This window comes from Mobula hypostoma, chromosome 7, assembly GCF_963921235.1.
Source record: "Mobula hypostoma chromosome 7, sMobHyp1.1, whole genome shotgun sequence".
Taxonomy (NCBI): domain Eukaryota; kingdom Metazoa; phylum Chordata; class Chondrichthyes; order Myliobatiformes; family Myliobatidae; genus Mobula; species Mobula hypostoma.
Window position 1 is genome coordinate 147,625,983 of NC_086103.1, and position 64,833 is coordinate 147,690,815.

At 42.9% G+C, this 64,833-nt stretch overlaps 1 protein-coding gene across 2 annotated transcripts; it reads right to left on the minus strand.

Annotated features, from left to right (window-relative positions):
- Window positions 1-17,251: 17,251 nt before the first annotated feature.
- Window positions 17,252-43,519, minus strand: urad (ureidoimidazoline (2-oxo-4-hydroxy-4-carboxy-5-) decarboxylase). Of its 2 annotated transcripts, XR_010018731.1 has the most exons (3): window positions 43,329-43,519; window positions 20,314-23,586; window positions 17,252-17,793 (listed from the first exon to the last, which is right to left on the minus strand). XR_010018731.1 is itself a non-coding variant. In XM_063054246.1 (2 exons), exons 1-2 carry the CDS (start codon window positions 43,501-43,503, stop codon window positions 23,234-23,236), a joined length of 528 nt encoding a protein of 175 aa, XP_062910316.1. In that variant the 5' UTR covers window positions 43,504-43,519; the 3' UTR covers window positions 17,252-23,233. The 2 variants fall into 2 exon arrangements, 1 of the variants encoding a protein (XP_062910316.1); XM_063054246.1 differs by having other exon boundaries at window positions 17,252-23,586.
- Window positions 43,520-64,833: the final 21,314 nt, after the last annotated feature.

Sequence of the window (64,833 nt, forward strand, 5' to 3'; positions counted from 1 at the left end):
GTCGCGGCGACACAGACCGCAACAACTGCGACTGGTCCGCTTGGTAGCGTCGCATTTCCTCATACGCATTTCGGGTTGCTTTTCTCCGCCATGTCTGTACACTGATGCGAAATAAATGGTTGGAGACGATGAACCAAATCGTCAAATCTACCTGCCGACATCCGAAAATATTTGAAATGCATTTCCTTGTCCGTGTCTCTCACGAAGAAATTCAACACAGTGGCATAGAAACTCCACCACCAACTAGCGTTTTGGCGGTGAATTGCAGAGCAATGCAGACACAACTACGCATGCTCACTATGGCATAGGGCTACGCAAAAGTATAACTCAGGCCTATGGCGTAGCCCGTATGCACAAGTATAAATCAGCCTGAGGTGTGCTGCCAGCATCGCCCATTGAGCAGAAGGCAAGAAATGATGAACCCTCACTGGAGGCTGTCAATGGCAGCAGGATCCAGACTTACAGGACACGACGGGTGACACTCTGCTTCAGTGGGCAATGCCACCCATGGGACTTCGTTCTGGCCAAAGTGGCTAGACCACTGCCCGGTGCAGATTTCCTGTGTGCCGAGGGACTGTGAGATGATCTTAATTGGCAGCTTGTGGATGTCAAGGACTCCGGGTCATTACACCACTGCCCAGTAAGTTCCCTGCCACGACTCTGTCAAGTACATGCACCACCTCATGTGAGTTTACCCTACCACTGGGTGAATTCCCTAACCTCACCAAGCCCACCTTCTCAACTACAGTCTCAAAACAGGGGCCGGGCACCACATTTCAACAACTGGCCCGCCAGTTCATGCACACATTCATAGACTGGGCCCAGCAAAGCTGGCCACCATGAAGGATGAGTTGCTTACATGGAAGCTTTGGCATTGATCACAGGTTGAATAGCCCCTGGGCTTTGCCCCTCCATATGATCCCTAAGTCCGATGGTGCTGGCCACCCATATGATGGTAACCGACACATTAACAAGGCCACCACACCTGATCCTTACCGCTCCCACACATACAAGACTTTTCATCGCAATTAGCTGGAAAGTTCTTTTTTTTTAAAGTTGACATCAAGTGTGCTCGGAGGACATTCCCAAAATGGCTGTGATAACCCCATTTGGCCTCTTGAGTTTCTGCCCTTGCAGTTTGGGGTGAAAAGTGCAGCACAGACTTTTCAATGGCTGATGGACTCTGTATTGAAAGACTTAGATTTCTTTTTGTTTATTTGGATGACATACTTGTCGCCAGTACACAATGTACCACATTTTCGTACACTTTGTGAGTGCTTAAGCCAACACAGACTGATTATTAACCCTGCTAAATACCAGTTTGGGTTGTCAACCATTGACTTTCTTGGGCATCGCATTACCGCAGAAGGTGCAAAGCTTCTCCCATCAAAAGTGTCGACTATTATGGATTTCCCACCACCATGAGAGACCACTACGAGAGTTTTAAGGTATGGTGAATTTCTATCACCGCTTCATTTCGCCAACTGTTGAGTTTATGCTCCCCCTGCATAGTGCTCTTCAAGGCAATGGCCCTAATGGCGAGCTTTTTCCAATGTGACCTTACTGACGTACCCTCTCCCCAACATACCTACAGCCATTACTACTGACGTTTCAGACCTAGAGCCATTACTGCTGACGCTTCAGACCTAGAGCCATTAGTACTGACGCTTCAGATCTAGAGCCATTACTAGCGATGTTTCAGACCTAGAGCCATTACTAGCGACATTTCAAACCTAGAGCTATTAGTACTGATGTTTCAGACCTAGAGCCATTACTTCTGATGTTTCAGACCATGCCGTGGGTGCTGTGTAGAGGTTGGAGGTGTGTGGTAGCCACTTGCTTTCTTCAGCCGGCAGCTCCATGCCCCTGAAAAGAAATACAGCACGTTTGTCTGCAAGCTTCTCAGTCTCTATCTGGTTGTCCACTAATTTCATTTTCTACTAGAGGGTCACCATTTCACCGTGTTCATTGACCACAAGCTCCTCATGCATGCGATGGCCAAAATATCAGACACATGGCCAGCCGTACGTATAGATGTTGAAGATGCCGCCATGTCAGCTGATGAAGCTACTGACCTATAGGTCGGGGCCTACCGAACAGCAGTCACATGCCTGTGGTTGGCTGGCATTAAGGTCAAGGAAGCTGGGGTTTCTTTCCTGTGCAATATCTCAACCGGTCGTCCTCACCCCATGGTGCCCTTAAACTGGAGGCATGTTGTTTTTAACACCATTCACCGCCTCTCACATCTGGGCCAGAAAGCCTCACTGAAACTGGTTGCACTAAAGTTTGTTTGGCTTGGCCTTAGAAAGGACGTGCATGATTGGAGTGCAGCCTGTGTTGAGTGCCAACGGGCAAAAATTAACCATCATGTTCGGGCACCCTTGGCACCTTTTGAGATCCCTGAGCGAAGGTTTGACCTGGTTGATCTTCTTCTCCCCCTCTCACACCTCCTTACCATGGTGGGCAGAGGTTGTCCCTCTAGCATCAACGACGGCTACAGACATGGCTCGGACATTCATCAGCACCTGTGTTGCTCAGTTTGGAACCCCATCTGATATTTCCTCTGATTGCAGCCCCCAATTCACATCAGACCTCTAGACTGCGATGGCCCAGAACCTCAGTGTTAGGTTACATCACACCACGGTGTATCACCCGCAGTTCAATGGCGTATATGAGTGATTTCACCAATCCTTAAAGGCTGCTCTGAGGGATTGCCTGACCCATGAGTGTTGGCATGATTGTTTCCCGTGGGTGCTGCTGGGACTCAGAACGGGTCCCAAAGTGGTATATGGGCAGCCATTACAAGTGCCAGCTGATTTCATTCCTGATGCCATGACCGCCTTGTTGGCCTCTCAACAGTGTTCCACCCTCCTCAGAAAATACCATACCTTTGCACCCATTCCTCCCCCCCCCCATCATGGCATAAAGCATTCTTGGGTTCCTGCTGACCTACACTCCACCTTGTTCATTTCCATCTGCCACACCAACATCTCCTTCGGCCCCCTTACGATGGCTTATTCCAGGTTTTGGAATGGAGAAAAAAGCCTGTTATCATAGACAGGAGGGGTAAACTTGAATGTGTTTTGGTTGATCGCCTTAAACAGCCCACTAAGATCTGGAGGAATCCGTTACCATGCCCCTGGTTTCATGACATGACCATGAGCATGACAACACACTTCCGTATGAACCAGAGGCACCTGCTGTTCCTCCACCAATGGAACACAGGACTGGAGCCAGGCGGCTTGTCCGACCTCCGGACAGGCTCACAATGCCGGTTTTGGTGAATTCTGGGGGCGCCTGTGTAGGGAAATGTAACGGGTGGAAACATATGAATAATTCACAACCAGCAACATTGAGTTGAGGTTCCCTTTAAGAGACTAGTGTGATGTGATCATGTAATGATGTGAAGTTTTTTTTTTAACCACACTTTAAGTTCTGTGTTAGGAAGAAATAAAGGAATATGGTTTCCCTTAAAATTAAAATGCCTCCATTGCTTTATTTAGTGTATCTTTAAAGTCTGAAGACAGTTGGACCTGGAGATGATATTGTCCAAACAGTTCTTCAGAAGTCAAAAATGAAGTGTGGTTACATTCATTTTATTAGATGCTCATCAAAGTACAAGACAAGCAGTGTCAGCCTGAAACACAAGTAACACGACATAAAAGCTAGTATGGCAAGCAAGTCAAGAAAAGCAAGTAGAACAAGTAAGAAAGGACTGGAGAGTTTGTGTTTTCCCTTTATGCTGCAGACTCGTTTAAGATGGTTAGATAAGGAAGTCTTATGGTTAGAACAATTGATGAATTCCCAAGACAGTTGCTCCTATGACATCTCAGGCTTACAGGCAAAGAAACTTAAAAATCTACTAAACATTTGCAAACAAACAGGATATTATTCAAGCATATAAAGAAAGCTGAACTACAAGAAAGATACTTTAAAATTGCAAGTGAAACTAATCCAACATGACCTTCTGTCACTGCAATCTACACAAAATGCTGGAGGAATTCAGCAGGCCAGGCAGCATCTATGGGAAAGAGTACAGTTGATGCTTCAGGCTGAGAGCCTGTAGCAGAACTGGGAAAAAAAGAAGAGGAGTAGAATTAAAAGGTGGGGGGAGGGGAGGGGAGAACCACGAGGTGATAGATGAAACTGGGAGGGGAGGGGTGAAGTAAAGAGCTGGGAAGTTGATAGGTGAAAGAGGAAAAAGGGGATAGAGAATGGTGAATGAGAGGAAGGGCATTACCTGCAGTTTGAGAAATTGATGGGTTACTAGTGACGTTTCAGACCTATAGCCATTACTAGTGACGTTTCAGTAGTAATACAGTGGTATTTCTGTTTCCCTGTCACTGGTTACCAGAAGAGTCTCTGTGGCTGTTGTCAATTATAAGTTAGATGTATTCCTGTGAGGAACTGTTGAGATCCTGTTTTACCCCTTGCTTCTGGGTCTTGGGATGTGGATATTGCAGGCAAGGCCTGTATTCATTGACCATCTGTAATTAGCCAATACGAATCGGATTTATTCCATAAAACCATAATACCATAAGACATAGGAGCAAAATTAGGCCATTCAGCCCATCAATTCTGTTCTACCATTCCATCATGGCTGAGATATTATCCCTCTTAACCCAATTGTCCAGCCTTCTCCCCATAACCTTTGGTGTTCTGACTAATCAAGAACATATCAACCTCCACTTTAACTATACCTAGTGACTTGACCTCCACAGCCAGCTGTGGCAATGAATTCCACCGATTCACCACCCTCTGGATAAAGAAATTCCTCTTCACCTCTGTTCTAAATGGACGTCCCTCTATTATAAGGCTGTGCCCTCTGGCCCTAGACTCCTCCACTATAGGAAACAGCTTTTCCACATCGACTCTATGTTGGCCTTTCAATATTTGATGTATTTTAATTTTATCCCCCTCAGGCTTCTAAATTGCAGTGAGTACAGGCCCAGACCTATCAAATGCTCCTGATATGTTAACCCTTTCAATCCTGGAATTATTTTCATGAACCTCCTCTAGACCCACTCCAATACCAGCACATAATTTCTTAGATAAGAAACCCAAATCTACTCACAATACTCCATGTGCAATCTGACCGATACTTTATAAAGCCTCAGCATTGCATCCTTGCTATTATATTCTAGTCCTCTTGTATCGAATGCTACGTTGCATTTAGAAAATAGTCTACATTTTTATTTCTTCTACCAATGTGTATGACCATCCACTTGCCTACCCTATATTCCATCTACCACTTTTTTCCCATTCTCCCAATCTGTCTAAGCATTTATGCAGAATCCCTGCATCCTCAGCACTACCTGCCCCTCAACCTATCTTTGTATCACGAAGCCATCAATTCCCTCATCCAAGTCAATGACATATAATGTGAAAGAAAGTGGTCCCAATACTGACCCTTGTTGAACACCACTGGTCACCAGCAGCCAACCAGAAAAGACCACCTTTATTCCCACTTCTATCCATGCAAGTATCTTTCAATAATAGAATGGGCTCTTATCTTGTTAAACAGCCTCATGTGTGGACTTCCTGAAAGTCCAATTAAAAACATTCACTAACTCTCATTGATTATCCTGCTGTTATTTCCACAATGAATTCCAACAGATTTATCAGGCAAGATTTCCCCTTAAAGAAACTATGCTGAGTTTGGCCTATCTTATCATGTGCCTCCAAGTATCCCAAAACCTCATCCTTAATAATGAACTGCAACATCTTTCCATCTACTGAAGTCAGCCTAACTGGCTTATAATTTCCTTTCTTCTGCCTTTCTCACTTCTTAAGGAGTGGAGTGACATTTCCAGAACTGTAATAGAATCTAGTGATTCTTGAAAGATCATTACTAGAGCCTCCACAATCTCTTCAGCTATCTCTTTCCAAACCTTGGGGTTTAGTCCATATGATCCAAATGACTTATCTACAATCAGATCTTTCAGCTTACCAAGCACCTTCTCCTTTGTAATAGTAACTGCACTCACTTCTGCATACTGCTATTGTCTTCCACAGAGAAGACTGATGCAAAATACTTATTAATCTCATCTGCCATCTCTTTGTTCCCCGTTACTACCTCTCCAACGCCATTTTCCAGTGGTCCAATATCCACTCTCACCTCTCTTGTACTTTTTATATATCTGAAAAAATCTTTGGTATCCTCTTTTATAGTATTGGCCAGTTTACCTTTGCATTTAATCTTTTCTCTCTTTATGGATTTTTCAGTTGACTTTAGTTGAGTCCTGACGAAGGGTCTCGGCCCGAAACATTGACTGTACTTCTTCCTATAGATGCTACCTGGCCTGTTGCGTTCCAGCAGCATTTTGTGTGTGTTGCTTGAATTTCTAGCACCTGCAGATTTTCTCGTGTTTTAGTTGACTTTAGTTGGTTTTTAAAAACTTCCCAATCCTCTAACTTCCCACTAAGTTTTGTTCTATTATATGACCTCTGTTTTGCTTTTATGCAGTCTTTGGCTCCCTTGTCAGCCACAGCTGTATCATCCTCCCTTTAGAATACTTCTTCATCTTTGGGAGCACCACATCACCAAGAACTTCACGTGGTCTGTACACACCAGCTGTGTGGTGAAAAAGCCACAGCAGCACCTCCTTCTCCTCAGACGGTTGAGGGAGTTTGGTATGGGCCCTTAAATCCTAAGAACTTTCTACAGGGGCACAATTGAGAGCATCCTGACTGTCTGCATCACTGCCTGGTATGGGAACTATACTTCCCTCAATCATAGGACTCTGCAAAGAGTGGTGCGGACAGCCCAACACATCTGTAGATGTGAACTTCCCACTGTTCAGGACGTTTACAAGGACAGATGTGTATAAAGGCCCATAGGATCATTGGGGACCCAATTCATCCCAAACACAATCTATTCCAGCTGCTGCCATCTGGGAAGCGGTACCACAGCATAAAAGCCAGGACCAACAGGCTCTGGGACAGCTTCTTCCACCAGGCCATCAGACTGATAAACTCATGCTGATTTGAGTGTATTTCTATGTTACATTGACCGTTCTATTTATTTCTATTTATTTATTTAAGCTTTCCTTTATCTTAAGCTCCCTAATCAAAGTTGGTTCATTACACGACAGCCAGTCCAGAATTACCTTCCCCCTAGAGGGCTCAGCCTCAAGCTTCTCTGAAAAGACATCTCATAGGCATTCTACAGATTCCCTCTTCTGGGATCCAGCGCCAACTGGGATTTCCCAATCTATGTGCATATTGAATCCCACATGACTATCGTAACATTGCCCTTTTTACATGCCTCTTCTATCATCCATTGTAAGTTGTACCCCACATACTGGCTACTGTTTAGAGGCCTGTATGTAGATCCCATCAGGGTCTTTATACCCTTGCATGTTATTAACTCTAACCACAAAGATTCTACATCTTCTGATCCTATGTCATCTCTTTCTAAGGATTTTGTTTTATTTTTTTACCAACAGAACCAACACACCCCCTTTTTCCTGCCTGTCTTCTTGATACAATGTGTATCCTTGAATGTTAAGCTCCCACCTATGATCTTCCTACAGCCACAACTCAGAGATTCCCTGAATGTCATACCTGTCAATTTCTAACTGCGTTACAAGATCATCTACCCTATTCTGTATACTGTTTGCATTCAAATATAATGCCATCAGTCCTGCATTCATCACCTTTTTCAATTTTGCTCGCATGTTACACTTCAACTCATCCTACTGACTGCAATTTTTCCCTATCATCAGCTCATCTTTCTTCACATCTCATTACACGTTGTATCTACTTGCGTACTAATTTCCCATCCTTAACCTTATCACTCTGGTTCCCATCCTCCTGCCAAATTAGTAAATTATGTTAAACCCTCCTCAGTAACTCTATCAAACCTGCCCACCAGGGTATTGGCCATTGAGTTCAGGTAGAACCCATCCTTTTCGTACAGATTCCACTTTTTGTACATGACTCCACATTCAACTGATCATAAGTTCATCCATATTTTCCTCATATCTTCTACTATCTTCCTGCCCTAATTTTAGACTTAAAATTAACAAATAATCCAAAATCAATTGCTATTTAGGGAAAAAGTTCTCAATTTCTGCCATCCTCTTCATGTATGAACTTACAGTATTTCTGACCACTCCTGAATGGCCTGGGTCTCATTTTTGAAACATCTCCCCCTACCTTCAACTCCCCAAACCAAGGAAATAATCTGAACATACTTACCCTGCCCCTTAACAGCAAATCACCCCCTCACCCTCAGTCCTACATTCTCCCATAATTCAGTCTGTGGAGACCAGCTGTTCCACTGGCTAAATAGCAAAGCATAAGGAAAAGGGTACTGATTGTGGATGATCAGCCATGATCACAGTGAATGGTGGTGCTGGCTCGAAGGGCTGAATGGCCTACTCTTGCACCTATTGTCTATTGTCATACACATTAAAGGCTGGGTGTGCTCCTTTTGGTTCTGAGGCACCCTAGAGATTTTCACAGGTCATAACTAACCCTCTCTCCTTTGTCTTCTATCCCTACCTGCCCCTCCAGTGCACAGATATCCAGAATACAGTCAGAGCAAATTGGAATGGGCCTGGGCAAGCAGCCTCTCAAGGCAGTGTGGGTCCTGGCACCTTGTGTCAACTATTCACACATGGCTGATGGACTAGCTTAAATCAAACTCAGGGATCCCTCATAAAACACAGATACGTATAAATGGGCACATTGAGAGTTGCATGTAAATAAATGATTGGGATATAATTATAATCCATTCACTAAAATGGATTATAATCTTTGTGATTTTTATAAATGACCTGGATGAGGAAGTGGAGGGATGGGTTAGTAAATTTGCTGATGACACAAAGGTTGGGGGTGTTGTGGATAGTGTGGAGGGCTGTCAGAGGTTACAGCGGGACATTGATAGGATGCAAACCTGGGCTGAGAAGTGGCAGATGGAGTTCAACCCAGATAAGTCGTTCATTTTGGTAGGTCAAATATGATGGCAGAACATAGTATTAATGGTAACACTCTTGCCAGTGTGGAGGATCAGTGGGATCTTGGGGTCCAAGTCCATACGATACTCAAAGCTGCTGCACAGGTTGACTTTGTGGTTAAGAAAGCACACGATGCATTGGCCTTCATCAATTGTGAGATTGAGTTTAGGAGCCGAGAGGTAATGTTACAGCTATATAGGACCCTGGTCAGACCCCACTTGGAGTACTGTGCTCAGTTCTGGTTGCCTCACTATAGGAAGGATGAGATTTATAAAGACGTGGCCTGGATTGGGGAGCATGCCTTATGAGAACAGGTTGAGTGAACTCTGCTTTTTTTCCCTGGAGCGACAAAGGATGAGAGGTGACCTGATAGAGGTGTATAAGATGATTAGAGACATTGATCGTTTGGATAGTCAGAGGCTTTTTCCCAGGGTTGAAATGGCTTGCACAAGAGGGCATAGTTTTAAGGTGCTTGGAGGTAGATACAGAGGAGATGTCAGGGGTAATTTTTTTTTACGCAGAGAGTGGTGAGTGCGTGGAATGGGCTGCCGGCGACGGTGGTAGTGATGGATATGACAGGGTCTTTTAAGAGACTCCTGGACAGGTACATGGAGCTCAGAAGAACAGAGGGCTATGGGTAACCCTAGGTAACTTCTAAGGTAAGGACATGTTTTGCACAGCTTTGTGGGCTGAAGGGCCTGTATTGTGATGTAGGTTTTCTATGTTTCTAAACTATCATTCATTAAAGTTATTAAATAATCTATAAGGCTGGTGGTATTTATTCAAAATATTAATGGACAATATTTGCTTGAAATTTGCATGCATCATCATACTGGGAAAATGGCAGTAAGTCCAGAACATATATGTAAAAGAAGATTTTCTTCTCCTCATCAGAGGGTGTAGTGATATAATTTTGGTTATGACAATCAATGTGGAATTAATGAATCATCGTGGCTATTTTGCTCACTTTTCTGGGATGTGAAGCCTCTGAAAAAGTTATATCTTGTTGAATGAGATGCAATAAGTTTTTAAACAATATCCTAAGTCATAATTATTGTTGATAATCTCAGTAGTCCTGAAGAACTAAATCTATGCAAGGCATCTTCTTTCATTAGCATATACTGTTTATAAATACAGTGGATTTTTATAACATCATTAAGTTTGTTAATGATCTTTTAATTTCTACCTCAATACATTTTTGTCTGTATTTTTTTTAATTGGCTTCCAGAAATTGAGTAAAACATAAATCAAAGTTAAAAGGAAATTTTATGGTGGTAAGCTTATTTGAACACCATAGTCTAATTGGTTACTCAGCCAGTTGGATAACCTTATTGTTGCTGGAACCATGGAACTTGTATGACTCCAAACAATTCGCAGATATGTCTTTTTTGACATCTGTGGTAATCACCATTCCCTTATCACTGAACAAACAATTCTGCCAATGGATTGGACACAATTGACGGAAAGTCAAAGCAATTATTCCATTCACAAACAAGAGAAAATCTCCAGATGCTGGAAATCTGAGCAACACGCACAAAATGCTGGAGGAACTCAGCAGGCCAGGCAGCATCTTTGGAAAAGAGTACAGTCGATGTCTTGGGCTGAGTCCCTTCGTCAGGGCTGGAGAAAATAAAGGTTGGGGGAGGGGGGAAGAAACACAAGGTGATAGGTGAAGCCGGGGGGGTGGTGGGGTGGTGAAGCAAATAGCTGGGAAGTTGATTGGTGAAAGGGATATAGGACTGGAGAAGGGGGTTTTGATAGGAGAGGACAGAAGGCCATGGAAGAAAGAAAAGGGGGAGGAGAACCAGAGGGAGGCGATGGACAGGTAAGGAGATAAGGTGAGAAGGGAAATGGTGAGATGGGGTGGCATTACCAGAAGTTTGAGAAATCAATGTTCATGCCTTCAGGTTGGAGACTACCCAGATGGAATATAAAGTGGTGCTCCTCCAACCTGAGTGTGGCCTTATAGCGACAGTAGATCAGGCCATGGACGGACATGTTGGAATAGGAGTGGGAAGTGGAAATAAAATGGCTGGCCACTGGGAGATCCTGCTTTTTCTGGTGTGTGTTGCAATTATTCTATGACTTAGTTCATGTGGATTCTGTGTTGTTGCGTAAATGAAATCACTGGAGGGAGAGTTACTGGTAGATACAAAGCAGCTTCTTTATTTGACAAAACAATGTACAACAGGCATCCTACTGAGACGCTTTTGGTGGAAAGGTCTGCTGGTCCAACGTGGGGCTCGATATTTATTTGCTGAACACAAAGGACAATTCCTTATTTACAAAGTATAGACAATGCTTTCTTTTGAAGCTACATGCAAACTTCACACCTTCTGGTTCACATCCATCCAACAGACACCAGGATCATAGAAAATAGGTGCAGGAGTAGGCCATTCAGCCCTTCAAGCCTGCACTGCCATTCAGTATGATCATGGCTGATCATCCAACTCAGAACCCTGTACCAGCCTTCCCCCGCCATACCCCCTGATCCCTTTAGCCACAAGGGCCATATGTGGACTGAGATTCACAGCTTTTAGGAAATACATTGTCAAGGAACAGAAGACTGGTGGCCAAAGCCATTTGCTAAACGTAAATGAACTAAACCCAAAAATCACTGTAACATTCTGCAATGGATTAGCTTACATTATATTTCTGTAAAATGGATTCCATTTCAGATTTCAGACTCATGAACATTTCATGGTCTGGTAGAGCAATTCAAATATGCTGAAAGGCAAGAAGCTGGAGACAGTAGTTGACTCAGTCCAATACATTACAAGTACATTCCTCCCTATCAGTGGTAGTATCTACAGGAGGCACTGCCTCAAGGAAGGCAACATCTGTCATCAAAGACTCCCACTATCTGGGCCTTGATGTTCTCTTGCAGCTGCCATTGGGCTGGAGATAGAGAAGACTGAAGCCTCACACCATCGAGTTCAAGAACAGTTACCTGCCTTCAGCCATTCAGTTCTTGAACCAAATGGAACATTCCTAATCATCACAGTTTAGTAACACCATGACCATTTTGATCACTGTGCACTAAATTGATCTTTGATGTTTTGTTCTATTTTGTAAAAATTGTGTTTATGTTTTCTTGTAAGTGCTGCTTATGAGTTACTGTGTAGATGCGATGCTGCTGGAAATAAGACTTTCATTGTGCCTGTGCATACATATACTTGTGCATGTGACAATAAACTTGACTCTTCTACTCCTAATCCACTGCATAAAACACCTCTTTCTGTTAATTATTGATAAACTAGCAGCTTTGGGCTGCATTTGAATCACATCCACACATTTGCACCACATTATAAGGCTTCTAGTTCTACAAGATGAAATGCTTGTACTGAGGAGTACATGTTAAGACCTCCAGAAGCAACCAAATAAGTCAAGTCTACAGGAAGCAAAGTACGGAACAAGATTTCTGTGGCAGGAGTTAGGGGAGTGGTTCGTGGTGGGAGGAAACTTCAGGTGAATATTTAAATGAATATCTAGATGAATATGACTTTGATAAAGGTTTGAAACCAGCACCAGAGAACAACTCGTTGGGCGAGGGAAGTAGCTATTGGACATAAAGCATAAGTCCAAGAGAATCTGCAGATGCTGGAAATCCAGAGCAGCACACACACCCACACATGCACAGAAGATGCTGAAGGTATTCAGCAGATCAGGCAGTGTCTATGGAAATGAGTAAACAATCAACGTTTCGGGCTGAGTCCCTTCATCAGGACTGGAAAGGAAGGGGGACGATGCCAGACTAGAAGGTGGCGGGGGGGAGGGGAAGGAGGATGTGCTAGAAGGCTTTAGGTGAAGTCGGGTGGGGAAGGAGGATGAAGTAAGAAGCTAGAAAGTGATAGGTGGAAAAGGTATAGGGATAGAGAGGAAGGAATCTGATAGGAGAGGAGAGTGGGCCATTGGAGAAAGGGAAGGGGGGAGATGATAGGCAGGTGAGGAAAAGTGAGGAACGGAAGAAGAGGGAAGGGTGAGGGGGTAAAATTGCCAGAAGCTGGAGAAATAAATGTTCATGCTCTGAGGTTGGAGGCTACCTAGATTGAGTATGAGGTGTTGCTGTTCCATGTCCGAGAGTGGCCTCATCAAGGAGGAGAGGAGGCCGTGGACTGACAGATAAAGCAGCAAGTTCATGGTCAAAGCTACATATATGGCTTTGGTTCAGATTGCTTGTTCTCTGGCACACATGCACTGGAGATTACGCCCATCCAATAGGAAAATCTGGTTGCTTGTCCTGCCTCCTCCTCTGCTGTCCCAATGAGTTCAGAAGCCATCTCGAGTTTTATCACTATGATCAGCTTTCAAAAGATAGGGCTGGTAAGTCAGCTGAGTCGAGTTCAAATCTTCATCAGCAATTACTAATTACTCGCCACACAAGTGGCAATCCAGTGAACTGCTCTGTAAGAACACCATTAAATACCGTGCTAAATAGTTCCCCATGTGCGAGGGGTGAAATTGTACTGGAGTAAAATTGACAATCTCTCTCTTCAATAATCATTTAAAAAATTGTACTACCTGAGACTGTAGACATGCCTGCACACGTGACACCCACTTAATGTTAAGGAAGTTTATGCACACTCTTCTGAAAGCGATCAAATTTAAATTCCTGTACGTGGTCCTGGCTCCCAGAATCGCAATCAGAATCATTATCATATTTATCATCGCTGATGTTTATTGTGTCTTTACACTGTATTACTGCTGCTGCAAAACAACTAATTTCAAGAGTCAGTGATAGAATGAGAAGTGTTGTTCGGTGGGCGCAGGACAGTGCAATGGCATAGAAATCTATATATTAAGTAAGTAAATAAATAGTCCAGAAAAGAACTAGTGAGGTAGAGCTCTTGGGTTCACGGAACATTCATAAGTTTGAAGACAAGAGGAAGAAGTTGTTCCTAAATTGTTGAGTGTGGGTCCTTAGGCCTCTGTACCTTCTCCCTGATGGTAATAATGGGAAGGGGAAGTGCCCCTCGTGGTGAGAGGCCTTAATTATGGATGGCTCCTTCTTGAGGCACCAGCTTTTGAAGATATCCTCAAAGGTGCTGAGCATTGTGCCCGTGACGGAGCCGGTTGAGTCTACAACCCTTTACAGCCTCTTGCAATCCTGTGCTCCAGACTGTTATACAACCAGTTGGAATACTCTCCACTGTAATCTACAGAAATACAGATATATTAAATCTGCTCAAACCCCTAATGAAGGAGAGTCCCTGGCATGCCTTCTTCATGATCGCAACAATGTGCTGGGGCCAATCTAAATCCTTTGAGATGTTGACAGCAAGGAACTTGAAGCTGGTCACCTTTTCTGCTACTGGCTCCCCAATGAGGACTGGTGTGTGTTCTGACTTCCCTTTCGTTAAGTCCACAGACATTACCTTTGTATTGCTGATGTTGATTGAGACATTGTTGTTCTGATACCAACTCAACCAGTCAACTTATAATGCTCCTGTAAGCCTCCTCCTCACCATCTGAGATTCTACCAATAACTGCAGTGTCATTAGCAAATTTATAGATAAAGCTTCAGCAGTACTTAGCCACACAGTCATGAGTGTAGAGAGAGTAGAGTAGCGGGCTAAGCACGCATTGTTGAGATGCTCCTGTGTTGATCATCAGTGAGAAGATGTTATTACCTATCCACACTGATAGTGGTCTCCCGATGAGGATGTTGAAGATACATTTGTAGAGGGAGGTACAGAGGTCCAGGTTTTCAAGCTTTTTAATTAATATTGCTTATTAATATTAGTTATTGGTTATTAATATTAATAACAACCCAGCAAGTTAATTTCAATGATTTCTGTTTGTTGGCAGGTACCTTCTGGCAGAACGTGTAATACTTTAATGAATAACATTTTAGAATAATTTCAAATAATTACAAGTATTCTAGTTAAAGTACAATGATAAAATCCTATAAAGAACTATAGTAGACTGCTGTAATTTAAAGGCTTACAGTGCCACCTACTGACTCTTCTTGCTCAACTAAAGATATCTTGCTTGCTCCCCAGTTCTCGGGATTCTCACGTGATAATGATACCCTCAGACCACACCACAGCTGGGCAGGACCTCAAGGAAAGCAGATGGCTTGTGAGGTAGATTCAAAGGTTCAAAGGTCCAATTTAATGTCAGTGGAATGTATACAATATATATCCTGAAATGCTTTTTCTTCTCAAGCATCCACGAAAACAGAGGAGTGCCCCAAAGAATGAAGGACAGTTAAACGTAAGAAACCCAAAGTCCCCCCCCCCAGCTCCCCTCCATCGCGCGAGTAAGCGGCAGCAAGCAATGATCCCCCTCCCCCCACTAGCAAAAAAAGCATCAGTACCCACCACTGAGCACTCAAGCATGAGCAGTAGTGTGTTCCTTCTGCCATCTACACTGGGCTTCTGTTTGCTCCCAAGAAATGGACTTGAGATTCTTATTGCTATCCGGAGCAACAATGATTTTGTTCTCCTTTACACTTGTGTACGGGAAATGACATTAAACAGTCTTGAATCTGGATGACCCTTCTCAATTCAGAGTAGTAATGAGCCAGAGGTTCCCATCATGGATGGAAATGTCGTACTTCTTCGAGGCTTTGAAAACAGACTTGAAACTTTTCCACAGAAAACCTGGAAATTTCTTGGAACAATAGAGATTGGGACAGTCTGGTGTCAGTATTGTAGCTCATCCATCAGAGCAGACTATGTGTGATTGGTGCCTGTGAGATGGGTTGATGTTGCTTCACTTACTCTGCCAGTGGCTTTGTAGGGTTTTAGACTGCGTTAGCTGTCTCCTCAGATGCCTGCTGTAGGTAGTCCATGTCTTTGAAATGCATAAGAGGACAGGGAAGATATCTGCCGCCTAGTAGACCAAGTTGGGTCTGAGGCATTAATCTGGCACTCTTCACCAGACACCAAAGGCTACATTGGTGCACTGATAAAGACAGCACATTTAACTTTCAATGTCTACTTTCACTGTGAGGTGGCACTTGAAGATAGTTATGGATCTTTATTGTTAGCCAGTGTTATGCCTTGGTGGCAATTTGGTTGAGGACTGTTATGTTGTTGATGTTAAATGAATCAGTCAGTAATGAAACATTACCTCTGTTTTGCTCTGCTCAGCTACTGTTTTTGACCTATTGATCATTTCCAGAACCTGCAGTTTTTTGTTCTATGCTTGCAACTTGGAGCTGATCCTCTGAATGTGCACTTAGCGCCACCTAGGAATGAATTCTTGCATCACAGTCTGGATATTTAATTGAAGAAGATGTAAAAACATGTTTAATAAATGAATAATATGGTTTATTAGATATGCCAAGTGTACCACAACCATAAATAACAGACTATGTTAGCTTCAGATAATCTTGCGAGATGATTTACACACATCTACAAAAGGCTTTGGGCCGCCTCTGATTTACTGTGTAACCCCTTCATTTCTGTAGCTGGGTTCTGAGTTTCTGGTGAACGATGACCCCCTTAGGTATTGACAATGGGGACTCATTGTAACTGATGGTTAATCTCTCTCTCTGAAGATGACCACAGCCTGGCACTTTTGTGATGTGAATGTTACTTGGCATTCCTCATTTCTGGAGAAGTTTTCTTTCGTCCTGTAGCTGGAATGATATGTGGTCCTGTATTGCTGCCGCATCCAGTGCTTTTAGTCATCTCTTGATGCCTCAATGGAGTGAATCAAAGTGGTTCGAGAATGGCTTGTGTGATGGCGGGATCTTAGGAGGAAGCTGAGGTGGATCTCACTGAATGTGACTCTAATTTTCCTCCCTGTGGCTACTTCATTAATAATATTAATAAGTTGATAGATTCAATCCAATCTGCTAGTGAGATCAGCTAGTTCTCCATTATTATGGACTGGCAAAAACATACCCACAGCCTCCGTCAGCACAGGTGCACCACGACACTGTGTGCTTAGCCCCTGCTCTGCTCACTTTACACCTTTGACTGTGATGCTAAGCACAACTCCAGTGCCACGTTCATGTTTGCTGATGACATCACTGCCAGTGGCTGAATCAAAGGTGGTGGTGAATCTGCATATCGGAAGGAGGTTGAAAATCTGGCTGAGTGGTGCCACAGCAGCTTCTCACTCAATGTCAGTAAGCCCAATGAGATGATTATTGACTTCAGGAGGAGGAAACTGGGGTCCCTGAGGCAGTTCTCATCAGGGGATCAGAGGTGTAGGGGGTCAGCAACTTTAAATTCCTCGGTGTTATCATTTTAGAGGATCTGTTGTGGGACCTGTACATAAGAGCGTTACAAAAAAAGCACAACAGCACCTCTACTTAGATTAGATTATTAGATTATAAGGACACGCAGTCCTCTTTTATTGTCATTTAGTAATGTATGCATTAAGAAATGATACAATATTCCTCCGGTGTGATATCACAAAACACAGGACAGACCAAGACTGAAGAACTGAAAAAACCACATAATTATAACATATAGTTACAACAGTGCAACAATACCATAACTTGATGAAGAACAGTCCATGGCACAGTAAAAGAGTTCAAAGTTTCTCGAAAGTCCCACATCTCACGCAGACGGGAGAAGGAAGAAAACTCTCCCAGCCATGCCCGACCACAGTCCGACTCTGAGTCGTCCGAAAACTTCGTGCCTCCGATCATCCCTCCGACACTGAGTGCCAAGCACCATCTCTATCCGAACGATTCGACCTCAGTCTTAGTCGCCAGCAGCAGGCAAAGCCGGGGATTTTGAGGCTTTCCCTCCGGAAGATTCTCGATCGCCCAGTAACAACAGCAGCGAACCGGCGTTTCAGAAATTTCTCCAGATGTTCCTCTGTGCTTTTACGTCTGTCTCCATCGAATCAGAATTGTCCATGGCCCCTATATAACAGATATGATATCATTTTCACTGGAGAGATGCGCACGCGTGGCGCACTGCTATCTTCTCCTCCTTAAAAGATTACGAAGATTCAGCACAACTTCTAAAACTTTGACAATCTTGTATAGATGTATGGTGGACAGTATAGTAACTGGTTGTACTATGGCCTGGAATGGATACACCAATGCCCTTGAATGGAAATTCCCACAAAAAGCAGCGGATACAGCCCAGTCCATCACAGATAAAGCCCTCCCACCATTGTGCACATGTACATGGAGTACTGTTGCAGGAAAGTAGTACCCATTATCAAAGACCCCCACCATCTAGACCATGCTCTCTTCTCACTGCTGCCATCATGAAGAAGGTACAAGAGCCTCCGGACCCACGACACCAGGTTCAGGAACTGTTAGTGCCCCCCAGCCATCAGGCTCTTGAACCAGAGAGGATAACTTCACTCAATTTCTCTTGCCCTGTCACTTAACTGTTCCCACTTTTAGGGCATATTCCGGAGATACAATACAGCAAACATTAATTCCAACAGCAACCTGTAAATTTCAGTCTTTATTTGGGATACCCACAAGCTGATAGCTTTGGAGTCACTCAAGAGAGAGGCTCTCTGATCCAACATCACAGCACATTTTTATATGCTAAAGAACAAAGACAACAGGACAATGTCTATAGTTACAATACCATCATAATGATTCTTTTGAGTTACGTGAGTTATGCCCTGGATAAGATTTCCATTGTTATGCTGTGAGGTAGTTTTCTGTAAACAAAAGCATGCTAAAAATGTGCTTTGGTTTCGACTGAGATTAGGACCCATTTTGTCCCACTTTAGAATGTGTGTCAGCCAATCAGGATTGTGGGATGTGAGAGAAGGTTCGAGAGAGCTGTGGGGAAGAGTTTTCTGAAGGACAGTAGTCTAGTTTGGGGTCTTTTGGCGGGAGCTGTGGAGCGGGACACAAAGGAAGATGCCACAGAGTGCCATTGGAATGGGGAGTCTCCGTTGCAAGGATGGCCTTGTGCAGATGAAAGGTTCCAAGGAGGAAAGGCCAGTACTCCTGAGAGAGGGCCAGTTTGTTTGAAATAGTCTTCAACGGGAGTTTGCAGTGTGGCAGGTGCTTTCACACAGACCATGAGTCCAGCATGTGAGTAAGAGATATACCCCAGACTACTCCAGTATGAGCTCTAACGTTCTGTGTACATTGGACAGAATTAACTCTAATGGCCCCTTTAACTTTTCCTTTCTTTTTCTGTAACTGTCTGTTAAAGTTGACAATTTGGTAAATATACCTTCTGTATAATTTTATGCTGGTGTGCAATCTGTCATTTTTGGGCTACTGATAATTGTGTATGGGCAGTACTTACATAGCATTTGCTCAAACTGAGGTTTCTTTGAATGGAACATCACGAGGTTACTGTTTGGTTGAACCCCAAATCATATCGACCCTAGATGTATATTGTTTATGAAAGAAGGCCTTCTCATCGCAGAGTCATGTGCTGTTAGCAGAGCAGGCTAATGAGCCAAGTCTGTATATGAATCCTGGTGAGAGGGTTACACATGCAATTTTTCAAATTTCTAGGTCTTCCTACCAACGCACCCAAAATGAGTGTTAATTTCTGTGGTGTCTGAATTGTATTAATGCAGTGGGGTGCTGATTGCATTCATGCATATGCAGACATATCAGTCAATTGTATGTTTCCTGGTCTGCAATTTACTCTAAAATGCAGCTTCAGGAAGACCATTGTTCTGAGCTGCATTTTAAATTCAATCTACAATCCATATTCAGATCCGACAGCTGGTTGCTGTTGAAATTAATATTTGCAATATTGCATCCTCAAAATATACCCTAAAAACCACAACCTATGTTATCACTTTCAAGGACTTAGCATCTCATGTTCCTGACATGTATTGCTTATTTGTTTAGTTATTATTACTTTTTTCTCTTTTGTATTTGCACAGCTTTTTCATCTTTCCCACACTGCTTGTATGCCCAGTTAATGCAGTCTTTCATTAATTCTGTTATGGTTAATGGATTTATTGAGTATGCCCACAAGAAAATGAATCTCAGGATTGTATTTGGTGACATATATGTACATACTTTGATAATAAATTTACTTTGAACTTTGAACTATTTTATTTTGCCTTTCAAGCATGTAGTTGTGTGTTGAGACTTCACTCAGCTAGCACCTCAGCAATTTTAAGGAATAGTTCGTGCTGCCACCAGCATTCTCTCCTATATTCCTGATTGAATTATGGTTTATTTCCTAGCTTGATAGCAACGTGACCTTAATGCTGGTGGTGGTGTACTTCTCTGCTGTAGTTGATGGTCCACATATCTGAGGAATACCCAGCTTAGAACTGCCAGACTTGTTCTGATCGTATCTCATTTAGTACCATTACAGATCCATTGACGTTGGTGGTCTCTTCTACCTGTGCTATGTTGGACGAATGTACCTGCCATAAGTAGCATAATGAGGACTAGATCAGGTAAGTCTATCACTCTTATTCATTCACTCACCTCCTGCCATAGTGCCAGTCTGGCAGCTTTGCTCTGGCCTATATACTGTTGCTGTCTTCCATTATTTGGTTGAATTTTAAATATTCTCTAAAATTGCAATCATGGATGAACAGTAGTCATGGGCGTGCCAACAGTGGCCAAATGCTGACAAATGAATAAGTAAAAAAAACTGATAAACAATGATACAAATATTCTAACATTTAAGGTAGTACTAAATATAATATATTATAGAGAAATACTGTATCATTAACATGTAAAACCCAATCAGATCAAACAAAGAATATATTCAATATTTATCCCAATCATTAACACTCTGAAATTTTTTATTGGGTTTTGTGGAATTAATTCTGGATTCCACAAGGTCATTGTTTATTTAATTCCAAATGCAATTTTCCAATATTTGTAGTTTTGAAACTTTCTGACACTCCTCCGATAGACTCTCAAGTTTATAAAAACGAGACCAAATTATTACAGATTTAGATAAGGTTGATGTGAGGATGGAGTAGGGTAGGGAATATTGAGAATCAGGAGTTAGAGTCTCAGAATAAAGTCAGGTTTCAGAAGGGGAATTTATTTATTTATTTATTTATAACTTATAACTTCAGAAACAGGACAATATATCACTGGAATTTTCTAACCAAGCAGAGGCTGTGGAGGCATAATTGCTAAGCATATTCATAATGGCTGAGGTAATCTGATAAAGGTTTGTAAGATGATGAGATGCATAGACATAGACAGGCAATATTTTTTCCCAGGGATAAAATGTGTAATGTCAGTGGGCAAGCGTTTAAGGTGGTGGTGGGGGGGGGGTAATTTTAAAGGAGATGGGAGGGTTTTTTTTTACAGAGTGGTGGGTGCCTGGACTGCACTGCTTGGGGTGTTGGTAGAGGCAGATACATTAGAGACTTTTAAGGGACACTTAGAAAGGCACATGAATGTGAGGAAAGTAGAAGCATATCAAAGATCAAAATAAAATTAATATCAGAATACATCAGTGAGATCTTGGGGTCCATGTCCACAGGACAGTCAAAGCTGCTGCACAAGTTGACAGTGTTGTTAAGAAGATGTATGGTGTGTTGGCGTTTGTCAACCATGGGACTGAGTTCAAGAGCCATGAGGTAATGTTACAGCTATATAAGACCTTAGTTAGACCCCACTTGAGTCAGTTCTGGTATTCTGGTCACCTCACCACAGGAAAGATGTGGATACAATAGAGAGAGTGCAGAGGAGATTTACAAGGATGTTCCCCGGATTGGAGAGTGTGCCTTATGAAAATAGATTGAGTGAACTTGGCCTTTTCTCCTTGGAGTGACAGAGGATGAGAGGTGATTTGATGGAAGTGTATAAGATGATGAGAGGCATTGATTGTGTGGATAGCCAGAGGATTTTTCCCAGGGATGAAATGGCTAAGACGAGGAGGCATAGTTTTAAGGTGCTTGAAAGTAGGTACAAGAGGGATGTCAGAGGTAAATTTTTCACACAGAGAGTGGTGGGTGCGTGGAATGCACTGCCAGCGAAGGTGGTAGAGGCGGATACAATAGGGTCTTTTAAGAGACTCTTGGATAGGTACATGGAGCTTAGAAAAATAAAGGGCTATGCGGTAGGGGAATTCTAGGCAGTTTCTAGGTAGGTTACATGGTCAGCACAACATTGTAGGCTGAAAGGCCTGTAATGTGCAGTAGAATTCCAGGTTTCTATGTTTCTTTTAATCTATATACAATCCTGAGATTTGTTTTCTTGTGGACGTACTCAGTAAATCCTAGAAACTTACCCCAACAGGACGGCCAAACTGCCAATGTGCAAAGAACAACAAAATGAGCAAATACAAAAGAGAAAAAAATAATAACAATAATAAATAAGCAATCATTATCATGGACATGAGATGAGAAGTCCTCAAAAGTGAGCCCATAGGTTGTGGGAACAGTTAAGTGATGGGGCAAATGAAGTTGGGCAAAGTTATTCACTATGGTTCAAAAGCCTGATGGTTGAGGGGTAATAACCTTTCCTAAAACTGGTGGTTGGGTCCTGAGTCTCCTATACCTTCTTCCTGATAGCAGCAGTGAGAAGAGAGCATGCCCTGGATGGTGGGGATATCTGATGGTGGATGCTGCTTTCCTGCAACTCTGCTCTGTGTAGATGTGCTCAGTGACGGGGAGGGCTTTACCATAATGGACTGGGCAATATCCACTATTTTTTGTAGGATTTTCCATTCAAGGAAATACTAATTTCAAATGCATTGGCATTTCAATATCAGGCCACAACCAGTCAACGTAATCTACCAGACGTCTGTAGACATTCATCAAAGTTTTAGATGACATGCCAAATCTTTGCAAAATTCACTTACCCTTTCCCTAAACTATGGACTCATTTTCAAGCACTCTTTGGCTGATGTTCTTGATATTTATTGTTTATTTATTATTAGTACTTCTTTTTTTCTTTCTTTTTATATTTGCACTGTCTGTTGTCTTTTGCATATTGGTTGTTTGTCCGTACCATTGGGTGCAGTTTTTAATTGATTCGATTGTGTTTCTTGTGTTTACTATGATTGCCCACAAGAAATAAATCTCAGGGTTGTAATTGGTGACAAATATATACTCTTATAATAAATCTATTTTGAATTTTGAACTTTGAACAAAATGCTGAAGGAACTCGTCAGGCAGCATCTATGGAGGAGAATAAATGTTGGACGATGAGTACTGATAAAAGGTCTTAGCCCAAAACATCAACTGTTTTTTCCACTCCGTAGATGCTGCCTGGCCCGATGAATTCCTCCAGCATTTTGTGGTGCGTTACTCTCAATTTCCAGCATCTGCAGAATCTCTTGAGTTTAAGTTTGAACATTAGCCATGATAGTATTGAATGGTGGAGCAAACAGAAGGCACTAAATGACGTATTCCTGCTTTCCTTTCACGTAGTTTGGTCAGAGCTTGATTCCATGGCGTACTTGACTGAAGATATCCAAAAGCCTCAGGTGGCAGATTTTTTTAACCTCTTCAATGCTGGTCTTAAGCTCGTGCTCTGGGCTGTTGTGAATCCTGCTGCTAAGTTGTTTGATTATGGTGTCCTTGTCATTCATCCTGGCACAGATCACAAATGGGAAATGGAATCTTTTCTTATACAAAGCATTTAATTCACTAAGCTGGGATCTCTGTTCTGCAGTGAGATTGACTAATCCAGCTTGAGTCTGCTCACCCTGGGATTCAGTTGAGAGTGTTCCTCTGAGCAGATCTCTACCAGCCAGGTCAGGATGGCATCGCAAGAGTCCCTCTTTCCCTATCAAACACAAATGGAAAAGGTAGAAAGTTAAAAACCTGACACTTATTAAGACATTGTTTTCAAAATTTTATTCGATTCGCAACCCTACAGCCTTCGACATAATTGAATTAGCACACGGGAATGAAATTAACGCACGGGGCACTGAAACCAAAATAATTCCACAGCTGAAGTTTCTGATCTGTACCCAAACACAATGAACATTATTATACCATCTAAAGAAGGTATAGCTTTGTCCAGGCAGCCAAAAGAACTGCGCATCTTTTGTTCACTGGAAATATCCCAGAAATTCAGATATTCTATGCATTAATTTCATCATTGATTTTAATGGATGCACCATAGAAAGTATCCCACTCAGATACATCACGGTTTGAGATGGGAGCTGCTCTGTGACCATGATCACCAGAAATAGCACTGACTTGCAGACACAGCTCAGAACGTCATGAAAACCAGATTCCCCTTCATGGACTGTCTACAATTCTCACTGCATTGATAAAGCAGCCAGCATAATTAAAGATCCCACTCACCCTAGACATTCTCTGTTCTCCCTTCTCCCACAGGGCTGAAGATACAAAAGTCTGAAAGCATGTACCACTAAGCTCAAGAGCAGATTCTGTCCCACTGAGGTCCCTTTTGAATGATCCCCTATTATGATAAGATGGCCTCTTGACTTCGCAATCTACCTGGTCATGGACCTACACTTGATTGTCTCTCTACACTGCTCTTCCTCTGTAACTGTAACACTTTATTCTGCAGTCCATTACATTGCCTTGTACTACCTCGATGTACAGATGTGTTGCATTTTAGTGGAATGTGCTAAGTTTTCGAATACTGAAGTAAATCCTTTAACAGGATTTTAGACAGAAATGATCTACATGTGTGGGACTTCAACTCGTAGTTTCCATTCAGTGGTCTGACATCAGCAGTTCTCACTGTTCTCAAAGAAAGATCACACTTATGTTATGCAGATCTTCCATTGTGAACTTGAGAAATGCTGGGTCCAATCATGGTGGCAATACTTCCATTCTATTCAAAGTGAAAGATGCTGGAAATACTCAGCAGATCAGATAGCAGCTATGAAGTCAATGATTTTTCAACAGAAATGACATCAGACTGAAACATCGATTCATTTTGTTTCTTCTCAGTGACACTTCTGCTTGTCCCCTTGTAAATCCAGTGACATTGTGGGGGGTGAGGTTGAGGGTGAAGTGGGTGGAGAGGTGAGAATAAGGGTGGAGGTGGTCAGGGTGCTGGTAGGGAGGTGGGAGTGAGGGTGGTGAAGAGGTAAAGGATGACTTGAGTATGGGTATAACATGCAAAACAAACCCGGATTACAAGACGGCCTGCTGCGTTCACCAGCAACTTTGATGTGTGTTGCTTGAATTTCCAGCATCTGCAGAATTCCTCTTGTTTATAAGATGCTGAGTGTCTTTGATGGCCAAGAAAGCCAGGCTCAGCAGCTCAGCCATTATTCAAGAAGGCAAATACATCAGAATTCAAAAATATTACAAAACATTAATTTGTAAGGAATTCTCCCAAATGCTTGAAAGTCAAATTGAAAGAGGCTGCAGAGGTTTATAGACCCAACCAGCCCCATCAGAGGCACAACCCTCCCACCACCAAGAACATCTTCAAAAGGCAGTGCCTCAAGAAGGTGGCACCCATCACTGAGGAAGAGCACCATCTTCTCATTACTGCCATCAGGGAAGAGGTACAGCCACCTGAAGGCTCTCAACACTTTAAGAACAGCTTCTTGCCCTCTGCCATCAGATTTCTGGGCAGTCCATGAGCTTATAAACTCTTCCTTCCTATTACTCTAGATCTCTCTTATTTATCTGTCTGTCTATCTATCTATCCATCTATTTATTTACAAACTATTTGTCCATCCATTTATTTATATATTTTTCATTTATTTTTATTTTCTATGTCTTGCACTGTGCAGCTGCCACAAATAACAAATTTCATAATATTTGTCGGTGATGATAAACCTGATCCGGGTTCTGAAATTAAATAGACGTAAACACTTCAACAAAATCATAAGTAATTGCAAGTAATGTTGGAAAATCTAACGTGGCCATTTCAGTGGAGGAGAATTCTCGGCACCAGATACAACAGGGTAAGTGGCTCTGCCGATGTGCTGACCAACTGTCAGAATTCCGTGTCATACCCAAAGTAGGCTCTCTGAATAACTGCTTGAAATTTGGCACTTTCGCTTGGTGTGCATGTGTGGAAACCTCAGGCTTGGTGGTACTTATTGGCTGAAATGTCAGCAGTGCTTTTGGAGCTGTTAGCAGTTTTCTGCAAAACTGAGGCAATGCGAATTATTGTCATGTAATAGGAACAGTGCTCCACCTGCTGGCCCATTACCATTTTATGGACAAGATTTCTCGAATTTATATTCGCAAGCTTAATGCAATCAGGAGAATATACGAGGGACGATTGATAAGTTTGTGGCCTAAGGTAGAAGGAGACGAGTTATTAACTTCAAAATTTCTGCATAATCACTCAAAGAGTTGAACTGCATGTGTGTGTAACGAGAGCTGTATAACTCATCTTCTTCTACCTTAGACCATGAACTTATCAATTACCCCCTGCTGTGGACCACTTCTGGAGGTCCAAGATGCTGACTTCTACAAAGAAGGGATCCGTATGCTCCACAACCACTGGACTAAGTGTGTACATGTAGGAGGGTCTATGTTGAAAAACAAATGTGCTAGGTTTTCTAAAATTGACTCTTTCTACTTTAGGCCACAAACTTATCAATCACCCCTCGTATAACATATATTCATGGAATTAAATTAAAATACTGAATATATAATTCTCTATAATTATCACATTTGGTGACTGATTCCATCTATTGGATGAGATCAAAATGAAGCCTATGTTTCTGCACTGAAGTAACAGTTGAAACAAATGTTGAACCACTTCTTGTAGAGAAGAATGTTTTCATGAGCAGCATGTCAGAGACTTGAGTTGTTTCTGGTACACCTGCATGGTAAAGTATTTCAGTCAATAACTGTTTTGTGTTAATTCCACTGTTTATTTAACGCTGGGTGATGCTTGGATAGAAATTCTGTAGGTTAATAACATTCCGAGGCTGATCTCCTCAGCTGCTGACTAGGCCTCATATCATCCCAGGGATTGCTGCTTGTCTCTTCCTATGCAGCTCAAGTCTCATTCACTCCCTCAGTCTTCTTCCCAACTCTGCTGACTTGGTGGTCCTGGTCTCTTGTACCTGGCTTCAACTTACTCTACTTCAGCATTATACGCATTTACTCCATAGTCTTGGGTTTTCTCTCAGGAAAGGTTTATTAGACTGCCTTCAACTGTCATCATGTGAAAACCACAACTGATATATTGTTAAACTTTTCAACCAAGTGTAACCTCCTCACCGGGCTGGTATGCAAACTTGGCTCTGCTAACAGCCACGGGACTCTGTGGTGAGCAGGCCACCTTTCATAAACAATATATGTCTAGGCAACACACACAAAATGCTGGAGGAACTCAGCAGGCCAGGCAGCATCCATAGAAGAAAGTACAATTGACGTTTCGGGACAAAACTCTTCAGCAGGATCTTTTGTTGCTTGGATTTCCAGCCTCTGAAGATTTTCTCTTGTTTGTGATTTGAATATATGTCTAGGGTCAGTATAATTTGGGGTTCAACCAAACAAGAACATTGTGATGTTCCAATTAAGGAAACCTCAATTCGAGCAAAAGCTGTGTAAGTACTGCCTGTACAGAATTGTTGGTCAGCAAGAAATAACAGATCGAACACTGCATAAAATTATAAAGAAAGTGTATTTGCAAATTTTAGCTTTACTGATCAGTTAGTAGGAAAGGAAAAGAAAAAAAATAAAAGGGCCTATTTAAACCAGTCCAAATGTGCCCATAAAGTTGGAGCTCATCCTTGAAGCAGGACAGCAGGGCTCTTATCTCTAGCCAAAACCAAAACATTCTACCAGCAGGACACACAGCTTTTGCAGAAAACTGCTGAAATGAAATACCTACAGCATAACAGTATAAATCTTAACCAAGGCATTGCACAAGTATGAATATAGAAATAAAATAGATTATTTGTTCCAGCAGATGGAGCAAGTGATCATGATTCACATAAGGCTCCTTTTATCCTACTGTAATGAATATTGTCAAAATATCAGTCCACTCCCTTCTCCCTCCTGCAACAGCCTAACTTCTATTTGAATATGCTTGCCCCAATTATTCCCGGGCAGCAAATTCTGCATTGTAGTATTAATACCAAAAATGCTGGAAATATTCAGCAGGTCAGGCAGCATCTATGGAAAGAGGGACACAGTAAATGTTTCAAGCCAAAGATCCTTCACCAACATCGGTAAAGTGAGAAACAAGTTGGTTTTACGCTGCTAGTAGGGCAAGAGTGAGATAGATGGGCTGAATGGAATATTGCTGATCAGGTGAGGCCAGATTTGTTCAGGTAATTCCAATATTTTATGGAGCCATCTCATTAGAGAGAGTGAAAATAAATCGAGAGACACGTTAAAGCTGTGTAATGAGATCAGCAACAGGAAACCAGAAGCAGAAGTTCAAGTTCAAGTTTAGTTGTCATTCAATCATACATGAATACCCATGAATACAGCCAAACGAAACAGCTTTCCTCTGGGGCCACGATGGCAAACATAGTAACAGCCATACACAGTCTAGCACGTATAGTTAACAGTAAGGCACCTACAGCACATACAAGATAGCGAGTAAATATACAGTCACATAAAAAATATATTTGCTGGAAATTCCCGACAGATCAGACAGTGCCTGTGGAGAGATAAAGCCTGAGTTAATATTGTTTGCTCCCTCCGCAGATGGTAACAGATCTGCCGGGCATTTCCAACATTCTCCTTTTGGTTTCAGTTTCAGCAAAGGCTGCAATTTGTCAGTTTTAATTTGTCTCTTTGTTTCAATCTCTCACTGAATCTGCCCTCATTAATCTATTAACCATTTTCCCTCTCAGCCCCAATCTTCTGCCTTCTCCCCATAACCCATCATGTCCTGACTAATCAAAAATCTCTCAGCCTCTGCCTTAAATATACCCAATGCCTTGGCCTCCACAACAGCTGCCAAAGGCAATTAATTCCATAGAACCACCACTCTCTGGTTAAAGAAATTCTTTTTAATCTTCTTTCTAAAAGGACTCTGCTCTATTCTGAGGCTGTGTCCTCTGGTCCTAGATTCTCCCACTATCACAAATATCCCCTCCACATCCACTCTATTGAGGTCTTTAAACATTTGATAGGTTTCAATGAAGACACCCCTTATTCTTCTGAATTTCAGTGAGTACAGGCCCTGAGCCACCAAACACTCCTCATATGACAAGCCTTTCAATCCGGAATTATTTTTGTGAACCTCCTTTGAACCGTTTTCAACATCCTTTCTTAGATAATGTGCCCAGAACTGCTCACAATACTCCATGAGGCCTCACCAGTGCTTTATAAAGGCTTACCATTGCATCCTTGCTTTTATATTCTAGTCCTCATGAACTGAATGCTAATAGCCCACTTGCCTTCCTCACACCAATTCACCCTGCAAATTAACTATCAGGGAAACCTGCACGAAGACTACTCAGTCCCTTTGCACATCAGATTTTTGCACTTTCTCTCCATTTAGAGAGAAATGCTTTTATTTCTTCTACCAAAGTGCATGTCCATATACCTCTGGACACCCTATTCCATCTGCCATTTCTTTGCCCATTGTCTTAATCTGTCTAAGTCCTTCTGTAGCCTCTATACTTCGTCAAATCTACCTGCCCTTCCACCTATCTTCGTATTGTCCGTGAACTTGTCCACAAAGCCATCAATTCTATCATCCAAATTAATCCAAAATACTGACTTCTGGTATTATTCTTGACTATGGTTTTAGCTCATCTTTTAGTGCCTCCATCTTATTTCCATTCTTGTAATCAGTGCTCCAGGAGTCTATGTGTTTGACATAATTCCTATATTTTTCAGTTTGTTCCCTTCTTCTAAAAATGAAGTGAATTGTTTTGCTTTCCTATGTCTCAATAATCTAATCTGACACTTGTAAAAATCTGCATGTCTGGATTCTAAGATTACCAATTTGATACTTTTCTAGGAATCAATAAAGAATTCCAATGTTTGATGAAAATCAGTGATCTGATCAGAGCTGTACAGTATGTGATGATGAAAATCTGAAGGGTTAAGGCCATTATGTGACATTATTAATCGAAGCAAATGGCAAAACCAGAAGCAGTGTTTGTTGATCAAATGGAAATAGAACTTCCTGGTTGTTAGTTGGGATACAGGGACACTGGCAGATGAGATTCTAGGGCATCCTGTCCTGCCAGATGAACCCAGATTCCCTGAGTTCTAGACTTTGTCTTTAAAGGAAAAAAAAATTGAAAAGTGCTCCAAAGAAAGTCCTTTTGCTGCCTTCTTGGCTCAAAGGCACAACATGTGCATGAGCTGAAATCCTGCAGCTACAAGATATGAATCAGAACTGAAAGAGATGAAGGAAAGAGGTAGCTGAGACTGCAAAATGCTGATACATTCACTCTGCATTTTGTAAAGGCATGATTAGGTAACTGGAGGTGATGCCTTGTAAGGGGCAGTTGACAGACACAAGCAATACATATAATTATAGGTGTGAATGTACATCCTAGACACCAAGGCACACAGCAGTCAATAACTAGATTATTACCATAAGAAAGCTTCTTGCTGTACAGTTTAGTAGGTACTGAAGTGACAAATAATCCTATAAGAGTTGCTGGTGAACGCAGCAGGCCAGGCAGCATCTCTAGGAAGAGGTACAGTCAACATTTCAGCCCAAGACCCTTCGTCAGGACACGTCGACTGTACCTCTTCCTAGAGATGCTGCCTGGCCTGTTGCGTTCACCAGCAACTTTTATGAGTGTTGCTTGAAATTCCAGCATCTGCAGATTTCCTCGTGTTGACAAATAATCCTGATGTGCAACCTGCAAGTTCTGCTGTAAATGAGGAAGATGGATCTCATTAAGGCGGAAGTGTGCTTTGTTTTCTTTTACTGTCTGTTAGTGCACAGCTCCCATCAAAGATACTCAAAGTTTTTGTTGCCTCCCCAGAAGTCCGTGAGGGTGTCACATTTTTTCCCCAGATTCTAAGAGTATCCTTGAAACACTTTCTCTGTTCTGGAAATCCCTCACTGTGATGGAGCTTGGAATAGGTTTGCTCCATGGTTTTGATGTCAAAGATGTTTGCAGTAAAGTTGTTTGAATGTGATCAGATGTTGGCCGGAAGAGAGCACAAAGGTAGGTTTGCAGATCCTGCCAATGGAATTGAAGCATTTTATTTTGGCTGTAGCTTCCTCCACGTTGATGTGCTTATCACAGGCTGACAATGCCTTTGCCGTATACAGGAGGGGATACAGTCCGAAAACCATGGGCTTCATGCCGTGTGTGAGGTCTTGCCTTTGAAAATCCTGTTTGGTAGGTGATGGTACTGGCACACTGGCAGTTGGATGGATTTCATCATTAATGTCTGCTTTGCTATGAATTGGCTCCTGAAGTATTTGTAATGATCCACTTAACCAGACTCTGAGTTATGCTTGTGGTACTGGGAAGCCAGGTGGCCATGAATAACACACAGGAAAGACGGAGATATGTGCTGCTGTTTATTTTGCTTGTACCAAGCATGCTCTTTCACATTACATTCAGAACGTAATGCATAGGAAAACTTGACAGCAACCCGTAAGGATCAAAATATACATGAATAGATAACATGTACCTTCCCCTTTATTTTAAAGGTTTCACCCCTTCCCATATACAGACCAACTCCTGAACTATTTACATTAAATGGAGTAGGCATCAAATTCAACCAGCAACAAAAGATATTTTTTTTCCAAACTAGGCAGAGGGCAGCCTGCCTCTATTCCCAGACATGACCTTGGGAATTATTCTGCCCCATGTACTGAGGTTTAGTCACTAAATGAGAGTTTCGATCTGTCTGGCAGATGCCTGTTCCTGTGAGGGTACTAAAAATCTGGGGATGGTGCCAAAGTCATTTTATCTCCTGATGATGTATGTATAGGTCTTGGCTCGGATACTGCATTGGGCAGCACAGAAAGCACAGGTGCGGGAGAAGTCCTGGCTGTGTCAGTTGATCCTACTGGAGGATTTGCAGTTGTCTCAGAATCCTGTCCCATTTCCACAATGGGATCTGGTTTGGTCAGTTTGTGTTGGTTTTCAGTAGTTTCAGAAGTGGGCAATACCTGATCAACATGCCTTCCCCAGATGTTGTTACTAGTTTCCACTGTGTTTGGCACAGGTAGTTTGTGCCACCGCCGTCGCAGGTATCCACTTTGTTTCAGGCAAGTTCTTTCTCTCCTGCTGGGAAACTTCTGTACTGCACTTTGGCATGTCTCTCTGCTTGGGTTTTCTGTTCATTTAGCACAATCTGCTTTGTGCTTGGGGGGTTGAAGCAGGTCAAGCCAGGTGCAAAGCTGTGTTTTCATCAGTGCAGTGCTGGAGCCATTTTTGTGGTGGCACGAGGTCCGTTGTGATATGTCAGCAAGAAAGCGCTAAGGTTGAAGGGTCGACTTCCCACTTGTAATATTGATGTGACTGGGACACCGCTGTAGATTGAACAACCGTGTTTATTCAACAGATTTCCATTTTTTACTTCTCTACGTCCTGATGTCATACGCACTCTGACGCTGTGAATACTCACACAATACATTACATCCCCCTTCTCAAGATTTTTATTTCTTTTTACAACACTGTGAATTACCAAAACAATGCTTCTAGGTATGCCCTTCTTATAGTGCAACAACCATGACATAAACTAAAAAAAATCTTAACTTCTTGTACTGTATTCTGCATTGTATTGTACAATACTAACAGTAGTGTATTTTCTTTTACTAACATAGACTAATAAACTGTTTATTTCACACCTTGGAACTTATAACATGTGTGACTTTGCCTCAAACTGTATGTCTGGTCTCTGTATCTAGCTGGAAGTTTGACTTGTCTCCCAGACCGTGTGTGATACAACTGTGATTGTGCTTGACCTTCATCCGTGTCAGTCTCTCGAGTGACCTCTGTGTCTTTGCGGTCTGCATCACTCTTGGTGTCATTTGTTTCCATATCTGTATATGTGGACATGTCCTGTGCATCTGTACCTGGAAACTCACTCTCGCCTGTCTTCAGCAGATGCTTCCTGTTCCTCCTGTAGACTCTTCCATCCGGCGTGCAAACTATGAAGGATCTTGGTTGCTGATGTCTGTTCACAACCACAGCTGGTTGCCAAGTGTCTCCTCTCCGTATTCTGACATTTTCACCTGTATGCAGATCTGGCAACTGTCTTGTATGTCTGTCATAGTACCTCTTTTGCTGTTTTGCATAGACCTCACCAGTTCCCCACCACCACTACCCTCCTCTGGTTGGCGGAACTGGTTCTCACACTCAATAACTTCTCTTTTGGCTCTTCCCACTTTCTTCAGACCAAGGGTGTAGCTATGGGAACTCGCATGGGCCCCAGCTATGCCTGCCTCTTCATTGGTTATGTGGAACAGTCTGTGCTCCAAACCTATTCTGGTACTGCTCCCCAACTTTTCCTTCGGTACATTGACGACTACATTGGTGCTGCTTCCTGCACCCATGCTGAGCTCGTCAATTTCATCGACTTTACTTCAAACTTCCACCCAGCACTCAAATTCACTTGATCTATTTCGGACACTTCTCTCCCCTTTCTCGATCTCTCGGTCTCCATCTCTGGAGACAGACTGTCCACTGACATCTTCTATAAGCCCACTGACTCTCATAACTACCTTGACTATACCTCTTCCCACCCTGCCACATGCAAAAATGCCATTCCCTATTCCCAGTTCCTCCGTCTCCACTGCATCTGCTCTGAGGATGAGGTCTTCCGTTCCAGGACATCTCAAATGTCCTCTTTCTTTAAGGATCATAGTTTCCCTTCTGCTGTCATCAATGATGCCCTCAACCACATCTCCTCCATTTCCCGCACTTCGGCTCTCACTCCATCCTCCCACCACCACAACAGGGACAGAGTTCCCCTTGTCCTCACCTACCACCCCACTAGCCTCCGGATCCAACACATTATCCTCCGCAATTTCCGCCACCTTCAACAGGACCCCACCACTAAGCATGTCTTTCCCTCTCCACCCCTCTCTGCCTTCTGCAGGGATCGGTCCCTCCACGACTCCCTGGTCCACACGTTCCTCCCCACGGATCTCCCACCTGGCACTTATCCCTGTAAGCGCAAGTGTTACACCGTCCCTACACCTCCTCTCTTGCCATCATTCAAGGCCCCAAATAGTACTTCCAAGTGAGGCAACACTTCACTTGTGAGTCTGTTGAAATCATCTATTGCATCCGGTGCTCCTGGTGCAGCCTCCTCTACATCGGTGAAACCCGACTCAGATTGGGGGACCACTTTGTCGAGCACCTCTGCTCCGTCCGCCAAAACAGACAGGATCTCCCAGTAGCCACCCACTTCAACTCTGCTTCCCACTCCCATTCAGATATGTCCATACATGGCCTCCTCTACTGCCATGATGAGGCTAAACTCAGGTTGGAGGAGCAACACCTCATATACTGTCTAGGTAGTCTCCAGCCCCTTGGTATGAACATAGAATTCTCCAACTTCCGGTAATTCCCCCCCCCTTCCCCTATCCCTATGTCACTCTGCCCCCTCCCCCAGCTGCCTACCACCTCCCTCATGGTCCCGCCTCCTTCTACTACCCATTGTGTTTTCCCCTATTCTTTCCTCACCTTTCCTGCCTATCCCCTCCCTGCTTCCCCTCCCCCACCCCTTCATCTTTCCCCTTACTGGTTTTCCACCTGGAACCTACCAGCCTTCTCCTTCCCACCCTCCCCCTACCTTCTTTATAGGGCCTCTGCCCCCTCCCTCTACAGTCCTGATGAAGGGTTCCGGCCCGAAATGTCGACTCATCGTTTCCACAGATGCTGCCCAACCTGCTGAGTTCCTCCAGCGTGTTGTGAGTGGAGCTCTTTTGCTTTATTTGCTTGTACTTTTGCTTGTCATGTACTTGAGCGTTACCTTCAGGAGTCAGTGGAGTTGTGGATGTTGGCAGTTTGGACCTCAGACGACGTCCCATCAACAGCTGCGCAGGAGAGAACCCCACACCCTCAATCGGTGCGTTGCGGTATTCGAGCAGAGCAATGTAAGGGTCACCGTTGCTGCTATGTGCCTTCTTGAGCATGTTCTTGACAGTTTGTACAGTTCTCTCTGCTTGTCCATTAGACTGAGCGTGTCCTGGACTGGAAGTAACATGTTGAAATTCTCAGCTCTCTGCAAACCCTCTGAACTCACCACTGGCATATTGTGGACCATTGTCACTAACGACAATATCAGGAATCCCATGTCTTGCAAATGTTGACTTCATTGCAGTAATGACCCCTCGACTGGACGTGTCACTTAACTTGGTGATCTCCGGATATTTTGAATAGTAGTCCACACAAAGCAGATATTCTTTACCATTGTAGTGAAAGAGATCTGTGCCAATCTTCTCCCATGGTCTTCCTGGTAGTGGGTGGGGAAGCAGTGGCTCTCTTTGATTGCTGTTTTTGTTTTCATTACAGACAGCACACTGAGACACAATGTCCTCTATCTGAGTTGACATGCCTGGCCAATAGAGAATGTCCCTTGCTCTTTCTTTACATTTCACTATCCCCAGGTGTGACTCATGAATTCTGCTGAGCATTTCCTGTCTCATTTGGTTTGGTACCAAGAGCTTTGCTGTTTTGAACATTAGTCCTGATGCATAGCTGATTTCCTCTTTAAATGTCCAGTATTTCTGCATTTCCTTTGGAACATCTTTTCTCTCTGTTGGCCATCCATTCATTGTAATGTCTCTTAGCATTTGTCTCGTAGGATCATCTGCAGCCGCTTTCCTGAACATGTTCAGCTTCTCCTCAGAGATGGGTAGCTGAGGTGTAACCCAGTTGACCTCCAGCTCTCTTCCTAGCAACTCTTCCTTTTGCTCTTTGAGGTAAGCACGGCTCAAAGCATCAGCGATGTACAGTTCTTTTCCTGGCTTATGGGTGACTGTGAGAGTGTACCTCTGTAGCCTGAGAAGCATCCTTTGCAGCCTCATAGGAGCTTGGTGGAGTGGCTTTTTGAAGATGCTCTCAAGTGGTTTGTGATCACTCTCAACCTGGATTTCTTTGCCATATACATATTGGTAGAACTTCTCACACCCATAAACTATGGCGAGTAATTCCTTCTCGATTTGAGCATATCGGCATTGACAGTCCGTAAGTGCTCGTGATCCATATGCCACAGACCTCCCATCCTGCAGTATAACAGCTCCTATTCCCTCCGAACTGGCGTCCACAGACATCGTCACCGGTTTATTGACATCATAGAACTTGAGTACTGGTGCATTGGTAACCAACTGCTTCAATGTGTCAAAACTTTTCTTTTGTTCGTCTTCCCAATGCCATTCAGTGTTGCTCTCTAGTAGCTTTTGGAGTGGAGCGCTGACCTCTGATAAGTTGGGAATGAATTTGGCAACATGCCTATGAACCTCAATAGTTCTTGCTTGTCTTCGGGTGGTGGTAGCTGTACCACAGCTCTGACCTTTTCATCATCCGGTTTTAGCCCATCAGCGCTGAGTATATGACCTACGTATTTGATCTCTGTAGTTCTGATCTTACATTTACTTTTGTTCAGTTTTAGGTTGTACTCACGTGCTTTCTCCAGGAGCTTCCTCAGTCTCTGATCATGTTCCTCAATTGTGTCACCCCATATCAGCAAATCATCAGTGATGTTGGCCACCCCGTCCAGGTCTTCAATCATTTGTGCCACGGATCTCTGGAATACCTCTGATGCAGAAGAAATCTCAAAGGGTAGACACAGGAAACGATATCTCCCTATGGGCGTGTTGAAAGTGCATAATTTGGAACTTTCTTCATCCAGCTTGATCTGCCAGAAACCTTAATCTGCATCTATACTGAAAAGTATCTTGCATTAGACATGTGGGAGACAACCTCTTCAACCATGAGCAGCGGATAGTGCTCTCTTTTGATGGCTTGGTTGAGATCTTGTGGATCCATGCAAATCCTCTTCTTTTTTTCTGTGACCACTGTCACCATATTATTCACCCAGTTGGTCGGTTCTATCTGTCTTGTTATGACTCCCATCTGTTCCATGCGGTGTAGCTCCTCCACTACTTGATCCCTGAGAGCTACTGGAATCTTTCTCGGGGCATGCACGACTGATGCAATAGTTGGATCAATCTGGATATGGTGTTTCCTTGGTGAACATCCTAATCCAGAAAACAAGTCTTTGAGAATGTCATTTTCTTTTTCAACACCATAGATTCGCTTCACCAGGCCTAGCTTTGTGCATGTTGCTTTTCCCAGTATTGCTAGAACATGTTGCTGTACTATTTCAAACTCTATCTTGTGTTTTTGTCCTTTGTACACACAGGTGAGTGCTTTTTTGCTCAATGGTGCTGTCTTGTGGCTGAAATATGCAACAAGCTTGCAGGTGGATTTTTCCAGTCTTCCTCTGATGTCCAGTGAGTTGAATGTTTCTGCCGACATTACATTGCACTTTGCCCCAGTGTCAAGCTTAAATGTCACTTTCCTCCTGTTTATTATCAGACCTTGGGTCCAATCATCTTCATCCTCCATCTCCGCATTGTCAATATTCTTGATGCATACCTTCTGTTCCACTTCAACTGTGCCAATGAACATGTCACTGTTGCCCTCACTCTGTTCCACAGCATGCATTTTCCTTGCGTGCTCCTTCGATTTGCACATCTTTGCAAAGTGATTTCTTTTCTGGCATAACCTACATGTCTGACCAAAGGCTGGACATTTTCTGTATCCATGTTTATAACCACATCTGTTGCAGTTAACTTCCTTTTGATCATCCTGTGGAGCTGGCTTTGTCCTACTCTTGTTAGTTTTCACAGTTTTTACTTTGTGCACTTCAGTCTCTTCATTGAGCACTTTAACCTGACTTGACGTGATCTCGCTGGCACGGCAAACATCAATCGCCTTTTCTAATGTAAGATCCACCTCTCTCAATAGCCTGCCTCTCACTTGATCATCTCGTATGCCGCATACAATCCTGTCACGTATTAAAGAATCATGCAGTTGTCTGAACTCACAGTCTTTTGCCTTTGTCTTTAAATCTGTTACATAGGCGTCTATGGTCTCTATTGGTCTTTGTGCCCTCGTGAGAAACATTTGTCGGATGTACGGTAGGTTTTTTCTCAGTTCGCAGTGATCTTGAAACTTTTTCTTCAACACTTCAATTTTATCTTGCTCATCATCTTGGAAGACAAACATGTTGCAAGCCTTTATTGCCTCTTCCCCCGCCACATGCAGAAACGTAGCACATTGCACTTTCTCCGTCTTTTCAGCTAGGCCGCTAGCGGTGCAAAACAGCTCAAACTTCTGGATCCATATTTTCCAGTTCTCAGCAAGATTACCTTGTAGGCTTAAACTTGACAGTGGCTGTAACTGTGACCTCTTTTACATGTCTTCTCTTCCTTTTTTTTTCTCGCGTTTTCTTCTGACACCATGTAATATTGATGTGACTTGGACACTGCCGTAGATTGAACAACCACATTTATTCACCAGATTTCCATTTTTTACTTCTCTACATCCTGACGTCATACGCATTCTGACGCTACGAATACTCACACAATACATTACACCACTGAAGACTTGAGGGCTTGTTTCATTGTTTGTACAACTTGTTCAGCAAGGCCATTAGTGGCTGGGTGATATGGTGCTGACTTGATGTGTTGAATAAGTTCACTTCAATAAATGCCTTGAACTCTTCAGACACGAGTTGTGCACCATTGCCATTTACAAGCAGGTGAGGAAGTCCAAATTGATTGAGGATGGAATGTAGCTCCTCAATGCATTTTTCAGATGCAGTGCTCTTCACGATGGCAGCCTCAGGCCATTTGCTGCGTGCATCCACTGTGACTAAGAACATCTGGCCTTCTACTGGTCCTGCAGAATCTATGTGATTCCTCTGCCATGGATTTCTGGCTACTCCTATGGTGAAAAGGAGCAAATTGAAGAACTTTTCTCACATGCTGACAATGTGGGCTTGCTTTGACCTTCTCTTCGATGGTTACATCCATCCTGGCCACCAAAAGTAGCTACGCGCAGTTTCTTTCATGCGCACTATGCCACAGTGTCCCGCATATAGCTCGGCAAGCACTTGCTTTCTGAATGGTGGAGGAATGACAACATTGGTAGCCCCATAGTAAACATCCTGCTTGGACTGGGAGCTCATCCATTGAGCAAGGTTTCAGTTCTGCGCTTGGCCTTGCATTCCATTCATGAGTTAGCATGTCCACCACTTTAGATAGAACAGGGTCAGTATGTGTGTGCTTCCAGACGTGCTGCAGTTATCGGAGCTGCAGGTACTTCCTTGAAGTAAAAGATCCCCTTTGGGGGATGGCTCTAGAGCTGTAACAGTTAAGGGAAGTCTGGATAGTCCACCAGCATTTGAATGGCGCTCTGACCTCCAGTACTTTATATCGTCCTGATGTGCAGGTGGTAACAGAGCCCAACATTGCATTCGACTGGTAGCCAAGGAAGGAAGTTTCACATTTGAGGGGCAATGATCTGTCCGTAATCTGTAGACCAAAGAGAATTTGATGGAGTTTCTGAATTCCAGAGACAATTGTGAGTGTGTCCCACTCATAGAGGTTTTCTGTTCTGCTTAATGTCCTTGATGTGAAAGCGATTGGACGTTTCTCACCCGACAGCATGATGTGTGAGATAACTGACCCCACCCCACAGAGTGATGAGTGGCAGGCCAACCGTATGGGCAATGACGGGTTGAAGTGAGTGCTTCAGATTGTGACAAAGCTGTTTTGGCCTTTTTAAAAGCCTCGTCACAGTGATCTGTCCACTGCCATTGTGTTGATTTATTGAAAAGCTTATGAAGTGGTTTCAGTATGCTAGCTAGGTTAGGATCAAACTTTGCATAGTCTGTTAGTAGTCCTAAGAAAGATCTTAACTGACTTACATTCTGTGGTGGTGGAGCCTCCAAGATTGCCTTCACCTTTGATGATGCCTTGTGAAGGAAGCCCTGAATTGTCAATCACATGGCCCAAATTTTCAATCAACGGTCGAAGGAACTCTGGACCCTTAGCCCATATTCCTTGAGTGTTTGTAGTTTTGAAGGTGCTCACACTCATTTTTCACAGTAATAGGTAAGTCATCCAGATAGTATTTCACCCCTGTCAACCTGCTCAGGATCTGGTCCATTGCGCACTGAAAAAGTACAGGAGCTCAAGCGATGACAAACGATAGCCTTCGATACCTGAACATTCCTTTGTGAGAAACTTTAGTCAACAAGTCCTGTGACTCTGGCTCCACATGCATCTACGAGTATGCTTGACACAAGTTAATCTTGCTAAATGTCTGCCCTCTGGCCGATCCTGCAAAAAGATCATCAGTGAGGGGGAGAGGGTATTGCTCAGCCATAAGAACCAGGTTAATTGTTACCTTGAGATCTCCAAAAAGCCTTAAAGACCCATCCCTTTTTAGGACAGGAACCACTGGAGTCACCCATTTACTTACACACACTGGTTCCAATACCTTACCCTGGACCAGACTTTCCAATTTGTCCTTTATCTTTGGTTTGTGGGTATATGAAAAACATCTTGCCTTCAGGCATTTGGGTGTTGTGTCAAACTTAAAAGCCAGCTTAACAGTGATCCCTTTCATACTGTCCAGTTCTTCTTCAATACCTCTTGTAGTCTTGTGTCTTCCACCAATCAGGTACACTTTGTACCAATTGAGTTTGAGCTGCTCCAACCACAAATGGCCCAGAAGTGCTGGATAACTACCTTTAACAATGGAATGCAAGTTTCTTTCTCTGTTCGTTAATCTCCACTGTAACATGTCCTACTCCTCTCACTGGAACATTCTCACCAGTGTAAGTCTTTCAGGTCAACCTTGCGTTTTCTGGGGTAAGAGGCTGCAATTTCTCCTTGTAAGTTGTCTCTGGCACTAGCGATACTGCAGCACCTATGTCCATCTGCATCCTCACTGTGGCCCCATCCAACTGCAGGGTCATCCAATAGCTATCTTTGTGTCATGAAACAGATAAAACATGCAACACTTCTTCCACCACAGAACGAGAGTCACTCAGTTCACCCTCAGTATGCTGCATCTCGTTCACATTTATCTTTTTGTTTTTCCAAAAGTCATTTCTCTTCATTACAGTGTCTTTTTACTTTTACAGACCAGTTCAATTTGTCCCTTTTTGCCATCGTTTCAGCAATTTTAATCCCTATACCAGCATTCTTTTGCTGAATGCCCAGTTTTGCCACAATGGTAACATTGATTACCAATAGGTGTCTTATTCTTAAAGTCAGTAGAAACTTTATAAACTTGGGAAAATGCACCTAATAACTATGCTTCTTTATCTGCCATCTCCATAGATCAGCTGGCATTTATAGCCAATCAGGGAGGAGTGTTGTGTATTTTCAGTAATCACGCAACTATATTGTTTGATTAAACATTCTTTTTTTGTGCAATTCATAATGGGTTATATGTAAGAAGTACGTGAATGAGATATGTCATTATGTCACCATGCCATATGTGTGTGCCTCACTACATAGAAACTAAGTGGACACGTTCATCCTGGCTCCTGTGTCTTTCTTTCAATTAGTTTCTGGTATTATAAAACATAACAAAAGTAGACTGCATGATAAATTAAATGTTTTATCACCCATCACAATCAGAAATGTTGGAACATGAATATCATCTGAAATTTGATCTGCCTGTGCAAAATTTTTCAAATCTTTATGGATATGAATTCCATCGCTCTGTCATTTTGTCATTTGGCTCCATACTTCCAAACATTGTCGCAATTTTCAAACACAATCACATTCCACAAAAGTTAACTAGTCTTATCCACCTCTCTCTCTCTCCCCCACCACCTCGCTTGTTCTAATTATCCATCCCCTCACCACACTTCCTGCAGCCATTTTCTCATGGAGTGCAGTGTCTTCTTTCCACTCACCCACATTACACAGCAGCACACCACCAGCATTGCACCCAGATTTTTCTTGCTGTAGGGAGCAAAACAATAAATTTTATGTGTGGACTTGTCACCTTGTTGCCAGATGTTGTGTTTGTGGCACTGGGAGGCCGGGTGGCCGTGAATAACACACACGAGAGACGGAGAGGTGAGGAACAAATGTGCTGCTGTTTATTTTGCTTGTAAGTCACCTACCCAGAATGCCCTCTCACAATACAATCAGAATGCATTACACAGGGAGGCTTGACAGCAACCAGTAAGGGTCAAAATATACATGAATACATAATACTTATCCATGGATCTTGATTTTTAGGGACACAAAGCAATCTTACGTTTAGGGTAAGCTGATGAAAGACCCTTGTACTATGGATATTTAGTATGAGTCTCATCTTCGGATACACTTAGTAAGCAAAGGAATTCCCAATGCTTTGGAGCTCTTATAAAGCTCCACCTATTACCTCTTATAAAGTTAAATCAAGGGACATAAGCAATAATAGGGCTTTGCTTCCAAATGAACTCAATGCCCTCTATGCTTCCTTTGACCTTTAAAACATAGAGGAACCAACACAAACTCCCACAGCCCCCGAGGATCATGGAACATAGAAATCTACAGGCCCTTTGGCAGACAATGTTGTGCTGACCATGTAACCTATGCTCTACTCACTTTATACTTACCACTGTGCAGCTAAGGACAGCTTCAATGCCATATTCCATTTTGCTGATGATACCACTGTCATAGACCAAATCAAAGGTGATGACAAAACAGTATATAGGAGGGAGATTGAACATCTAGCTGAGTGGTGCCATAACAACAACCCTCACTCAATGTCAGCAAGTACAAGGAGCTGATTATTAACTTCAGGATGAGGAAACCAGAGGAGCACGAGCCAAGCCCTCATCACGGAATTAGAGGTGGAGATGGTTAGCAACTTTAAATTCCTTGCTGCTATTATTTTGGAGGACCTGTCCTGGGCACAGCTTGTAAGTGCAATTTACAAAGAGCACAGCAGTGCCTCCACTTTCTTAGGAGTTTGCAAAGATTTGGCATGACACCTAAAACTTTGACAGACTTCTATAGATGTATATTGGAGAGTACATTGACTGGCTGCATCACACCAATGCCCTTGAACAGAAAATCCTACAAAAGATAGAGGATAGGGCCCAGTCCATCACTTTAATTACAAGACTTCTGCAGAACACGAGCACCAGTATTATATAGTCGAGTGTCTACATGTGTTCAATAGTGATAAACTGTGGTAATTCAAAATGAAACAGGTGTTTCATTTCTTCCTAGGTTAAGTTAACAATCAATTTATTCTTGTTCACACTTATGTACTAAAGAATGACAATAAACAATCTTAAATCTTGAAATTTGAATGTTGGTTTCTTGGATTCATGGTTTCACCTTTAGTTAGAAATGTTTAACTTTGTGCAAAGTTGCATTCAATATTGATTTTGTTCTGGCTCTTGCCCTAAACAAATGATTATCATGTTCTGAGGCTCTGCTAACTATGTAAATAATTGTGATTTTCCTTTCAGTTTTAGTACAGGGTATTATTTTGCTTTTATTTTAATCCTCATGATAAAAAATACAGCCTTGTCACAGTGGTGTTCAGCTGGAAGTTTGGGGAGTTTCTATTTAACGTGATCTTACTTACATAAATTCAGGTTTTCGATAAACAAGGTAGAGCATTCTTGTTTACTTACCACGTGAAGGCAATAAATCTATAAAGTCTCCAAATGCTTTTTCCAAAGCAGCCAAATTTGTAAAAGGACGATTAGTCCAAACTGTAGCTGCAATCAGTGGGCATTTCTCAATCGCGTTCCCAAACTTGTCAACAAACTCTTCATAATCCATAGAGTTAAAGACTTGTATCTCCATGACTGTTGCTTGGCTGTTTTGCAGAGCAGAATGCAAAGAGCCAGAAATGAATTCTGTTTACTTACAGTAACTGTGAACGTGAGGCTAGTGCTCCTTCAGAGAGCAAATCACCTCTCACTCTGGAGCTGGCAATGTTTGGGCAATCTGCTATTCCTAAACCTGCACATTTTCAGTTTTGTGAGGTGAGTGGAATTGGAGGTCAGCTCGGTCTGTGAGAAGTTTAAATGAACAAAATCTGTACGAGTCCTACAGGACATAGTTATCAGACGGTGCGGTTAGGGAACTGAAGTTTCTGCTGCATTTTAGAGGGAATTGACATCTATTCAGCTGTCTCAAACTTCTCACGGGGACTTCCAAACTCCTACAATCACTGCAGTGAGAGATTTGTGGAAATCTTGGAAAAAGGCATCAGTAACAACAACAATCTGATTTACGTAAAATAATTTGAGGTACTTTTCTTTAGCTGTTTCCAACAAAATTTGACACAGCCTTATGAAGAAATGTTACTGGCCTGGATTTTACAAGTAGTTTAAGCTGGAAGTTCAGAAACCCAGTGTAACTTCACAGAGTGCAGTGCTCATCGACTTCTTAGCCAGAATGGATCATTCAACAGGTATAAATTGAATTGTGGATTAGTCATTCTGTAAAATTCCATAACACGTCAACATCTGCAGAATCTCCCGTGTTTATAAAATGTTATGTTTTAGTTACTTTAGTGAATACAGTGACTCAAAAGGTACAAGGAGAAGGTAGGAGAACAGAGTTGAGAGAAATAATAAATCAGACTGAATGGGCTGAAAGGCAAATTTTGCTCCTATTTCTGATAGTCTTGTGGTCTTATGGAGTACTCCAGGTTACAAAAGGGCCCTGAGAACTGTTTCTGTAAGTTAGGAATGAACAGAACCAACGCGCAGGAGAGGATCACAGAAAGAGCTGAGAGCCCGTGGGCATGGCGGGGGCGGGGTCAGTCGGCAGCCAGCCTCACCACCCCCGTGAATGAGAGACTGGGCCTACTCATTGCTCCCTGCTCTGCTCAGCTCAATGCCAACACCCCACTTGCTGGGGCTCGGTGCTGAGGGCAGCGCTGTGGAGTCAAAGCATGGGGAAATGGCTAGGCAGCCTTGCAAAATCCCACATGCTAGTTTGTATGAACAGTGCCCGCAAATTGGGCATTCATAACCCAAAGATGTCTGTACTAAGTGATCATTTCTATTCAGTGTGCCACCTGGCTCAGTATGTCTCTAGTTGGGATTTAGACAGCAGAGGCATGATAACCCAAATGCATTCTCATTAGAATAGTTGCTGCTGGTGAGGAGGTTACTGCTGTTGGTGAGCAGTTGAAACGATGTGATGAGTCAGAGAATTTAAACAATGGAGGGGTTCAACTCTCCAAATATAGACTGGGATAGCAATCGGATAAGGGACAAATAAGGAGAGGAGTATGTCCAGGAACTTTTTATTGATCTCTATGTTTCTAGGCAGATGAGGAAAGTGGAATCTCCAGACTTGGGTTCTGGGAAATGGGAGCAAATTTCAGGAGGGTACATCTAGAAAACTGTGATCAAAGTTTATAATAGAAACCAAGACATGACCAGGAAAAGGGTTATGAGAGAAACAGCACAGCCACTCAGAAGCCAATAACAATATTTACTCAGATGAAAAGAGGCCCAGGTGAGTTAGTGAATGAGTATTCTCCATCAGAATCAGAATCAGGTTTATTATGACTGAGATGTGTCAGGAAATTTGTTGTTAATGGCAGCAAAACATAAAACTTACCATAGGTTAAAAATAAATAAATTGTGTACAAGTGGAATAGTGAAGTAGTTTTCATGAGTTCATGAACCATTCAGAGATCTAATGGCGAAGGAGAAGAAACTGTTGCTCAAATGTCTAGTGTGGCTCTTTAGGTCCTGTATTGCCTCTCCAATGGTAGTGATGAAAAGAGGACATGTCCCAAATGGTGAGCATCCATCAATCCCTCTTGAGGCACCACTCTTTGACAGTGTCCTTGATGGTGGGCCATGCTGGAACTGAGTGACCTTCTGAAGCCTCTTTTGATCCCGTGCATTGGAGCCTCAACACTAGGCAGTAATGTAGCCAATCAGAAAGCTCTCCACTATGCATATGCTGAAATTTGCAACAGCCTTTGGTGACATACCAAGGCTCCTCAAACTCTGAATGAAATATAGCCGCTGGAGCGTCTTCTTCATGATTGCATCAATGTGTTGGGCCCAGGGCAGATCCTCTGAGATGTTGCTGCCCTTACCAAAGAAAATGTTGCTGTTGGCTCAGCAAAGGAAGATGTGGATGAAACCTGGGGTGGACTAAAAGACAAAGAAGACCTACTGGAAACCCTAACTATACTGAAAGTGGAAACAACACCTAGTTGAGGATTGCTGAGGGAAGTAAGGGAGGTAATTTCAGTTGTCCTGGTCATAATCTTCCAAACATTTATGTTTCCAGGATGGTGCCAGAGGACAGGGACATTGCAGAATGTAGGAAAACACAGCAATTGAAAGACAGTCCAAGCTCAGTGATGGGGAAAATTCTAGAAATGAATGAAGAGAGAGATTTGGCTTTTACCTGGACAAGCATTGGATGATCACACAAACTCAACAATGAGTTATGAAAGGCAAGTCCCGTCCCACTAACCTCTTTGATGATGTAACTGAGAGTGTTGATGAGGAAATGCAGTTGATTTCGAACTGTGTGTGGAGTTCCAAATGACATTTGATTTGGTGATATATAATTGGCTTATCAGCAAAATTGAAGGCCATTAAATAAAAGGGACAATAAAAGCATGGATAGAAAATTGGAAAAGGAATCAGAGAATAGCAGTGAAAGTTTTCTAATGGACTGGAAGAAGATGTGCAGTGGAGCTCTGCAGGAGCCAGCATTAGGTCAAATGTGCTTCTGAATGTATATTATTAATTTGGATAGTTGTACTGGGTACGACTAACAACCTACGAACACCTAACACCAACCTAACAACACCTAACAACCTAACTTTCCAGATCAGTCTGCCATGTGGGACTTGGTCAATTGTCAAAAGCCTGCTAAAGACCATATAGATAACATCCACTGCCCTAGTGGAAAGGAGGAGAGAGTGAGACTAACTGAATTTGTCCTACGTAGGTCCATTATATTAATGGTTCAAATTGCATCCTTCTAAGATTAAAACATTCTTTGATTCTATTATTCTATAATTTAATCCTACTTTATGCTTTATTATTTCCTTACACAAGTATTTCAAAATAGGAGCTTTTAAAAAATTGCATTATTTTAAAATATATTTGTGAAATTTGAGATTGCAATTTAGTAATACACCTGCTCCATTATTTAAGAGTGTTTCCTCATTCACGGCCTCTGAGTACTCTTCCAAGTTGTTGGGAATTGGTTCCTGATGACAGTAGAGTTAGGAATAGAGAAGTTCTTACCACAGAGCACATTTTATTTTTCTGGGTAATGTCTATTTTGACGTCAATAGGAAAAACTGTGATTTTGCCACTGACCACAGATATTGGGCCATTTGGGCCAATTAGAGGTAGGTTAGTCATAGTCATAATCATAGTCATAGTCATACTTTACTGATCCCGGGGGAAAGTGGTTTTCATTACAATTGCAACATAAATAATAAAAATAGAAATAGTAATAGTAATATTACTATTAGTAAATAGTAAATAGTAATAGTCATAGAAATAATAAATAGTAATAGGATAGCAGTAGAAAATAGCAATAAATAGTTAAATAGTAATATGTAAATTATGCCAGTAAATTATGAAATAACTCCAGGACCAGCCTACTGGCTCAGGGTGTCTGACACTCCAAGGGAGGAGTTGTAAAGTTTGATGGCCACAGGCAGGAATGACTTCCTATGACGCTCTGTGCTGCATCTCGGTGGAATGAGTCTCTGGCTGAATGTACTCCTGTGCCCACCCAGTACATTATGTAGTGGATGGGAGACATTGACCAAGTTAGATGCAACTTGGACAGCATCCTCTTTTCAGACACCACGGCGAGAGAGTCCAGTTCCATCCCCACAACATCACTGGCCTTACCAATGAGCTTGTTGATTCTGTTGGTGTCTGCTACCCTCAGCCTGCTGCCCCAGCACACAACAGCAAACATGATAGCACTGGCCACCACAGACTTGTAGAACGTCTTCAGCATCGTCCAGCAGATGTTAAAGGACCTCAGTCTCCTCAAGAAATAGAGACGGCTCTGACCCTTCTTGTAGACAGCCTCAGTGTTCTTAGACCAGTCCAGTTTATTGTCAATTCGTATTCCCAGGTATTTGTAATCCTCCACCATGTCCACGCTGACCCCCTGGATGGAAACGGGGGTCACCGGTACCTTAGCTCTCCTCAGGTCTACCACCAGCTCCTTAGGCTTTTTCATATTAAGCTGCAGATAATTCTGCTCACACCATGTGACAAAGTTTCCTACCGTAGCCCTGTACTCAGCCTCATCTCCCTTGCTGATGCATCCAACTATGGCAGAGTCATCCAAAAACTTCTGAAGATGACAAGACTTTGTGCGGTAGTTGAAGTCCGAGGTGTAAATAGTGAAGAGAAAAGAAGACAAGACAGTCCCCTGTGTTATGGGGAACTTCACAAGGGAGAATGGAGAGCAACAAATGGTGGCACAGGTTCCAATCCCCAGAAATCCTACTTATCATCAGTGTCATCATCATGTGATGGGAGATAATCATTCTGGTTCTGAATGGAAACCAGGAAATAAAACAGAGAACAGTTTACCAGACAGTGCAGAAAAATAGAGGAGATGCTGCTTTTGTTGTAATATTTTTGTTCATAGGTCATTGATGTGCATACCTATTCCACTAACTACAAGGAATTCATCGACATGTTTGGGAACAAAACTCATTGCAACTGTAGTTTAGACCTTGACAAGAGCTGTGTCACAGCAAGAGATCTTATGAAGCATAGGATAAATACTTCACATAGATTCCCAAAGTGTTGCTGAGAAAAGATCTCATCTCTCAAGGGAATCACTGCCTCATGAACATTAAGGAGTTTCCCGAAAGGCAATGAGGAATTCAAATCTCTTCAGTAGAAATGCACAGAGGCCACTCAAAAACAAAGGAAGGATTTCCCAAACAACCTACCCACCCATCCAAGTAATGCCCCCCCCCACCCCCGGTACCTGTGTCTGAATATCCCACATATAGTTATCCATCCCAGAACCCACAGGAGTGGATACAAGTCATCCTAAATCCCAAACAATATCTTAAGAAATAGATGGCAATACCTAAAAGGATGACAAATATGTATTATATGTCTTGGAGAAAATAAAATTGAAGTCTTTATTGATTTCTGCTGTGGAACATGTCTCCTCACATATTGATTCAGGAATTCAATATACACAAAAGCAGAAGTTTATTGGAGACATTCCCTTCAAGTGAAGGTACAGAGAGGACAACACATGCATAAAGAGAAGTGCAGTATGTTCTATGACTACACCAGTGTTGCAGGTGTCTCATTGGTCTCTGTAGGATCATTAGCAATGTGGTTCTCAGCATTTGCTTTCAGTTGGTACAATGACTTCTCTTCCATTTTCCGAATGGGGGCTCTGCTGTGTTTTCGTTATTTTTTTCATACTTTTATTTATGCTCAGAAATTATTTTCTAGCAAAAGTAATTTTGTATCTGTAATCCACTCGAGAGCTTTCCATAGCCTTTGAGGCCTCATCGGCAGACTCTTTCCATATATTTAACAATACCACCCTGTTCTATCTCGCTAGTTCTGATGCACTCAGAATGCAGCCATGAAGAGATATAGCTGAAACATCACAGCCCTCATCCCCCTCACAGATTGTCTCAGATCATATTGAAATGCTCATGACCCAAACTGAATTGAAATTGCCTTTGGATGTCATATGTTCTCCAATACATCTACGAATATATAACACTTCATAATTCAGTGCCCCTTCTGCTGAAACCTCTCTCCCCCTCTTCGCCCACCATCAAGGACATTGTCAAAGAGTGATGCCTCAAGAAGGAAGTAACCATCCTTAACTTCCTTTAACTTAACCTTCTTTATCTGCATTCTCATTTTTAATTTCTCCAACATCAATTCTCACTTAGCAATCTCTCCTGAGTGTCAAAAACTTTGATTATGCTTTTGGTTACTTTTCTTAATATCTTCACTTTAATTTCAGCTTGGTATTTTTTATCAAATTAAAGATACTGTCTAAATGAAAGTTGATGTTACCATAAGAGCCAAACCCATGATTTCTCCACCCCATCCAACTCCCACCATTCTGCTGAACGCCTGTGCAAAATTTTAGGAAAGCAATGAACTGGTGAAGTCAGACAAAGTAAGGGTTATTTAGAGTATCCAGTGGACATTGCATTTCTTTGTGTTCTCTGTTCCAGTTAAAACTCTTCAGAAGAGAAGTACTTTAGTGTGTAATACATCTGTGTAAAGGAATGGCTATCTCCTGTTTCCAAAGAGACTTTCCTGCCCAGCATCTTAAGCCCTTGTGGCTAAAGGGGTCAGGGGGTATGGAGAGAAGGCTGGTGCAGGGTTCTGAGTTGGATGATCAGCCATGATCATACTGAATGGCGGAGCAGGCTCGAAGGGCCAAATGGCCTACTCCTGCACCTATTTTCTATGTTTCTATGTTTCTATGTTTCTATTGTTTAGAAGTACTGCGCTGTTTATCATCATTGTTCAATAATATAGATAAATATATAGATAATGCTACAGATAAGAATAAGCATGGACCTTGTGAGAGAATATTAAACTGAAGGAGGGCAAATTACAAGAGCATTAGACAGAACAACAATGGCTAACCTCTAATCCTCTGGAATTTCACCTGTCGCTAAGGATGTCTCTGCTAGGGCCCCGGCAATTTCTGCACTTGCCTCCCACAGGGTCTGTGGGAACACCTTGTCAGGCCCTGTGGATTTATTCCTTAGGGCAGCAAGCACCTCCTCCTCTGTAATCTGTACAGTGTCTATGAAGGTGGTGCTGTTTTGCCTCACCTCTATAGATTCTGTGTCCGTCTTCTGAGTAAATACAGATACAAAGAATTCATCTAAGGTCTCCCCATCTCTTTCAGCTCCAACTTGGACTGTGATTCTGATCTTTCAGAGGACTAATTTTGTCCCTTGCAATCTCTTTGCTGTGTAGAACATATCTGTAGAATCCCTTTGGATTCTCCTTCACCTTGTCTGATAGGACAGCATCATGCCTTTTTATAGCCTTTCTGCTTTCTTTCTTAAGTGTTCACTTGCATTTCTTATACTCCATAAGCACCCTACTTGTTCCTACCTGCCTATACTTGCTATGCACATCCTTTTTTTCTTGGCCTCAATATCGCTTGAAAACCAAGGTTCCCTAAACCTGCAATCTTTATTTTTTATTCTGACAGGCACATTACAAGCTTTGTACTCTCAAAATTTCACTTTTGAAGGCCTCACAATTACCAAATACACTTCTGCCAGAAACCATCCTGTCTCAATCCACACTTGCCAGATCTTTTCTGATACCATCAAAATTGGTCTTTCTGCAATTTAGAATCCTAACCCGTGGACCAGATTTCTTTCTGCACATTTTCTGAGAAACTAATGGTATTGTGATCACCATATGCAAAGTGATCCCCTACACAAACTACTGTCACCTGCCCTGTCTCATTCCCTATTAGAGGATCAAGTATCACACACTCTCATGTTGGGATTTCTAATACTGATTTTCTGAATACATTTGACAGACTCTATCCCAGTATGGGAGTATGGGAGTCACAGTCAATATGTGGGAAGTTAAAAGCACCTACACTAACAGTCTCATGCTTCTTGCAACAGTCCATGATCTCTCTACAAATTTGTTCCTCTAAATTTTGCCGAGCGTAGGATGGTCTGCAATATAACCCTATAAACGTTGTCATACTTTTCTTATTTCTCAGTTCCACCCATAATGCCTCACTCAAAAAGTTCTCCAGTCTGCCCTGACTGAGCACTGCTGTGACATTTTCCCTAACCAGTAATACCATGCTTCCTCATTTAATTCCTCCCGCTCTGTCACATCTAAAGCAATGGAACTCCAGAATATTCAGATGCCAGTTCTACCCTTCCTGCAACAAGGTCTCACTCATGCCTACAGTATCATAATTCCAGGTGTTGGTCCATGACCTGAGCTCATCTGGCTTTCCTATGATACTCCTTGCATTGAAAAATACACAGCTCAGGACACTAGTCATGTCGTGCTCAATCTTTTGGTTCCTGACTTCATCTGAGATCTCAACAACATCTGTCTCCACAACCACTCCACTAACTCTTCTGGCACGCTGGTTTCCATCCCCCCTTAACTCCAGTTTAAACTCCATGGTGCAGCACAAGCAAACCTTCCCGGACCCTGGCACCTGAGAGGCAACGTACCACATGGGAATCTCATTCTCGTGCACAGAGCTTCCTGTCCATTCCCCTAACTAACGAATCCCCTATCACCACAGCTCGCCTATTCTTCCCACTTCCCTTCTGAGTCACAGTCAGACTCAGTGCCAGAGATCAGTGCACTGCACTGTGAGTTTCCTTTGCTGGGTCATTCCCCGAACTATATCCAAAGTGGCATACCTGTTGTTGAGGGAGATGGGTACAGAGGTATTGTGCACGGGCTGTTTAACCCCCTTCCTATTCCTGACTGTCGCACATTTTCCTGTGTCCTGCACCTTGGGTGTAACTATCTATCTCCATGTCCTGTCTGTCAATCCTCTCAGCCTCCTGAGTGATTCAGAGTTCATCCAGTTCTGGTTCCAACCGCTTAATATGGAGCGTTCGAATCTGCAGCTAGATGCACTTCTTGCAGATGTAGTCATCAGAGACACTGGAGGTCTTTCTGCCTTCCCAGCATTCCACTACCCTGCTTGGTACCTCTACTGTTCTAACTGAGGAAATATAAAGAAGGGAGAACAATAAGCTGTGGGGGAGAAAAAAACTCTACTACAGTTTTATTTTGCTTTCTCTCACTGAGTCTTCTCCTCGCCAAAGCCTCGAAGAGCTGAAGGCTCAAAATTCCCACTCTAACTCTAATCACTCCAATGATGGTCACTCTGCTTGCCCCTGCCTTACTTTAATTTGTTCTTGCCAAACAACCCCAAACTCTGATTGGCTGCTGTTTAAAGCTCCAAACTGCCTTTTCTACTCAATCAGCAAACCTGAGTGAACTACACCTTCTCAGGTGTCTGATCATACTAACATAGAACCATAGAAACCATAGAAACTACAGCACAGAAACAGGCCTTTTGGCCCTTCTTGGCTGTGCCGAACCGTTTTCGGCCTAGTCCCACTGACCTGCACACGGACCATATCCCTCCATACACCTCCCATCCATGTATCTGTCCAATTTATTCTTAAATGTTAAAAAAGAACCTGCATTTACCACCTCGTCTGGCAGCTCATTCCATACTCCCACCACTCTCTGTGTGAAGAAGCCTCCCCTAATGTTCCCTTTAAACCTTTCCCCCCTCACCCTTAACCCATGTCCTCTGGTTTTTTTCTCCCCTTGCCTCAGTGGAAAAAGCCTGCTTGCATTCACTCTATCAATACCCATCTTAATTTTATATACCTCTATCAAATCTCCCCTCATTCTTCTACGCTCCAGGGAATAAAGTCCTAACCTATTCAACCTTTCTCTGTAACTGAGTTTCTCAAATCCTGGCAACATCCTTGTAAACCTTCTCTGCACTCTTTCGACCTTATTTATATCCTTCCTGTAATTTGGTGACCAAAACTGAACACAATACTCCAGATTCGGCCTCACCAATGCCTTATACAACCTCATCATAACATTCCAGCTCTTATACTTAATATTTTGATTAATAAAGGCCAATGTACCAAAAGCTCTCTTTACGACCCTATCTACCTGTGATGCCACTTTTAGGGAATTTTGTATCTGTATTCCCAGATCCCTCTGTTCCACTGCACTCCTCAGTGCCTTACCATTAACCCTGTATGTTCTACCTTGGTTTGTCCTTCAAACATGCAATACCTCACACTTGTCTGTATTAAATTCCATCAGCCATTTTTCAGCCCATTTTTCCAGCTGGTCCAAGTCCCTCTGCAGGCTCTGAAAACCTTCCTCACTGTCTACTACACCTCCAATCTTTGTATCATCAGCAAATTTGCTGATCCAATTTACCACATTATCATTCAGATCATTGATATAGATGACAAATAACAATGGACCCAGCACTGATCCCTGTGGCACACCACTAGTCACAGGCCTCCACTTGGAGAAGCAATTCTCTACTACCACTCTTTGGATTCTTCCATTGAGCCAATGTCTAATCCAATTTACCACCTCTCCATTTATACCTAGCGACTGAATTTTCCTAACTAACCTCCCATGCGGGACCTTGTCAAAGGCCTTACTGAAGTCCATGTAGACAATATCCACTGCCTTCCCTTCATCCACTTTCCTGGTATCCTCCTCGAAAAACTCCAATAGATGGGTCAAACATGACCTACCACGCACAAAGCCATGTTGACTCTCCCTAATAAGTCCCTGTTTATCCAAATGCTTGTAGGTTCTGTCTCTTAGTACTCCCTCCAATAACTTACCTACTACCGATGTTAAACTTACTGGCCTATAATTTCCCGGATTACTTTTCGATCCTTTTTTAAACAACAGAACAACATGAGCCACTCTCCAATCCTCTGGCACCTCACCTGTAGACAGCGACATTTTAAATATTTCTGCCAGGGCCCCTGCAATTTCAACACTAGTCTCTTTCAAGGTCCGAGGGAACACCCTGTCAGGTCCCGGGGATTTATCCACTTTAATTTTCCTCAAGACAGCAAGGACCTCCTCCTTTTCGATCTGCACGGTTTCCATGATCTCACTACTTGTTTCCCTTAATTGTTTCCCCTAACATGATTGAGTTTTTTGACTAAGTGGCTGACGGTGGCTGATGGACGTTGTCTTCATGGATTTTAGTAAGGCATTTAACAGGGTCCCTCATGGGAGGCTCATCCTGAAGATTAAGGTGCATGGGATCAATGATGAATTGGCCATCTGGATTCAGAATTGGCTTGGTCATAGACGATAGAGTGTGGTGTTCAAAGGGACTTATTCTAGCTGAAGGTCTGCAGGGATCTGTACTGGGACCTTTGCAGTTGTGATTTATATAAATAACCTGGATGAAAATGTACATAGGTGGGTTAGAAAGTTTGCAGGTGATACGAAGATTGGTGGTGTTGTGGATGGTGCAGATGACTGGCAAATAATACAGTAGGATATAGATCATTTGCAGATATGGGCAGAGAAATGGCAGATAGAGTTTAACCCAGCCAAATGTGAAGTATTACACCTTGTAGAACAAATGTAAAGAGATAGTACACTGTTATGGGCAAAATCCTTCACAGCACTGGTGAGCAGACAAATTTTGGTATCCAAGTTCATGGCACCCTGAAAGTGGCTATGCAGGTCAATAGGGATGTTAAAAAGGCATTTTGCCATTATTAGTTGAGGCACTGAGTTCCAAAGTCAGTTGCTAAACTCTTGTTAGGTCACATCTGGATTATTGCATACAATTCTGGTTACCCTTGAAAGATGTCGAGGCTTTAGAGAGGGTGCAGAAGAGGTTTACCAGGCTATTGCCTGGATTAGAGGGCATGTGCTATAATGAGAGGGTTGAACAACTTGGGTTGTTTCCTCTGGTGTGGCCAAAAGCTGAGGGAGGATCTGATAAAAGTTTATAAAGTTACAAGATGCGCAGTAAGAGTAGACAACCAGTACCTGTTTCCCAGGGTTGAAATATCTAAAACTAGAGGGCATGCATTTAAGATGAGAGGGGGTAATTTTAAAGGAATCGTGAGAGGCAAGTTTTTTTTACCTAGAGTAGTGGTAGAGCAGATACATGACAAACTTTTAAGAGACATTTAGATAGGGACATAAATGTGAGGAAACTGGAAGGATATGGGCATTCTGTAGGCATAAGGGATGAGTTTAGTCGGCCAATTGATTACTAATTTATTTGGTCTGGCACAATATTGTGGGTCAAGGGGCCTGTTCCTGTGCTGTACTGTTCTATGTTCTATGCTCTACATGTGTAATACTCTTTCTCCCATTGTGCTAAGCACAGACTTCTCACACTGTTTGCATTCTAAGAGTAATAAACAATTCACCAAAGGAGGGTCACCAAATCTTAACTATCTAATCTCTGACAAGGGGGAAGATCTTCTGATTCAGGGACACCTACTCTTTGTCTTTATAACTAGTTCTACAACCTTGCTAAAGGCAGTGTTGTGTACAATATACAGGAGACTGGATACCTATGGATACAAGAGATACAAATATACGATAAAGTGGATATCTATGCTTTGTCTTGAGAGGGAACAAATCTGCTTTCAGCTTTGTCTCAGTCCAGAGCAAGGAGAAGCAAGGATGAGAGGGAAAAAAGGAAGAGAAAATACTGTTCTTAAAGAGACACAGGGACAGGGAAACTTAGGGGTACAAATCATTGAAAGCAGCTGAGTAGGTTAAGAAGCTGATTAATGAAACCTACACATATCTGTACCTTATCAAGTGTTGTATAATTTCTATAAATAACGAGTTGATACTGTTTCAGTTGCACTAATGTGTTCAATTCTGGTCTAGTCACCGAGTTTTAGGAAGGACGTGACAACACTCTTGGATCCAGGAAAGGCTTATGAGAAAGAGTCCTGGAAATGACAGATCACAATTACAAGAATCAGTTAGAAAGGCTGAGCTTATTTTCTTCAGAAAAGAGAAGTCAATAAGGAGCCTAATGGAAGTACTGTATATAAAGTGATGAGGGTTCTGGACAGAGAGGATACAGGGAAGCTGTTCACTTTGTTGAAAAAAACCAAGGACTAGTGGTCACCGGTATAAAACAAAGGGGAAGAGTGGCACAAAGAAGAATTTTTTTTACTTATCTTGTGGTCGGAATGCAGGATATGCTGCCGGTAGAGGTAATATTCAGGGTGGCCTTCAAGAGGAAGCTGGGTACATATATGTTGAAGATGAATTTGTAAGGCTATGGGGAGGAGTACTAGAGAGTGGCTTTGCAAACACAAAGAAATCTGCAGATGCTGGAAATTCAAGCAACACACACAAAAAATGCTGGTGAACGCAGCAGGCCAGGCAGCATCTATAGGAAGGGGTACAGTTGACGTTTCGGGCCGAGACCCTTCGTCAGGACTAACTGAAAGAAGAGGTAGTAAGAGATTTGAAAGTGGGAGGGGGAAGGGGAGATCTGCAATGATAGGAGAAGACAGGAGGGGGAGGGATGGAGCCAAGAGCTGGACAGGTGATTGGCAAAAGGGATACGAGAGGATCATGGGACAGGAGGCCCAGGGAGAAAGAAGGGGGGAGGGGGAAGCCCAGAGGATGGGCAAGGAGTTATAGTGAGAGGGACAGAGGGAGAAAAAAAGAGAGGAAAAAAAGTAAAAGGAAAAAATAAATAAATAAACAAATAAATAAATAACGGATGGGGTACGAAGGGAGGAGGGGCATTAATGGATGTTAGAGAAGTTGATGTTCATGCCATCAGGTTGGAGGCTACCCAGACGGAATATAAGGTGTTGTTCATCCAACCTGAGTGTGGCTTCATCTTGACAGTAGAGGAAGCCGTGGGTAGACATATCAGAATGGGAATAGGACATGGAATTAAAATGTGTGGCCACTGGAAGATCCCGCTTTCTCTGGCGGACAGAGCGTAGGTGTTCAGCGAAACGGTCTCCCAGCCTGTGTCGGTTCTCGCCAATATATAGAAGGCTGCATCGGGAGCACCGGACGCAGTGCATCACCCCAGCCGACTCACAGGTGAAGTGTTACCTCGCTTTGGTAGAGTTGGTACAGATGTGATGGGCTGAAAGGCTTCCTTCAATGCTCTAACCATTCTGTGGTTCAATGAGAAGCATCCTAGGTGGGAATTTGTACCTGAGGTCTAATTTCCATATGGGCTTCCTTCACTGGGTGAAGGTGTGAAGGAACAGAGAGGTAGCCCCTTAACGACTGGCCTTGGTAAGTGCATGGGCACTGTGGCTGATAATTCCAAGTAGTGGCCCTGGCCTATTGTTTGCCTGGAAAGTATAGAACTAGGTATCCTTGACATAGATAAACTAATCAGCCATTTGAGACTGAGAGAGACTTCACCCAATACACTGTGAGTCACAGATCATGTAATTCTCTAACCCAGTAAACTCTGAATGTTCATTCATGAGTATATCCAAGACTGAAACTGATCTTAATTTAGTCACTAAGGAAATCAAGCGGTTAGGGGATGAAAGCAGAGTATATGCAAAATGTTTAGTCATAATCCAAATGAATTTTAAGGAGCTAGCTTGCTTATTCCTTATTTTCATATAAAGTATGAGATAACCATTGATGAATCCAAAAGGAAAATTTAGGAGAATGTTTTTCACCTAAGAAAATCATTAGCATGAAGAACTATCTCATGGAATAACTAAAGTAATAGAGAGAAGATATAAATGAATGCACTGAAGGAATACTTGGACATCTGAATAGAATTAGAAGGAATAATGTAAGTGCATGAAACAGAATTCTTGGCAACCTCTCTCAGTCCAATGCGTAGTTTCTCTCTTCTATACTTTACACAATTCTGCCTCTAGTAAGGTTGTAAACCTGGTTGTAAAGAAGATTGGGAGAGGAGACCTCATTCCTGATGAAAGGCTACAGCTCAACACATTGATTGTTTATTTGCCACCATAGATGCAGCCTGGCCTGCTGAGTTCCTCCAACAACTTGTGTGTGTTGCTCAAGATTCCCAGCATCTGCAGTCCCTCTTGTGTTACTGGCAATAAGCCTACTTTCATTCCAGTCAGGAATCATGGTCAGACAATTACTCTCGGTAGCAGGGATGGGCACAGAAGAACAGAAGTAGAAGCAGGAGAGGCATACTTGCTTCTCCTTCCCTTCTTTCACCTACCCCACCCACCACAGGGTGTCCGCTCCAGTGTTGATTAAGTGCATGGCTGATCTTTTACTTCAGCGCCATTTTTCTATGCTACCTCAGATGTCTCTGTTCTCTACAATACTGAGCAACACAGTCCTCACATCTCTCCTGGGTTCAAAGTTGCATCACCTGCATGAAGAAATTTCTCATTACAGGCCTGAATACACAACTCCTTACTTTTGAGATTCTGCTATTGACTCTGGAAGTTTCATCCAAGGGAACAGTTAGATTTGATTAGATTATTAGATTATGAAGACATGCAGTCCTCTTTTATTGTCATTTAGTAATGCATGCATTAAGAAATGATACAATATTCCTCCAGTGTGATATCACAGAAACACAGGATAGACCAAGACTGAAATACTAACAAAAACCACATAATTATAACATATAATTACAACAGTGCAACAATACCATAACTTGATGAAGCACAGTAAAAAAGTTCAAAGTCTCTCGAAAGTCCCACATCTCACGCAAACGGGAGAAGGAAAAAAACTCTCCCTGCCATGCCGGACCACAGTCCAACTCTGAGTCGTCCGAAAACTTCGAGCTCTGATCAGCCCTCCGACACCGAGTACCGAGCACCATCTCTGCCAAACGCTTCGACCTCAGCCTCAGTCGCCAGCAGTAGGCAAAGCCGGGGATTTCGGGGCCTTCCCTCCGGAGATTCTCAATTGCACAATAGCAGCGGCAGCGAACCGGGCATTTCAGAAATTTCTCCAGATGTTCCTCTGCTTCTCACGTCTGTCTTCATCAAATCAGAATCATGCACGGCATCCTACTTACAAATCCGATATCATTTCACTGGAGAGCTGCGCGCGCTGCGTCGCGTCGCCATCTTCTCCTCCCGCCTCCCTTATGTTATGCCCTAATCTACACTTTCAAGCACCTGAAGATGATTGCTTGGTTCAGTCAGATGTAATAAGATAAGAAATAGGATGAAGAAGAGGCCATATGGCCTCTCGAGTCTGTTCCACCATTCAATTCGACCATGGCAGATCTGGACAGAGACTCAGCTCCCCATAACCATTCATTCCCCTTTCATGCAAGTGTCCATTGCACCGTGACTTAAATACATTTAATGAAGTAGCTTTTACTGCTTCCCTGGGAAGAGAATTCCACAGATTCACTGCTCTCTAGAAAAAGCAGTTTCTCCTCATCCCTGTCCTAAATCTATTTCCCCAAATTCTGGGCTATGTCCTTTAGCTCTAGTCTCACTCACGAAAGGAAACACCTTTCCAGCCTCTATCTTAACTTTATTGAAATCCTTCTGGAGATCCAAGCAGACAACATCCTCCTGCTTGACCCTTTGGCTTGGATTTGGATGCCATGATTCAAATTATCTATGTTTCGAGACTCTCCAAGCAAAGCGGTTGTGCTCAGACTGTGCATGTGGTACTGCTGGTGGAGAGAAAATCCTGGTGACAGAAAGCTTTGGTTTCATTGCTTGATAGTTGCTAGTCCACCATTCAAAATTAGGGAGCTTAAGGAATATAGATGAACTACTAAAGCTGGCTAAATATAATCTTGTTTTCTGCTTGTCTTCACTCCACTTCTGTGAGGTAGTGTGAGGGTGGAAGCGAGGCACCTTCCTGTGGTGGATAGTAAAACAGCTGGCGATCTAATTTCAGGCCACTCTCTGTTGCCTTTGAGGGTCAGGCTCAAAGCAGCAGGCATCTGACCCCAGATCTCACCCTTTATCTGATCATGGCACAGTGAATCTGGAGAGTCAATTATAACAATTTACGCCTTTACGAAAGAAAATGCAATTTATCAATTCTACAAAAAGATACAGTTCAAAATGTGCTTCTCCATATTTTTGTCTGACGTGTCTAACTCCATCCATCACACACAGGTGTTTCCTTAATACAACCTTTTCCAACCTTTCTAGGTTTAACTGGTTAGCAGAACTTCAGTCAGTTCCTTCTTTGTGTTCTCACTTTCCTTTTCATGTTTCCTCATATGGTTGAGCAACCTTTTATGAGTCAGCATACCTTTACCACATCCCTTGCTACAGTTCCTGAGTACCCCTTGCTCTTTTACTTTCTTACCTCTAATCTTTTGGCATTTAACTTGTAGTTTAATTTTAACACCCCCAGGCTGAGACCACTGGGGACCTGGGCTCCCTTTCTCTCACTACCACTCTCCAACCCCAAGTTTCTCAGGCTCCACCATCACCTTTTGGGTCTTTGGAGCCTCCATCTTCCTCCCACCCTGCCTTCCCTAAACACCCGGCTCTCCCCACTCCTCTGACACCTCCGACTTTCCTCCCTGCTTTAATCCCAGATCTCATTCCTATGGAGTCTTCACCACTTCCACTGACTTTCCCCTCTCTGAGGTTGAATGTTCTGTCCTCAGCAAGGGGCTTATCTTTGTCCCCCTTCACCGCACCTCAGTGACATCCCTGACTGCCACGATGCTGAGTTCTTCTGCCATCATCTCCATCTCCGAATATTTCCCACACCACACCGATAATCCCTTCTCCTGTCTCCAACCCTCCTTTGCTTCTTGACACCCCGTCTTGAACCTTTTCATCTCTATTGAATTGAATTGACTTTATTTCTTACATCCTTCATATACATGAGGAGTAAAAATCTTTATATTATGTCTCCATCTAAATGTGCAATGTGGAAATTATAGTAATTTATAATTAGTAGTATGTACAACAGGACAATCAATATAACGTTGAAATACAAGTGTATCAGCATGAATTAAGCAGTCTGATGGCCTGGTGGAAGAAGCTGTCCCGGAGCCTGTTGGTCCTGGCTTTTATGCCACTGTGCTGTTTCCTGGATGGTAGCAGCTGGAACAGTTTGTGGTTGGGGTGACTCAGGTCCCCAATGATCCTTCAGGCCATTTTTACGCACCTGTCTTTGTAAATGTCCTGAATAGTGGGAAATTCACATCCACAGATGTGCTGGGCTGTCTGCACCACTCTCTGCAGAGTCCTGCGATTGAGGGAAGTACAGTTCCCATACCAGGCAGTGATGCAGCCAGTCAGGATGCTCTCAATTGTGCCCCTGTAGAAAGTTCTTAGGATTTGGGGGGCCCATACCAAACTTCTTCAATCGTCTGAAGTGAAAGAGGCACTGTTGTGCCTTTTTCACCACAGTCTGTATGTACAGATCACATGAGATCCCCGGTGATGTTTACGCCAAGGAATTTAAAGCTGTTCACCTTCTCAACCCCAGATCCATTGATGTCTATAGGGGTTAGTCTGTCTCCCTTTCTCCTGTAATCCACAACCAGCTCCTTTGTTTTTGCGACATTGAGGGAGAGGCTGTTTTCTTGACACCACTGTGTCAGGGTGATGACTTCTTCTCTGTAAACTGCCTCATTATTATTTGAGATTAGGCCAATCAGTATCGTGTCATCAGCAAATTTAATTAGCAGATTAGAGCTGTGGGTGGCGACATAGTCATGGGTATACAGGGACTAAAGGAGGGGACTTAGTACACAGCCCTGAGGGGCTCCTGTGTTGAGAGTCAAAGGGTTGGAGGTGAGGGAGCCCTCTCTTACCACCTGCCAGCGATCTGACAGGAAGTCCAGGATCCAGCTGCACAAGGCAGGATGAAGACCGAGGTCTCTGAGATTCTTGAGAAGCCTGGAGGGAATCATGGTGTTGAATGCTGAACTGTAGTCCAAGAACAGCACCCTCACATAATCATCCCTCTTCTCCAGATGTGTAAGGACGGTGTGTAGAGCTGTGGCTATTGTGTCATCTGTTGATTGGTTGTGTCGGTAGGTGAATGGTAGAGGGTCCAGTGTGGGTGGTAGCAAGCTGCAGATGTAGTCCTTGACCAGCCTCTCAAAGCATTTGCTTATTATTGAGGTGAGTGCGACAGGACGCCAGTCGTTCAGACATGTTACCTTGGTCTTTTTAGATACAGGAACAATGTGGATGTTTTGAAGCAGAAGGGCACTCTACACTGGGAGAGGGAGAGATTAAAAATGTCAGTAAACACACCTGCCAGTTGTGCCGCGCACTCTGAGTACCCGCCCTGGGATGCCGTCCGGTCCTGCAGCCTTGCGACTGTCCACTCATTGGAAACACCTGTGTACTTCGACCTCAGAGATGACCAAGCTGTAAGTTGCATCAATGGCTCTCTTCAGGTGCTTAACAGTGTTGACAACATCGAGTCAAGTGTAAAAAAGATTTAGCTCATCTGGGAGAGACGCATCTAATTGCTGGTGAGACATCAACAGGCTCAACGTCAGCACTCTTCTCTCCTTCCTGAATCTTACCTCCTCTGAACGCAGTGCCTTTCACTCTCTCTGCACCAATCTCAAACTTACCATCAAACCTGGAGACAAAGGGTGCTTTGGTGTGGCGGACTGAGGCCAGGCAGCAACTCTCATAAACCCCCTCATAACCACACCTTGGTTAGCAGCCCACTCCGAACCATCAGAAAATTGAATCAGACAACATCACTGACCTTATCAATTCTAGAGAACGCCCACCCACTGCCACCAAACTCATTGTTCCCTTTTCCCACACTGCTCACTTCTACTTCCTACCCAATATCCACAAACCTGACCGTCCAGGTAGGCCCATTGTCTTTGCCTGCTCCTACCCCACTGAACTCATGTCCTTATACCTTGACTCCATTCTATCCTCCTTGTTTCAGGCCTGTCTCACCTACATCCCCGATACTTCTCTGTAGCACTTTAGAATAGGAAATTTTAAAACAGGGTTCAATTCCCATCGCCATCTATAAATAGTCTGAACATTCTCTCTGTGACTACATGGATTTCCTCTTGGTGCTCCCATTTCTTCCTACGTTCCAAAGATGCGCAGGTCAGTATGACTTAGTAGGTTGTGGGCATGCTGCGTTGGTGCCAGAAACACAGTGACACTTGCAAGCTGGTCCCTGCACATCCTTGGACTGTGTTGTTCATTGAGGAAAACGGTGCGTTTGGTATTTCAATGTTTTGATGTACATGTCATGAATAAATCTAATCTTTATCGTTAAATCTCTGTCCCAAGTGGGAGTCGTTTATTCTGAAACAATGTCCTCTAGATTTATATTTCCTCATGATGATAAATACCTTCTGAGCACCTGCCCTGTCAAACGGCAACGGAATTTTATGAGCTTGTTGATGGTCATCGTAGACTCAGAGGCTGAAGGGCCTTTTTCTGTGCTGTATCTCTCTTTGTGTGTACAGAAAGGTGGCGGCACAGTGGTGCAGCAGGCAGATATGCTGCCTCACAGAGCTAGGGATCTGGATTCAATCCTGACTTTGTGGTCCTTATTTTAATAAAAAGGTTCAAGTTTTCATTCTCTGTGTTTCGCACATTCTTCCTGTGATCATCTGAACTTTCTCCTGAAGTTCTAGCTTCTTTCCACAGCCAAAGTATATGCAAGTTGCTAAGTTTTGTTCATTGACCCTAGTGTGTGAGTGGTAGAAACTGGGGGAGCTGATGGGAATGTGGGAGTTTAGTGTAGGATTAGTGTAAATGGGTCAGCACGGGTTTGGGCAGCTGAAGGGCTTCTTTCCCTGTTGTACCTCTCTATGATTTGTTGTTCCATGGAAAATCATCTCCCATTCTTCTAAACCTCAATGAATCGAGGTCCAAACTGTCAACCTTTCCCCATAATGCAACCCCTTCATCCCAGAAAACCAGCAAGTGAAGTTTCTCTAAACTGACTCCAATGCTAATGCAGTCTCCTTCAATAGGAAGAGTAAAACCTTTATACAAAACTCCAGGAGTGGTCTCACCAGCACCACGCACGGCGGTAGAAAGTCCCGAAACTTCAACTGTACTCTTTTCCATAGATGCTGCCTGGTCTGCTGAGTTCCTCCAGCATTTTGTGTGTGATGCTTGGATTTCCAGCATCTGTAGATTTTCTTGTGTTTGTGTAGAAAGTCTTACATATTTCATCTGACTTGTAATAATGTCCTACTTCCCTTCCTAATGATTAGCTGTACCCATATGCTAATTTCCTGTGCTTTATCCGCAAGATTATCCAGAACTCTATACCACAATATTCTTTAGACTCTCGTGGCATATTTCTGATGTCAACCTCATATTTCCCCATATTACTTGCCATCTGCCTAATCATTACCTCTTTACTTAACCTTTTTAATACTCTTTGCAGAATCTTTACACCTTCCTTACAACTTCAATATCAATATCAATATCACCTGACTTGGTCCAACCAAGCAGAGTTCACTGCCAAGAAGGCCTGCCAGCACCTTTACTTCCTGAGAAAGCTAAAGAAATTTGGCCTGTCCCCTAAAACCCTCACTAATTTTTATAGATGCACCGTAGAAAGCATTCTTCTAGGGTGCATCACAACCTGGTATGGAAGTTGTCCTGTTCAAGACCGGAAGAAGTTGCAGAAGATCATGAACACAGCGCAGCACATC

Excerpts from the sequence above, each read along its gene's own strand:
- urad (XM_063054246.1), bottom strand. The coding sequence starts at position 43,503 with ATGGAGATACAAGTCTTTAACTCTATGGATTATGAAGAGTTTGTTGAC. Across the intron at positions 23,587-43,328 it reads AGATTTATTGCCTTCACGTG|GGAAAGAGGGACTCTTGCGA; the intron begins GTAAGTAAACAA and ends TGTGTTTGATAG.